Source organism: Arachis ipaensis, chromosome B10 (assembly GCF_059453495.1).
Source record: "Arachis ipaensis isolate K30076 ecotype BB chromosome B10, ASM5945349v1, whole genome shotgun sequence".
NCBI classification, from domain to species: domain Eukaryota; kingdom Viridiplantae; phylum Streptophyta; class Magnoliopsida; order Fabales; family Fabaceae; genus Arachis; species Arachis ipaensis.
The window spans coordinates 107,591,067-107,663,155 of record NC_142435.1 but is presented as its reverse complement, the minus strand read 5'-3'; the positions used below and the strand labels follow the sequence as shown (position 1 = coordinate 107,663,155).

The 72,089-nt window shown below is 32.6% G+C and overlaps 5 protein-coding genes across 5 annotated transcripts; 3 read left to right on the top strand and 2 right to left on the bottom strand.

Annotated features, from left to right (window-relative positions):
- Positions 1-23,362: 23,362 nt before the first annotated feature.
- LOC148581234 (uncharacterized) lies at positions 23,363-25,542 on the top strand. Its single transcript, XM_088492332.1, has 6 exons — positions 23,363-23,623; positions 23,878-23,952; positions 24,068-24,133; positions 24,366-24,398; positions 24,575-24,630; positions 25,377-25,542. The coding sequence occupies exons 1-6, from the start codon at positions 23,363-23,365 to the stop codon at positions 25,540-25,542; spliced, it is 657 nt and encodes a 218-aa protein (XP_088348458.1).
- LOC107623490 (putative ureide permease A3) lies at positions 25,426-27,139 on the top strand. The gene is made up of 5 exons (XM_088489219.1): positions 25,426-25,666; positions 25,873-26,010; positions 26,188-26,362; positions 26,880-26,899; positions 27,078-27,139. The coding sequence occupies exons 2-5, from the start codon at positions 25,899-25,901 to the stop codon at positions 27,137-27,139; spliced, it is 369 nt and encodes a 122-aa protein (XP_088345345.1). The 5' UTR covers positions 25,426-25,666; positions 25,873-25,898.
- A 6,929-nt stretch (positions 27,140-34,068) lies between these two features.
- LOC107623924 (ribosomal RNA-processing protein) lies at positions 34,069-39,864 on the bottom strand. The gene is made up of 5 exons (XM_016326325.3): positions 39,508-39,864; positions 37,983-38,133; positions 37,677-37,782; positions 36,848-36,962; positions 34,069-34,551 (listed from the first exon to the last, which is right to left on the bottom strand). The coding sequence occupies exons 2-5, from the start codon at positions 38,093-38,095 to the stop codon at positions 34,304-34,306; spliced, it is 582 nt and encodes a 193-aa protein (XP_016181811.1). The 5' UTR covers positions 38,096-38,133; positions 39,508-39,864; the 3' UTR covers positions 34,069-34,303.
- A 16,820-nt stretch (positions 39,865-56,684) lies between these two features.
- LOC148581233 (uncharacterized) lies at positions 56,685-58,613 on the top strand. The gene is made up of 2 exons (XM_088489215.1): positions 56,685-56,886; positions 58,272-58,613. The coding sequence occupies exons 1-2, from the start codon at positions 56,788-56,790 to the stop codon at positions 58,437-58,439; spliced, it is 267 nt and encodes an 88-aa protein (XP_088345341.1). The 5' UTR covers positions 56,685-56,787; the 3' UTR covers positions 58,440-58,613.
- Positions 58,614-58,770: 157 nt separating this feature from the next.
- LOC107624388 (UNC93-like protein 1) lies at positions 58,771-61,154 on the bottom strand. Its single transcript, XM_016326887.3, has 2 exons — positions 59,776-61,154; positions 58,771-59,509 (listed from the first exon to the last, which is right to left on the bottom strand). Exons 1-2 carry the CDS (start codon positions 60,933-60,935, stop codon positions 59,257-59,259), a joined length of 1,413 nt encoding a protein of 470 aa, XP_016182373.1. The 5' UTR covers positions 60,936-61,154; the 3' UTR covers positions 58,771-59,256.
- Between the last annotated feature and the right edge of the window lie 10,935 nt (positions 61,155-72,089).

Genomic DNA, 72,089 nt, shown 5'->3' with positions numbered 1-72,089 from the left:
TATTTTGATATAGTTGTCACAAAGTCAACCCCAATAAAAAGTAACCGAGAGTATTAGTCTCGGGTCCTCCTCAAGAGAATGGGCAAACATGTGCATCAATATTGGATAGAATTCCGGGGTTGGGAGTCATAAACAAGAATTTAAACTACTAAATCTAACATGCAAGAAATCTTAAAGTGCAAGAAACTAAATCAAAGCAATTAAAGCAAGGTATAAGAAATTTTAATCTAGCAAGAGAACATATAAATCAAAATAACTATAAAATTAAAACCAAAGTAACTGCAAAACCAAGGATACTAGTAGTTGGATTGCCTCCCAACAAGCGCTTCTTTAACGTCACCAGCTTGATGGTTGATTGTTGCTTTTTCTTCCTCTTCTTCCAGTTAGTTAAGAGAAATTACTTTAGTGGACATGAGGAGAGAAATGATACCCACTAAAAAGTAATTCTCATACAACTCTCTGATTCATTAGGACCAAGAAAAGCATATTCAAATGTTGGGGGAGAAGACTTCAATTCAAATTCGGGCAGTGCATTTAGATTTTTCTTCTCGGGAGCTTGCATGCATAGAATTGAAGGGACTTGTATGACTTCCTTCTGAATTATTAGAATGTGCAAGCATGGAGTGTTCATGGCTTCCTCCTTTGTTTGTGCATCTTCCTCCTTTATTTTTGCATCTTCCTCTTCTTTCATGTGTGAGGGTGAAGAGTTCTCTAATTCACTGAAGTATGAACTCTTTTGATTGATTTCCTCACTTTCTTCCATAGGATCTTGCATTGTATTTCTTGGGAAGGAATTTTCTTGTATCTTGTCCAGGTGCTTGATAATAAACTCCGCACATTTCTCTATATTTTTTACACTCATCCTCATATCATGTATGCATTCTTTCATAAGAAGCTCAAGAGCTGATGGTTCTTGATATGAATAAGGAGATGGTGGCTCTTAATATGAATAAAAAGAAGATGATTCTTTATATGAATAAGGAGATGGTGGCTCTTGATATGAATAAAAAGAGGAGGATGGTTCTTAGTATGTATATGGAGATGGTGATTCTTGATATGAATAGAGAGGTGGTGGTTCTTGGTATGAATATGGAGATGGTGGTTCTTGATAGATAGAACATGGAGCACTGAAGTTTCTTTGGTCTTGACTTTTCCAACCAAAATTCGGGTAGTTCCCCGATCCATAATAATATGAATCACTCCTTGGTTGTGAGTAGTAACCCATGTGATCTCTCTCTATTATTTTTCCTTAGCACAAAACACCAAACAGAATTAAACGCACCATGTGGTAAACAGGCAAGCAAAGAAGAAAGAACATAAAGAAAAATAAAAATAATAAAAAGAAAATAAAATATAAAAGAAAACAAAAATAAAAGAAAAATAAAATAAAGAAAATAAACTGAATAATTAAGAAAATAAAACAACTAATAAGCAAAAAGGAATATAAATTTCAAACTCAATAAGTAAAATAACTAGGAAGAATAAACAACTAAGGATACACTAAACTTAATTTCAGAAATTAAGAGGAAAAAAATTTAAATAAAATAAATCAAAATAATTTTTTTTAAAATTTAAAGAAAAAAGTTAAATGAAATTCAAGCAAAAATGCCTAATTTAAGAAATCAAACAACCAGTAGTTGTCAATCACAGTCAATCCTCGGCAATGGCGCCAAAACTTGGTGCGGAATTTATAACCCACAAACTAACTGGCAAGTACACCGGGTCGTACCAAGCAGTACCTCAAGTGAATGAAGGTCGATCCCACGAGGATTGATGGAGCAAGCAACAATGGTTGAGTGATTTACTTAGTTAGACAAGCAAAAAATAGTGTTTTGAGAATCAATTGCATTAAACAGTAAATTCAGAGAATTAAATAAACAAGCAGTAACAAGTTGTGAAATATATGGAGAAAACAGTTAAGGTTTCAAAGATATTTATTTTTCGAATTAACTTTTCTTACCAACTATTTTAATCATGCAAGATTCAACTCATGGCAAACTATAAGTGACTAAACCCTAATTCCTTAGACCTTTTTAGTCTCCTCTAACCTTCATCAATCGCCAATTCCTTGGTCACTTGATTCCAATTAAAGGGTTAAATTCAATTCTAGTTTATATGCCACAGAAATCTTAATTATCCAAATATAAGAGGATTATATGTCACGTATCCCGTTAAGTCCAGATAATTAGAAATTTAGGAGAAATTGTTTCAAGCTGTTGTTTAGGTAAAGAGCTTTTCCAAGTTTTACAAGAACTCAAATAGAATAAGGGTCATACTTCCGTTCCACCCAGATTCATAAGATAAAGAACAAAAACAATTCTTGAAATTGAAATCAATACATGAACTAAAATAGAAAAGTAATAGTATTAATCCATAGAATAAACAGAGCTCCTAACCTTAACAGCGGAGGTTTAGTTGCTCATGATTTAGAGAGAAAACAAGGATTCTGTAAAACTGTAAAGTGCGGAATGAGGTATTTGAGAAGAGAGGAGCCCGAAGGGCTGATTCTTTTCCCTTTTATATCTAATCCTAATTAATGAAAAGTATATTTTCTAAAACTAAATAATATCTTTTCCTATTTATAAATAGAATAAAAGTTTCAATCAAAATATAAAATAAATCTTTGAATGCTTCTTGCTACGTGGGGACCATGGCAATTACTAAGGTTGGCGCCTAACTTCACAATTGTGAAGTAGGCGTGAAGGGGGCAGCAAGCAATTGGGCGTGTTGATTGTGCCTTGGCACCTAACTTAGGAAAAGCCAAGTTAGGCGCCACTTATACAACATGCTTTTGGCGTGTGAAGTCTCCTTTGGCGCCTAACTTGGAAAATCCCAAGTTAGGCGCCACCAAGGCCAAATTGATAGAGAAGAAGTGTACACTATTATATATTGTTGGAAAGCTCTAAAAGTTAGCTTTCCAATGCCACTGAAATTATGTCAATTGGACCTCTGTAGCTCGAGTTATTTTTGTTGGAGTGCAGGGAGGTCAGGATTGACAACATCATTCACTTTCTTCTCTTTTTCTACAGAAACTCCATCAAATCCATCCAAATGCTACTTAAAATAAACAGAATTATACACAACTCAAAGTAGCATCCATAGTGGCTAAAATATATTTAAATCTTGATTGAACTCAATAATTTGAATGCAAATTCACTAGGAAAAGATAGAAAAGATGCTCACGCATCAATTATCCACAAGAATTCTTTATTGGAGATCCGTCACAAGGTGTTACCACTAGATCCTCAAATAGAAGAAAGATGGACAAAACAATCTTGCACTGACTTCTCAAATCGAACCATAAAATGTGGAGGAAGCTTTGAAAGATCCATTTTCGGTCAAGGCAATAGAAGAGGAGCTAATTCGATTTGAGAAAATGAGGTGTGGACATTAGTACCTCACTCCAATGGAAAGAAAGTGATGGGAACAAAGTAGATTTTTCGAAACAAATAAGGAGAAGATGGAAGCATAGCAAGAAACAAAGCAAAACTCGTGGCTCAAGGGTAAGATCAAGAAGAAGGAATCAACTTTGACGAGTTATTTCCACCGGTTGCAAGGATGGAGACCATAAGATTATTGCTTGCTTATGCCACACACCAAGGGTTTAAACTTTTTCAAATTGATGTTAAATGTGCGTTCTTAAATGGTATCATTGATAGAGAAGTATACGTGGCTCAACCTCTCAATTTTGAAAATAAAAATTTCCCAAACCATGTTTTTAAATTATCTAAAACACTTTATGATTTGAGATAAGCTCCTAGAGCTTGGTATGAAAGACTTAGTTCTTTCTTATTGAAAAATGGTTTTAAAAGAGGTATCATAGATACAACTCTATTTATCAAAGAGTCTAATGATCATTTTATTCTTGTTCAAGTCTATGTGGATGACATTATCTTTGGGTCAGCAAATGAATCCTTGTGTGCTGATTTTAGCAAATTAATTACTAGTGAGTTTGATATGAGTATGATGGGAGAAGTCACATTCTTCTTTGGACTCCAAATCAAACAAACTCCTAGTGGCACCTTTGTGCACCAAGAAAAGTATGTCAAAAAATTAGTTAAGAAATTTGGTTTGGAAAATGCTAAGCCAATTAGCACACCAATGCATCCAAATTCTAGACTTGAAAAGGATGAAAATGAAAAATATGTTGATGAAACTAAGAGGAAAGATCAGTTTACTCATGTACATAGTTCAAAGTGTTGGAGTTTGTTCTAAATTCCAAACCCATCCTAAAGAATCTCATCTTTTAGCTACTAAAAAGATTATTAGATATATTTATGGCACCTTTGATTTTGGTTTATGGTATCCTAAATCTGATGATTTTTGTGTCATAAGTTATTGTGATATAGATTTTGCCAAAGATCAAGTAGACCGAAAAAGCAAAATCGGAATCTGCTGTTTCTTCAGGAAAGTCACTCAATTTGTGGTCTAGGAAGAAACAAGCCACTGTAGCTTTTCTATAGCCGAGGCTAAATATATCGCCGCATCATCATGTTGTTCACAATTGTTATGGCTGAAAACCCAACTTGCTGATTATAAATTAAAAATCAATAACATTCCCTTACTGTGCGATAACATGGGTGCAATAAATATTTCAAAAAATCATATTCTGTACTCTAGAACTAAGCACATTGAAGTAAGATTTTACTCTATTAGGGAACATGTTCATAAGGGAAATATTGATATTCAATTTGTAAGGTTAGATGATCAACTTGCTAATATCTTTACTAAATCACTAGCTCATGACAGGTTTTGTAAAACCCACAAAATTTGTAAATAATTAGCTAATAAGTTAATTATTAATCAGGAAAATTAGAAAATGAGATTTTATAGTTTAATGTGATAGAGCTAATTAAAACGAGAATTTTGACACTAATGTTAAAGAATTTGGCCAAAGATTGGGCCAAACGGGCCAAACAAGGCTTATATTGGGCCCAAGGCCCAACCCAACTTAACGAAAGAAAAAAGCTTCAGCTCTCTCTTTCCCTCTCTCATTAGGAAACATGCTGGGAAAGCTAAGGAAGGGGGGATAAACACCAAACCCTCACTCATAATTCAATCCTCCATAACTTTTGATCTGGAGCACCGATCGCCGTACCGATTGTGGCCACGCGACCAGCGCGCCGAGCTCTACATAGTCCAGTCATTGATTAGGTATGAAAACCAATTTTCAGTTTCAATTTCCTCCTTCCTAAATTTCAAAATTTATGAACAAAGATGTTGAAAATTGCTTAATTTCGGTGTTTAGGTTCGAATTAGCTTGCGAGTTTTGTTGGGTTTAGCTCACTTGAACTGTGGACAAGGTAAGCTTTGTAAGAATTGAACTTAATTAACCTCCTAATTAGATAATTATATGGCCCAAAATAGAATCTGAAAATTTAGAGTGAGAATTTGAGGATGTAAATATAATTTTTGGACTCAGTAGGTTTTTCTGAGTTAGAAAATGTGTTTTCTGCGAAAAACTGCGAAAAATCGCAAACTGGTTCAAGTCTGCCCGGTGCTGCATGAGAAAAAGCTAAAACAGTCAAAAACCTTAGAAAAATATTAGAAGTCAAAAACCGGACGTTAATTGTAAAGGTTTAACCCAAAGTTGGGCCAAACGGGTTAAAAACTCTAATGGGTTGGACCGGGCCCAAGTTGGGCTCAAGCCCAACATATATAAGGGTTCATTTAATGAACCCATTTTAGCAACAACACTCAAAACACAACAACACCAGTTGAAAGAGAAAGGGAAAAAGAGGAAGAAGAAAATACTATTCATCACCCTCTTCACGAGCTCATATCTTGAGCTATAGAGCTCCGATCGCTGCATCATTTGCCGCTACGCGTTCCTTATGAAGAGCTCTACAAAACCGACCTAAGAAACTGGTAAGGAAAGCTTGAATCCCTCTCAGTTCTTCTCTTCAAAATTTTGAGTTTTAGGGCTTTTGATTAAGTGAGGTTTTGTGATTTTTGGGTGTTTAGGTACACTCTAATCCTTGCTTAGCATTGGATTTGACATCCTAAACTGTGAGTTAAGGTGATTTGCTCTTGAACCTTTGTGAAATTTCAATTATGTTGAGCCCTAGTTTGATTAGTGATGAATTGTGTATATATAGCTTGATTCTTGTAAGTTTGGAGCTTGTTGGTGTTTGTTGGAGTGGAATTGGAGGCTTGCTTGTGGTTAAAAGCGTGAGTTGAGCTCAATTTGGGGTTTTGGTTCATATAGGGAATCGGCCAAGGTATGGTTTCGATTTTCTCTATATAGTATATAATATTCATGGACACTTAGGCTAGTGACCCATACGAAAAGTTTGGATTTATGTTGTTGTTGATGATGGTTGATTGGTAATGTATGTTGAATTAATATTGCTATGTTGAGAAATAATGATGTTGAGGTATGATGCTTGATGACTTTGAATGATTGTATATTGTTGGATATTGATAAAAAGCATGAATGAGGTTGATGATCAGAATTGATAGTGGTAAAATGATTATTGGTGAATCTGTTGGTGGAGGATTGACTTTGGTATCATATATTTGAGGTTTGATGGTTGAGAATGGTATAATATGTTATATAGGGTAGATTTTGATGGAAAATAGAGTTTGGAAAGGTTTTATTTGGTTTTGGTTGGTTTGAGTTGTGAAAATGAGGAATTTGGTAAATTATGAACCTTTGGTAAAAGTTGGTTTTTGGTGAAATTTGTCTGATCATAACTTATGTATCAGTTTTCAAAATTGGTTTAAATTTATTTGAAATTAAAGCTTATTGAAAACTCTTCAAATTGATATAAAGTTTGTAAAATTTGGATTTTTGTAGAGGAAGTTATGAACATTTAAAGATTGGTGTCAAAATCTGAAATTCTGCAAAGTTGCAGAATTTTGTGATTTCTGGTATGTGCGCACGCACAGCCTTGTGCGCACGCACAACCCTGCAAAATTTTAAACCTGTGCGCACACACAGCCCTGTGCGTACGCACAGGCAAGGAAAGGCTTTCTGTTTACAACGCTAGCATAGCTTTTGCGCGCACATACCCAATGAGGATTTACAACCTGTGCGCACGCACAAGTTGGGAAGGGCAGTCTGTTGAGGGCACTAGCACACCTTGTGCGAGCGAACGGACCTTGAAAAATTTGGTACCTGTCCGTACGCACACCTCTATGCGTACGCACACTTTTAAAAATCTTCCTGGGCGTGCGCGCGCACACCCCTGCGCATACGCACATGCCCTGTGTGTACGCACACGCCCTGTTTCTCAAATTTAAATTTTGTTTTCAAATATTTCACCTTCCCAACAAGATTGTAAGCTTCTATGACACCATTTTAAGACTTTTGGACATAATTTTGGGTATGATAACATGGGAAAGAACTTTAGAGATTTAGTTGATATCATTTTGAAAAATTAGAGAACGGAGGCTTAGGTTTCTGGTGTACTGAGGATGGGCTTGATGGCGTGTGAAGGTAGATTAGTATATGAAATGAGAACTGATGAACTGTTGAGTTCGGAACGGAAATGAGAATTAACAGTAGTTGATATGAGTCGAGGACTCGGCATGGAAATGTTGATTTGACAGTGGTTGCGATGAGTTGATGACTCGAATGTGCAATGATGAATCAGTGATGAATTGAAAAGGTTTTCTGAAAAACCACTGAACTACTATTTTATATTGAGATTATGAGACACTATGCGCCCGGCATGGACGGTGGTTAATCCCGCCTGTCGAGGTAGTGGCAGCGGCGTAAGGACGGTGGTTAATCCCGCTTACGTTGAGATATGAGATCTGTGGCAAGAGTATTCCGCTCGCATCCCTTCGGATCAATAGAGTGTGCAGGCACAAAATTCTGGACGGTGATCCAAGCACCATATCTCGGGGGTTCCCAATGATGATTCCAAAGGGGGACATCTCCATGGAGGTGTGTCGGGTTGGCAGTTGAACCGACAATGTGATATCACAGCCAGTAGGACAGGCATTCATCATATGCATCTTCTATCTGTTTGTTTGCTTTGTCGACTTGTAGTTGTATGCCTATTTGTATAACATGCCTAATTGCTACTTGAATTACTTGCCTTACATGCCAATACTTGTGTTTTACTTGCATTGTATATACTTGTGCTTTCTACTGGGATTGAGGAGGTTCAGAAGGCGGTGGCGATGGGATCACATGGAGGATAGGTTGGTGAAGGCTGTGGGACAGCGGTATTTGGTTAAAATAGAAATTTCCTAATATAGAGTACCCTATTTATTTATGTTAAGATTTATATAAGTATGCTCTATTATTTTAGTATGCCTAAGACTGAATCTTGTAATGGATATGAAGTCTAGGATTGCCTTTGGCGTCTCGGGGTCTTATATCCTACATCACTGGACACTGTTACCATACTGAGAACCTCCGATTCTCATACCATATTTCTGTTGTGTTTTTCAGATGCAGGTCGCAACCCACCTCGGTGAGTTGCTGGGATGGTGACAGAAGCGGAGGATCCTGTTACTCTTGGAGTCTTTTTGATTTATTTTGTTTTACATCTCTTACTTTTGTATTTTGCTTTTGCCTAGAGGCTTGTGTTGAGAGAGAAAAACATATATAAGCCACTTTAAACTTCAGATTCTGTTTTTCTGTATATATGTCTAGCTGGCTTAAACTCCGCGAGCCGTGGCTAGATTCTCATGATATTATACTATTATCTTTTGTTATATTATATCTATATCTTGTTCCTTACATTAGAAGCTTCATTAGTACGTTTTGCAATTTTCAAATCCTGCTTTTGAGCTATATCCTTCATCAGGCTTCTAGATTATATTATTTCTTCTATATATTATATGTATGAGCTTAGAACTGTCGTAACCTTTTATTAACCTTTGCTTTACGACGCGAGGTAAGGCTTAGGCTAATTAGGGTGTTACAAGCTCCCTCAATCTCTTTGTGCAATGTTGAGTTAGTGAACTCTATGTTAATTACAGTGGTAATTATGTTGTTAGATTGAAAATTAGTTGTAAGTTGGAGTCAATTTGAGGTCTTGGAAGCTTGGAGTGGAATTTTATGCTGAGAAATCTGTTGGTGAAGTGTTGAAGCCTTGAAAGCTTGAGAAACAGTGAATTTGAGGTGTTTCGGGGTTATCAGGGAATCGATCAAAGTATGATTTTGGTTTCTCATAACTAAAATATAATGTGACATGAAAACTTAGGCTAGATAACCATAGGATAGGTTAGAATATATGATTATGTTAAATGTTTAGTATAATTAATGAAAAATGTTGAACTAGAATGAGAATGGATTGGTGGTTGATTTTTGTGGTTAATGATTGATGAAATGATTAGTTGAATGAATAATGATGACATCTGATGAGTGAATATGAGATTGAATTAATTGTGATGTGTATTAATGTATGTGAAGGTTGAACCATGTATTGATACGTATATTGTGTTGAATTGTTGTGAGATAGTTGGGTTGATGAATAATGGCATGAGAAAATTGATAGTGGTGGGTAAAGCAAGTTTGTGATGTTTGATGATGATGATGATGATGATGATGATAATGATGATGGTGTGTGTGTGTGTGTGTGTGTGTGTGTGTGTAGAAGTGGATGACTATGTATGATGTTGTTTGGACATGGAGTATTGTGTGAAGTGATTATCATTGTGAATTGGTGTGTTGTGGAATAAAGTGAGGAGTGTTGACGAATTTTGGGACTTGGTTTGATGTGGTTTTGTAAGTTTTAAAAGGGTTGGAATTGAATTGTTATGAAAATTGAGGTTTAGAAACCATTGTGAACTTTTGGGAAAAGTTTATTTTTGGCCAAACTTTGATGAGCCATAACTTGGCTTCCAGGTCCTCAATTTCCCTCAAACTTATTTTATATGAAAATTGGATTCGTGAGGTTTATGTTGTTTGAAGAATGGATGAAAAATGTTTTAAAACAAAAAAGTTATGCGCGACGGAAGTTCAGAGTGAAAAACTGAAATTCTGCAGTATTCAGCATTTTTTCTATTCTGCATGTCTAGTGTACGCGACCACTGCACGTGACACGACCAACCCTTTTGGGTTGGGCATCTCACATACGTGAGCAGGGTGCTTGCGTACAAGACCAACAAAAATTGCACGTCCATGCGTACGCGAGGCCCACGCGTATGCGTGACCCCCTTTTTTCAGCAAAATAAATTTTATGTTTTAAAACCTGATTTTGAACCTCTAAACCTCTATTTTTACTCTTTTAGCCCTTAAGCCTTAGTTGTATGCGTAGTGATGAGTTGAAGTTAGGAACGGGTGGTAGCTTGGAAGAGAAGAAAGCTTGAGAACATGATGAATCATGGTTGAGAAGTGTGAAAGTATTATGTAATTGATGAATATTTGGTCAGAATGATATGATGATTGATGACTGAAATGAGATGGAATAAATGAATGTATATTTGAGATACCTTGGCAGTAGCAAGGGGTTGTGGTTCGTCCCGCTTGCTCCAGGTCAATGCTTGAGATTTGATAATAATGATGATTGTTTTAGACTGAATGAATATATGTTTGAAATACCTGGGTAGTAGCAAGGATGGTGGTTCATCCCGCTTGCTCTAGGTCAGTGATTTGTGACACCTGGGTAGTAGCAGCAGTAGTAGAGTATTCCACTTGCTCCAGGTTGAGCTTTTAAACACCCGCCTGGGTAGTAGCGGTAGTAGTGGTTCTTCCACTCGCTCTGAGTTAAGCGGGTAGTAGTAAGAAGGTTATAGCTCAAACCCACTTGCTCCGCATGGGTGTTTCCATCCATGGTTAGCTACCAAGAAGTATCGGATTGGCTATATAACTAACAGATGATATCATCAGCCATAGGACAGGTATGCATCATATGCATTTGTGTGTCTTGTTTGATTTTTCATTAATTAGGTTTGCCTATGTGATTATTATGCCTAGTTGCTAAATATGCTACCTGCTGTAATTATATTCTACTTTCCATGGTTAGCTACCAAGAAGTATCGGATTGGCTATATAACTAACAGATGATATCATCAGCCATAGGACAGGTATGCATCATATGCATTTGTGTGTCTTGTTTGATTTTTCATTAATTAGGTTTGCCTATGTGATTATTATGCCTAGTTGCTAAATATGCTACCTGCTGTAATTATATTCTACTTGTGTTTGCTTTGTCTATGTTTTGCTTGTCTGTGTGGTTCTACCGGAGTTGGAGGTTTTCGAGGAAAGTAGACGACGGAGGGTTTTAGTTAGAGTTTAGTTAAGATTTAGAACCTTAGATGACCTACCCTACTTATAGTTTACAATTTATTATCTTTAAGTTTTATAATCTGAGTGTCAAAGTTCTAGGATCGCCTTTGGCTTTCCCAAGACATTATATGTTAGAGATGTGGGCACTGTTACCATGCTAAGAACCCACAGTTCTCATTCAATAAAATATTGTTATTTTCAGATGCAGGTCGAAAGCCACCTCGAGAAGCGTCTAGAGTTCTTCACAGCAAAATGGAATTTTGGGACTTGATATTTTGGTTTTATTTTGCTATATCTATATGTATAAACTCTCCTTATGTATTTATGTTTTACTTTTGTACCTCATAGAGTTGTATGGAGAACTAGGGTTCCTTTTTGTGTATCTTTGGGTTATGGGTTTTATATATATGTATGTAAATATTCTCCGGCCAACCTTAGCATCATAGGCTAAGTTAGGAGCTTGTTATTTTGTACCCTTGACTTTCTTTTCTCATTTTCTATATAAATATGTGTTTATGTACCTTAGCTTTCTTCGTACTTAAGTAAACATTATTTCTGAGCATTACGCTTTTAATTTTATGATTTTGCTTTAACTATCCTTCAAGGCTCCTTGTCTATTATATTTTTTTTCAATTATTATACATACATACATACACATATATATATACATACATACATATATATATATATATATATATATATATATATATATATATTATTTTAGAGATCGTAATACCTTGCCACCTCTGCTTTACAACTCGAGCGTAAGGTTCTGTGTGGTAGGGTGTTAGAGGTTCTGCAAGTTGAGAACTGCCCTGGGCAATATCTTTGTTGACTCTTTTAACTAATTTGATGATGAAATTTTTTGAGTGTTTTTGTCTCTCAGGTCGACAAGAGACAAAATTGGACAAATGATGAACCCCTCCAGATTTTCTTGATCAATGCTGAGTGTTGCCTTTTGATCAAAATGGGTCAAGTTCAACTCTTTTTGGTGGTCTCTTGTGTTTCCTTAAAACCCACCTTTGGGCCCAAAAGAGAGTTCTATTCTATGAGTTAGCCTTGTAAAACCCGAAAAAATATTAATTAGATAATTAATTGACTGATTAACTAAGAGTGAGTTAAAAGCGTTTTAAACCAACGGGACTAGGTTAAAAATATAAAATTTATAATTTAGAAATTTACAGATAAAAATCGAACTTAGAAAATTAATTGGAACGCGAAAACATAAATAACTGCAAAAAAAATGCGTAACGGCGTTATAATTAATTGTACAGGCTTAAGTCAGTCTGACGTTATAATATAAGAGAGTCACGAAGAAGATAAGAGAGGAAGGGAACCAAGCCCTAACACTATTCACACTCAACCTTCAAATCCAACTTTCTCGCAAAACGGAGCTTTGATCGACGACTCGTTTTCATCCACGAGTTATCTCATTATCATCTTCGATTCTATATAACTTTTGCAGTGGTTAGTCCCGGTAACCTTACCCTATTTTTGTTTCTCATCTTATTTTTGTATTTTGATATATATGGGGTTAAAGTTTGTGATTTTCAAACTTTAGGGGAAGCTCAATCTCAACTTCTAGTAGGGTTTTGACCTAAGATTATGTGGTACAAGTTAGGAGAACTCTTTCTCCCTATTGCCCCCAATTTTGTGTGAAAACCTAGTGTAAACAATTGAGATTTTGATGTAAGATTGAATAAGAGTATTTGGCTTGGTGGATGTTGAAATGGAGCTTGGAATTCGAAGCTTGAATTTGGAACGGAATGTATTGCTTGGCTTGAATTGGTGCGGGTTGATTTCTTAGCTTGATTGGTGAGGATTTGGTAGAAGCTTGGATTGACTGGAAGGAAAGGATCAAGAGGTTGGGAACCACCATCAATTAAGATACGGGTTTTAGTTTTGGGTAAATATTATATAACGTTATGTGAAAACCTAGGCTAGATGACATCGAGTTCTTAGTTGTCAAAGAGAAAGTTCAAGAAAAACATTTTCATAGAACATATAAGAACAGAGTATATGCTAGCAGACCCATTAACCAAAGAATTGATCCATAAAGTCTTTCATGAGCACACTGCTCGGGTGGGTGTTAATACATGTGATGCCTTGGTTTAGTGGGAGTTTATTTTATGTTATATGTCCTATGACAGATATTGAATTATCTTTCTGCAGAATTAAGTTGATGGTTTATTTCATGTTATGTGAAATATTTATTTTACAATATTTGTTTTGTGTTTGATCTTAATAAAGTTTTAAAGTTAGACCAGCTGGAAATAGACATGCATGAGATCACTTGGCATGTAATTTGCATATTTCTCATCCAAATTTGATCTATGTCGTTAAGTATATTAGGATGGTGATTATCGTGGTTCAGTCACGATATTAATGTGATAAAAACTGCGATAATTTCATATCTAACATATGAGACGACCAGATTGTTAAAGTAATAAGGGAAATAGCATTAAAATGTGCACATAAAGTTCATAAGATATGATTATCTCAAGAAAGAATATATGTATAGCCCAAGTGGGAGATTGTTAAAAAATTATTTAATTTTCTAATTTGTTTGTGGGCAATACATATATTCATTATAATCACAAATTATGCTATTTCAAATCAAATGACATATATAACGGTGATCTTATTTATTAATATAAATGCTAAATTGAATAAGTCATAATTACTTTTGATTTGGAATTAAATGAGAATAAAACCAGGTATTATCTTTATGGGCTTTAGATACTACTTTTATTTGGGTTTTAGGATTTAATGGGTGCCATGCTCAAATATAAATAGTGACTTCAGAGTTTCGATCCCTGATGAGCGGATATTTTATACCCTTTTTGGCATCATTTTCATATAGTTTTTAGCATGTTTTGTTCAATTTTTATTAAGTTTTCATAGGTTTTAGTGTTAAAAATTCACATTTTTGGATTCTACTTTAAGTTTTTGTATTTTTATACAATTTCAGGTATTTTCTGGCTGAAATTGAGGAGCTGGAGCAAAAGTCTGATTCAGAGACAGAGAAAACACTGCAGATGTTGTCCGGATCTGACCTCTTTGCACTCGAAAGAGCTTTTCTGGAGCTACCGAAGTCCAAATGGAGAATTCTTAACGGCTATGAAAAGCTGACTTCTAGAGCTTTCTAGCAATGTATAATAGTTCATACTTTGCTTAAGAATAGAAGGCCCAAAACTGGCGTCTAACGCCAGCCTCCTACCCATTCCAGGCGTCCAGCGCCCAAAGAAGGAGACCAGCGCCCAAACGCCCAAAGAGGACCCCCTAGCCAGCGTTCAACACCCTAGAGGCCTCATAGCACGTGGATCTCATCAAAGCTTAGCCCAACCACTCACCAAGTGGGCCCCAGAAGTGGATTTCAGCACTAAAAGACTGTTTTACCCTTTCTTATGTAATCCTTAGTCATTAGTTTAGTATTTAAGGGATATTTTACATAATCATACAAACTTATACACCATATTTTTCGTGTATTATTATGTTTTATATCAATTTGAGTTTCTAAACCTCCTAGGTTGAGGGGAGGAGCCCTGCTGAGTTTTATGAATTAATAAAAGTATTACTGTTTCTCTTTAATCCGTGTTTGATTCAATTCTAAAATGTATATTCATTTTTTAACTTGATGAATGGGATGATCCGTGACAATCAGCTCCGTTCTTCATACTAAGACTGCGTTCCTGACAACCACATGTGTTCTTCTTGGTTTCGTGTGAATACGTGACTGGAAAGCATCGAACCGCCAGCTTGATTATACATCTCTTAGACGGTTAATCCACGAATTCATTGGGGACTTCTCGAGACACTAGTTCAGCCAAAGTATGGGGAGATTAGGGTCTTTGTGGTAGAGACTAGAACCCAAAGGCGCAGCATTCTCTGATCTGGAAGATCCGACTTTGTCTGTGGCGTTTTGAGTAGGATCATTAAAGAGAATGAACTGCAAGAGCTTCACCCTCAATCAGAATGGATCCGCATTAACCCTGGGGTTCAGATCTGGAGGAGATTGGTGACCACGACCGTACGGCGTTGATCACATACAGCCTGCCATAGAAGAAATCATTCACAGTTAAAGAAGACAGTAATACCAGAGTTAATCCAAAAGGACAAAGCATCTCCAAGCCTTAACCACCTTCTTATCATAGTTTACACGACTTCTGAGTTCTGATTACCCTTTCATTTCTTTTATGCTTTTAACCAAATTCAAACCAATAACCATAGTTGTCAGAACCGAACCGGTGATCGAACCGGTGAGGTTACTGGGTCACTGAGTCACTGGTTCAACCGGTGGGTCACTGGTCGAACCGGTTAACTCGGTATAATTAAATAATTATATAAAATTTAATTATTTTTTATCATTTGTATTTTTATTTTTATTTTTATAAAAATAATTATCATTTTTAAATTTTAATGCTTTATTAATTAGTTTATATTCATTTTTTATTATATTATTATAGGTGAAAAGTCACGTAAAATTATTTTTTTGTGAAGTTGATATTTAAAAATCGTTAAATGATTTGACTAGTTTAACTAAATATCATCTAACGATTTTTAACTATCAACTTCATATGAAGACAAAAAATAAAATAATATATCAAAACAATAATATTAATAGATATCATATAATCATGAAAAGAAAAAATAAATTGTGATTAATTAAATTTTTTTGTTTATCTTTTTAATTTGTATATATTTAATAAAATTTATAGTTAAATAAAATGTAATTGATTTAAAAATGAGAGACTTTGAAATTAAAATAAATTGAATATAAGTGAAAAGTAAAAATGCTATATGTATTATAATTTGTATACAAATTAATGAGAATCACTTCAAAAATCATCACAAGCTGACACTTGGCAGTGCTGGAGGGTATAGAGCATGGTGGAGTTGCAGATTGCTGGTCTATTGTACATTCACCTTTAATATTGACCGATTGGCTCGAACCGATCCGGTTTTTACCGGTTCATGCCGGGTTAGACCGGTTCGTACCGGTTCTCTGCCTAAAACGGTCGCAAGCTTTGACCGGACCGGTATTAGGTCCGGTTTACCAGATTTTCGGTCGAACGCCGGTTCTGACAACTATGCCAATAACTCCTCTATCTGCCTGACTAAGATCTGCAAGATAACCATAGCTTGCTTCAAACCACAATCCTCGTGGGATCGACCTTGACTCGCTCAGGTATTAATTGGACGACCACTACAAGAAAAAGTAATATTTGTAACAAAAAAAATTGTTACAAAAAATCGAAATTTTGAAACAAAAAGATTTTGTAACAAAAAAAAGGGCCATTGCAATATGTCCCGTTACAAAAAGTTTTTGTAACAAAAAAGAAACTGTTACAATTCAAAGTGATATTTTGTAACAAATTTTTCTGATACAAAAAATCAGAAGTCGTTACAAAAGTGGTAACAAATTTTGATCTTCAAAGTATTTTTGGTGACAATCTATTTTTTCCTATCATAAAATTTTGTTACAAAATGTAACTTGATTTTGTAACATTTTTTTTCTTTAGTTACAAAAGCAAAATAATTATTTTGTAACAATTTTTTTAATACAAATTGTATGCATAATTTACTAAATTATTTTTTTAATTAACTAATATATTAACTATTTTACTAAGCAAGTCTACATTTATATAATATGTAAAAACATACATAATTCAAACATGTCTCATTTAGCTAAAATTGCTTGAAAACAAAATAATATTAGTGAGTACATTGATTAGTTCTACAAGTTATATGTCTTGCACTAGTTCAACCAAAAGTTAAAAGTTCTAACATAAATTAGTGTCTCTATAAATCAAAATATTCTTGAATCCTTTAGGTAGCATGTTGTCACTATTTTTGCACTCCTGTAAATGAGAAAAATCAAAACAAAAATTAGAAACAAGATATAACACTAATTACAATTTTTTCTATTCACTTTTATTCAAAAATAATAATAAGCCTAATTTGGCAAAACAGACGTTCACCAATTTGAATCAACCAAGAATATTATGACAACAAGCTACAAAGTAATTACTTAACCAATTATGTCTTTAAAATGTCTCCTCATAACATACCTCCAATACTTCATCAAATTCAACTAGGCTCTTTCTTATGCTGAAGAAGAACTTTTTCTGCATTGATTTGCAACCCAATAGTTGTACATATGTGATGATTCCACTGTGTATCATGAAAGAAGAATTGTCATTATATGAGAAGATGAGTAAAAAAGCACAGGTTCAGACATCTTCCCTCTTTCCAAAATCAAATATATCCTAATGAATGATAATGTTAATAAATAGATTATAACCTGCTTCACAATGGCATCACCCTTAATTGGGATATCCTCATCATTTGTAATCTTTGATATAAGTCTGACAGCCCATTTCGTATCAAAATTGAACTTTTGAAATATCTCGTCGTGTAAGTTGTAACAAGGATAATGTGAGAATTGTTGACAGCTCTTAATTAGTAAAATAGACTCATCCAGTCCACCACTAGAAACCTAGATGTAAAAAAACAAAATAAGCAGTAGAAAACATTTAAAAATTTAGACATAAGATTCAGTCCTTATCTTTTGCAGACAAAGGGGATACAAATTCAAACCTATACCTCATTGAAACATTCTATTCATAAAAGCAATAGTTGTATTTGTTTCCATAAAGAGATCAGGCACCCAAAGTGCGTAAAATAGATCTCTCGCACGATGCTCTTCCTACAAACGTAACATTATTAACACAGTTAGAAATGGAAGTTATATAACATGGATAAACTATTACCTTTCCTCTTGCCTCCCCTTTGGTTAATACCATTGGATGTCCCATTTGTTCCACGTATGTAGCTGCCAGTGGCACAGATATTGTGAACAAAAACACCAATTCCCCCTGCTGATTTGCTAATGACAGCACACTCTTTCAAAGTATCATATATTCCCTCTATATTATCATCTTTCATATATATGAGGAAGCAAATACTCAACTATCAAGCATATAAAGATAGCCAATTAAATCATCTCTCCAATGATCAGTTCGCCAACAGTGGGAAAAAATAAAACACAGTCTCACAAAAAGACAGGGAAAACCTTACTTGGCGTTGGCTCCTTTTTGCATGGGTAAGTGAGGCGCAGATTTTTCTTAAGCTGGGTGCACTTCCACCAATTCTTTGTTTGCTTCCAACAATGGATGCTATGCTCTAACTATTTCTAACACTATAAAAAAGCTGCTATAGGAAAAACATAAGACGAATTAAAATAAGAAAAAAGAACAGCTGTAGAGGAAGAACAGCCGAGATGAACCAAAAACCAGCAACCAAGCGACACACAGCAACTAGGGAACGACAACGCCAAGAACTACCGGGGAGGAAGAACAGCCGAAATGAACTAGACCAGTAGAGGCAGAGGACTAGGGACCAGGGACCAGAGGAGCAGAGGAGCAGCACAAGCAGAAGCAGTTTCAGTAATTCAACAGAACAAAAGCAAACCAAACAAAACAGAAGCAGTTTCAGTACTTCAACTGAACAACCAGCAAGGCAGCAACAATGAAATAAACAAGTCAACAACCAGCAGCAATCCATCAAATAGCTTACCATACTAAAGTTCAAAACTGAATCAAGGAATAGCTTACCATACTAAAGAGGTGCGACTAAATCGAGTAGCCACAATAACAACACTTGCTGTAGCAATGGAACGGCTCAGAGCAAGGGGGCAACAGCGGAATGATGGCTCCGACGGTGGCGTACGATGGAGCAACTCACGATAAATAATCCCTGGCACAAACAATCTCAGCAACAACTCTTATAGTAACCAGGATTTTGACCGACAATGAGAAAAAACCAGAACAGGGCTAAAGCTTACCAAGGAGATGGCGGCTTCAACGGTGGCAAAACGGCGACGGAGCACAGCTCCTTGAATGGCAGGAGAAGAGGCTCACAGCGGTGGTGACAAGTCGCGATGAGGGTGACGATGGCAGGCTCGCAGCAGACGCGACGCCTCTTCCTCTCTCCAGTTGGTTCTCCCTCAGCGTGGCGCTCTTCCTCTCGATAGCGATGCACACCTACGACTCCATGGATGGCGACGGAGCTTCGGCGGCACAACCCCCAACTCGCGACAGTGGCGGCGACGGTTGGACAGAACTCCCCTTCCTCGCGCAGCTCTCTCTCTCGACGTCACCTCCCTCTCGCGCGAACTCTCCTCTCGATGGAACTGACGGCGATGACGACCCAATAGTGACAGTGACGGCTCGGTGGCCCCAGTGACGACGACGAGGCTCGGTGGCCCCAGTGGCGACGGCGACAAGGCTCGGCGGCGGTGACGCGTGATGGCGGTGCGGACAGCTCCTCCCCCGACGCTTTCTTCCTCTCTCTCGGATCCCCCTCTGCTCTCATCCCTTTCCTTATTTCCATTTCTTATTTCTTTCTGTTTCAGAGTGTGTGTGTGTGTGTTGTGCTGCTGAAGGAGAAAGGTGAGGGTAGTGTTGAGGTTTGGGGGGAGGTTGCAAGGCGGTTAGGGTTAGGTTAAATGGGTTAGGATTTGTTTGTTTAAAAATGATTTAGGAATTTAGGGTAAAATTAAATTGGGAATTAGGGTTAGATTTTTTGATTTGGGGATAGAATATTTATTTAAAACCTAAATAAATTTTAAAAATTGCTTTTAAGAATACTATTACTTATCAATTTACTAGTTGGCTTTTAATTAAGTATTTTAATTTAAAATATACAATAATATGATTAATTAATTTTTATTAATAAAATTTAAAATATTAAATTCTAAAATCTCTATTACTTAAATCAAATCTATAAAATTCTTATTATTTTATAATTACTAAATTTTATAATTTAAATATAGAAAATAATTTGATAATTATAAAATTAAATAAAATTTATATTTTAATTATTAAAACTGGAATTTAATTATTTTTTATAAAATAATTTCTAAAAATAAAGTTCTTAATAAATAAATAAACTTGAGATTAGCTCATAATAAGATTTTTTAAAAATTTTGGGTTTACACTGGTGGCTGTGAAAGGGTTAACTGGTTAGGTCATTTTAAATATAAAAAATTGTTCAATAATTTTAAACTTAAATAAAATTTTTAGTTTAATTATCAAAATTTAGTTTAGTTACTTTTAATAAAATAGTTTATAAAAATAAAATTTTTAATGAATAAATAAATTAAAATTAATTCATAATAATATCTTTAATAATAATTATGTAAAAATATTATTTAATTATAAATTTTGAAATTACTTTTTAATAAATGTTCTGATTTTAAGAATTAGAGATAATTAAATTAATTATTTTCAAAATATCATTTTATTATTAATTTATAAATTATTTTTAAATAAACACTAATTAAAATAAAATTGGAGATACTTAAATTAATTTTTTTTCATAAAATTTAAAGTATAGAATTTAAAAATCTCAAATATTTAAATCAAATCATATAAATTTTTTATATTTTTTTAGCTACTAAAACTTTAAATTATAACTAAAAAAATTCTGTTTAAATGATTTATTATTTAATTTTTAAAAGAATTTTAAACTTAAAATATCATTAATTTGACTTAAATATTTTTAGTAAAATAATTTTTTAATATAAAATCTTAAATAAATATAATAAATCATAAATAACTCATTATGTTAATTTTCAAAAATTCAAAGTCTTACATTTAATATGTTAAAAAAAATTTATTAGTTACAAAAAAATCTTTGAATTTTGTGACAAATAAATAACTTGTTACAAAAATATTGTATTTTGTGACAAATTAATTTTTTGTTACAAAATATTTAGACCTTTTGAAACAAATAGATATTTTGTTGTAAAATATTTTAATTTTTGCAACAATATAATCTTTTGTTACAAAACATTATAATATTTTGCAACAAAACATTATAATATTTTGCAACAAAACAACAATTCGATACGAAAGCCAACATAATTTGTAACAAAAAAAAATCATGTTGTTACAAAATATTGAAATGTTTTGTAACAAATTTTTTGTTGTTACAAAATATTCTTATTTTGTAACAATAACTAATTATTGTTACCAAAAAACCATAATTTGTAACAATTTTAAATTTGATACAAATTTTTTTTTACAAATACTCCATTTTCTTGTAGTGGACCCAGTTCACTTGCTGGTACAGTTGTATGAAGTGTGGGGACTCGCTCAGGTATTACTAAAGCCGCCTCAGTAATTCTTTTTCCATCAGAGGAGTTACAATTCAGCCGCCCTATTAGGGATACAGAAGGTTTTGGTTAAGGAAGACTGAGATAACTCTTTCGTTAATTTCTAATTTCTAATTTCTATGAGTAAATGTACGCTTCCGCACTATGATATATATTTTTTGGTAATTCAATATGGATGATCTAGATTATAAAATAATTTATTCTAACAGGGTTCTGGCAATTTAACTGAGTGAACTCATGGCCAGTAAGACAGGCATTCATCATACTGCATTTATTTACCATTGTTTGGGTGTGCTTAATTGTCTTTGGTTTGCCTATGTGAATATTTTTGTTTACCTGCTAATTGCCATGTTTGCTATAATTGCTCTTGATTGCGTTTGAACTTCATTACTTGTGATTGTGACTGCTTGGTTCATATTATCGTGATTTAATTATATATTGGACCGGAGGTCGTGATTTGATTATATGTTGGGTCGGAGGCCGTGATTTAATTATGTTTGAGCCGGAGGCCGTAATTAGGTAGGTTATATGTCTTGGTAAGTTTTGGTGAGAATGGTTCTTTGGTATGTAGTGAAACCTTTTGGATATTATGTTTGATTGGCTTTTATAAATTTAAAATATAAATTTGGATTTTTGATAAGTAATTGTTGATTTTTGAAATTGTTCATAAGATGAGCGATGATCACTGCGGTTGAAGATGACTTTCTTTTATATATCTTCTTATGACAATTCTGAAACTCTTCTGGTGAGACTGTGTGGTTAGGTTCTCACCCCTACAGATTTCTCTTTTCAGGACGGACGAGGTAGCTTATGAAGTTTTTTTCTGCACACCTAGTTGTATATATAGTTATAGTTTTTCCCTCGCCTTTATTCTTATATTTTTGTAAGAGGGATAAGAGTCGTGATTGTAATGATATGTACGTATGTAATATTTATAGTTACTTGTATAAAAAGTCTTGTATATATATATCCATATCTAAAGTGTTGTGATTTGTATCTATGTATATTTTTTAAAAGAAAAAATATTTTCGATTTTTCAAAGAAAATAACGATATAGTTTCGAGTTAAAGGCTCTTATTTTATTATAGTATATAGAATTCGTCGTAATATCCTCGCTATCAGAGTGGCGCAGCAAGAGGCGTGACATTCTGGTAATAAGGGTGTTAAATTATTATTGTATTTTTTTATAATATGAATTATTCATCTTATTTTATTAGAAATGACAAATTAAATAAAAAATTAACCATAACTAATGAAATTATAACTAATGAAAAGTTAGGGTCTAAAATAACATTAAGAATAACATTATCAAGAGTACTAGGATAAGAGTACAATATAGAAAGAATACTAAATTAATACTTAAAATTAATATATATATATATATATATATATATATATATATATATATATATATATATTTGATGAATTATTCTTATGTATATATCTAAAATTTATATTTTTTATAATAAAATAATGAGTAACAATGAATCTCAGAAGGCAAAAGCAACATGGAACATGCACTACTAGAAAATTAATTATTATAGACGGATATTTTCGACAGATTTTAAGCCACAGAAATACAGACGAAATTTTAGAGGGATTTTTTGTCGGAAAACCAAAAAAATGAATTAGCATAAATTACAAACGGAAAAGAGAATCCATCTATAATTCTCTCGAAAAAATTAATTTTTTTCGTGGAAAATAGTTACAGACGGAAAATCCATCTGTCATTAAATAGACAAAACGTTGCGTTTTATTAAATTATTACAGACGAAAAATCTGTCTGTAATTTAAAATTTTCCATCGAAAAATATTAGATTAAACCTAATTCTACCCCACTCTTTCGAGCTCCATTCACACTCCACTCAACTAAAACGAGCTCCTTCCTCTCTCCTTCCACGAGCTTCTTCTTCCGCCGCTGGCGCCGCCGCTTGCGTCGCGTCTCCTCATCGCACGAGTTTCAGTCACATCTAATTCGAATCAATTCAACAATGGCCGTTGTGGCTTCACCTTCCTCCAGAAACCAGACGCCACCCTCCTCGTGCTCCTTTTCCTACCCCTTCGCTTCATACACCTCCGCCAATTTCGCTCCCGGAGCCTCCCCCTCGTCCCCACGTGCTTCTCCTTCTCTTTGGCCACCATCGGCATTTTTCTTCCACCTCTTCGCCACCGTGTCCAACATCGTCATCCGTGAGATTCTCCTCGGAGCAACCACCAGGCTCCCCCGGACAACACTCCACGGCTATAAAGAGGTATACTCTGATTTTATGATTCTGTTGCTTAGGGCTCAATTTTTCTGTGCCAATTTTAGGTTTATCAATTTTTCTTTGCAGATTCTATCTTCTCAAAATAATTTAGGGTTTTATTTTGCAGCTGGATATTAATCATATTATATGTGGCAGAAATATAAACTGAGGAAATCACATCCCTTCATGGAATACTCAATTATATTGAGAGACAGAATTTTGTGGAATACTCAATTTTTTTTATTTATTTATTGTCACAGGCTGCTCTCAAGGCTGGCAAACAAACACAGGATGGGAGAGATGAGGAAATCACAGCCCTTCGTGTGGAAATTCAGGTAATTTTTGAAGAAAGCATGCATTTCTTTCCATAGTTAGATTAATATCTATATATATATATACATGGTGTACTCTGTTATTCGAAAGTTATAGCTATCTTCTTTTCTTTGTCAGAATCTAAAAGATGATGCAGCAGTAGCTTTTGAACAACAGCAAGAAGCTTTCGATTGCATCTCATGTGTATGGTTCTTTTTGTTCTTGATTATTTTCATGCCTTTAAGAAGTGTTTGATGTTGTGGTTGTAGTTCGGAGTAAAAAATTTCATTTATTGCATGGTGGATATGGTATCATCAAAATTGAACCTTTTCTTGTTGCATGTCACAGTAAACGACTAAGTTGTGGTTTGGTCAATGGCAGTTTCAAATTTTGGTTGGTTTTGACTTTGAAGTTTCAATCTTTTCCCTGTTTCTAGATTTTGATCTCTGCCTCCAAAGAAGAAGAGAAGGTGAGTTTCTCTTCCATTTTTTCATTTTGCTTCTGAGTTTCTAACTCAATTTTGTTTCAGTAGAATTTAATTTCCTGAATCATATGACAATAAAATTTGCTTTTTGAGCATATATATTACTTATTTGAAAATTCATAAACTGATTTTGTAGAATTGAATTTATGTGTGGAACTCAGCAATCAGAATCTTGGTCTATCTATTCCACAAGTATGCTTCATGGAAGAACTACGGGGTTAAAACTCAGAATTTAAGTTCAGATGCGGCTTCTTGTTTCCTTTACGGTTTGGATATATAGCAAGTTGAGCTTTTCGTAGCTGGAGCACTTCAAAAGTTGTTTTTACAAATAGTTATAGCCAAATGACAAAAGCTTTTTACAAAATTTTCTCTAATGCTACTTTTTCATGCTTTTTTAACGGCGTTGCTTCCACTATCTGTGGTGTTTTAATGGATTATTTTTTGGTTTAATCCCTTAATTAGGATCTAAATTGTGTGACTGTCCACTTCAATTCAATTCTCTTCTTTGGAAAGGTGTTCCTTTTGGGCTAATAAGAACAATTTCTAATTGACATTAGTTGCATAGAACGAATCTTAATTAATATTTTATCTATATATTTTGAAGATAATTCTATTTTCTACCTTGTGTGTCTTATTCATATAACTTATACTATACTTCATTAATTGCTATTAGTATTATTTGTACATCTGAATTGAATTAGGAATTATATATTGCTACAACATATTTCACTTACAAAACATACAATTCATGCATTAAGTTGATTCATATGCATGACACTTCTCTATGCTAATTAACATCAGTATATATGCAGATGCACATGCAATATATGTATCTATAGCAAGTATACATACATATATGTATATATATGTATATATATCTTTAATACTAGAAAAATTATATTATTTTATCATTTTGTTATTCTTTTGAAGTATAATTGAATTTCGCTGCCTTTTTTTTTTCAGGATTTCGATTACCTTAAATTCTGAAAGCAATTTGTGTACGGATTTGGAAATGTACTTGTTGGAGAGCAAGGCGGGTGCCATAGTTTGCATGCTTTTAGCCCTTTTCTTCTTGGGGACATGGCTTGCTATCTTGACTTTGTTAGAGAGGCGAGGGCGTCTTCCTTAGCATACTTATCTTAATTACTCGCTCACCAATTTCTTTGCTGCTCTTTTCATTGCATTCATAGTTGGTGAGATAGGCAAGAGCACACCAAGTGAGCCAAATTTTTTAGCTCAACTTGCTCAGGTGAGTCTTAAAAAATGGCTTTGTAAAATCTACGTCCTTGAATGTTCCAGATTTTCCAAAAGCTCTATGTTTTGGATCCCTGATAGTTACACACTAACAAAGCTCATATTCTAATTCTTCATATTTTAGTAATACATACACATTAACCGCATGCTTAGCTTCATTATGTGTTATTGCCTACAATTGGTTCAATAATTTGCTTATGTGCAGGATAATTGCCCTCTGTTCTGTTTGCAATGGGGGGTGGTGTGGTCCTAAGCCTTGGAAATCTGGCCTCGCAATATGCTTTTGCTTTTGTTGGGTTGTCAGTTACTGAAGTTATCACTGCAAGCATAACTGTTGTTATAGGTATAAATTAACTGATCACACAAAAATTATAACATATTCAGAATAATGCAGTTGAACATACTGTGTCAGGATGAGTGTGCTTATGCTACGATCTTATGTTACTTGCAATAATTGTTACTTTGTTAGCTTGCTTTCTCACTGAAATTTTGCTGCACTATATTGTTCCATTTTTGACAGGCACAAGATTGAATTACTTTTTGGATGGAAAAATTAATAGAGCTGAGATTCTTTTTCCTGGAGTTGGTTGCTTTCTGATTGCAGTTTGTCTAGGTTCTGCTGTTCATTCTTCAAATACTGCTGATAATAAAGTCAAACTCAGCAATTTATCAAGTGATTATAACGCTGGATCAGTGTATGTGTTGTTAGTTACAATTAATTTGATACGTGAACATGACTATTGATTATAGACGTTAGATAGTTGCTCCTTTAATGACTGAGTATAATTGCATCTTGATTTTGACCTTGTACTTCATTTCATCCTTGTGCACCATTGCCTTAAGGAAATTATTATCAAAGCCTCTATTTTAGCTTCTCTTTGGAAACAAAATTACCAAATGCCTATGCTTTGGGAACTTAGTAGTGATTATGTACAATAATCTAAATTTGTGAAAGCAATTGTTACAGTGTATTAAAAACCTAGTCAACTAAATCAATTAATGTTCATTGTTTGTACTCTTCAACGTATTTTGGTTTCTAAATGACTACTATTTGACAAATTCCATGTTCATTGTTTGTACTCTTCAACATATTTTCTTTGCTAGTATTAGCATCCATCAGTTCTAGTTCTATTGTTTCAGTTCAGCATTTCTTTTTCCATGTAATGATTAGCATAATGCGAATCTAATGAGCAAATTCTCTTCTTTTCCCAGGGACTCTTTCACAGAGGGAGGTAAGAAGCTCAGATAAGGTGTAATTTGCTATCTTCTTGGGGATTATTAAATTTTTGATAAGATCCTAAACTTCTACCTATCCTACTGCTATTCTTACAGTAAAACCAATATTTTAGTAAAACCCATATGAAATATTTTGTTGCCTCATTGGTCTTAATTAATTTTTTACTGAATTAGAAGCAGAGATAGACTGCCTCAATCGGATATACATTCGGCAGCGGCATGTTCAAGATGAATGAAGTGAAGGGTGGCAGTCCATACGGTGTCCAAACTTATACTGGTGGTGATGGATCAAGACAACCAACTAAACTTGAATTGGAGCAAGCATTCCACCAAGGCAAGTATATTGCCACCATCACTAAGAGGCTCAAGAAAGAATGAAGCTATCAATAAATTAGGATATTGAATCCTGATGAGTCCACTAGTAGTTACTTGTCATCTAATGTATTCAGATTGTATTATTGCATGGAAATAATTGCTTCTTATTATAAAGAAAGCGCTTTTAGTAGTTACTTGTCATCTAATGTATTCAGATTGTATTATTGCATGGAAATAATTGCTTCTTATTATAAAGAAAGTGCTTTGTACTCACTGGTGTGTTTTTCTATTTCATCAATAAAAATTTTTATTTATTAAATTTATATTTATTTTATATGAAAATAAGTTTATTTTGCAATGGAAAAATCTAAAAAAAATTCTATTTTACCTTACTGACGGATTTACAGACAGATTTTCTGTCTGTAATTAGAGTGTGGGATGATTTTCCAAGGTTCAAATTACAGACGGAAAATCCGCCGGAAAATCCGTCTGTAATTACCGACGAAAAATCCGTCAGAAAGGTTGTCGTCTCAAGGAAATGGATGGAAAATTTACAGAGTAAAAATCCATCGGTAAATAATTTCCAACGAGTAGGCTTTTACAGAGGAATAAAATTCGTCGGTAACTAAAAATCCGTCTATAATAAAAGACTAAATCTGTCTGTATTAATCCATTTTCTAGTTGTGATAGACACCACTAAAAATTTATCCAATCATGCTTGGATTAAGTTGCTAAACAGCAAAGCAATAAAATCACCCTTACAAAGGAAGGTTGAAAAGATACTTTAACTTAATTTAATGTAAAAACTAGAAGACAATATGATAATAGTCGATTAAAAAATAAATGGAACAATTTTAAGAAGAAATGGTCACAATGGTACAAGTTTTTTTACAAAGAAATGAATTTAGGATAGAATTATACTAAACACACTGTTGATGTACCAAATAAATGGTGGAAAAGCAAACAATTAGTATGTAGTACCTTGTTGTTAAAACAAAAATTTTAAGTGTAATGAGTGTTGTTTTGTTTTATTTTTTTGTAATGAGTTATGTTTTATGTTTTTGAAATGAGTATTGTGTTGATTAGTTGTATACATGCAGAAAAATCCTTTATATGAAAAATTCAGAAATAAAAGACTTCTTTTTAAGGATGAGTTAACTATATTATTCAAAGATGTTATGACCAATGACAAATTTACTTGGGCTCTCTCATCTGAGATGTTACCCGATAGCATAAAAGAAGATGGTGATAGATATAGGCCATACTTTGTGGAAAGTCATCTTGATATAGAGGAAGGTTTTAGAGATAGTGAAAAAGGTATAGGTGCTAGTGTGGGAGTTAATACTAAATTTCAACATATAAATCATAGTTCTTCTCAAAAAAATAATAGTCAAAAGTGTAGTGAAAAAAGAAAAATAGACGTGATTTGTGAAACAACAACAAAAATTCTAAAGCTCCTGCCTCAAAGTAATTTACAAATGCAATAAGTAAATTGTTTTGGTATTTGAATCACGCTCAACTATTATGTCCATATTTGTAGTACCTTATGCATCTATTGGGAAAGTAATGGTTGAGATTCAAAAGATAGAAGCTATTATTAGTCATTTCAATTTTCATACATGTTGTCAACTAATGATGTTTAAGCCTGTTGAAAATATTTATGTCCTTAAAAGGTATGAGAAAAGATTATTGGATTGGTTCAAACATGTAGCTTATAATTCACTACTATTCATGCAAAACTAATTAAGTTATTATTGTACTCCATTTTAATTTGGCCATAAATTTTTGTCATGCAACAATAAAATAATAGAAAAAAATGTGTGTTGTTTATCTATTATTGTCTTCTAATATGTTGCTTATCGTACTTAATTATTATTCTTATTGTATACTATTTATTGCTTACTTTAATATTGTTATGTTTATAAGAATTTATTTATGTTTTCATGTAAGACTTAATAAGAGTTAATTAATTTAAAATGAATAAGGAGCATTTGTTTGAAGATACTGAAAAAGAACAAAATGAGGAATGAAAATTACTTTCTACTATAGAAGAAGATACAGATGAAATTGAAAATATTAGTGCATTGATTGGTCAATATGCAGTCAATTATTTATAGAAATAACCATGTAGGACTAGTGAACAAACAGGTCATTCATGGGCATAAGAAATTCTATGTGCCCATAGCATTCGTTGTTATGAAATATTTCGGATGAAAAAATATGTTTTTGTTCAATTTTTTGATGAATTAGTTAAACATGGCCTAAAATGCACAAAGCATATGGAAGTTCAAGTGATGGTTGCAATGTTCTTAAACACAGTTGGTCATGGAATAGGTAATAAAATGATACAAGAAAGATTTTAACACTTTGGAGAGACACTAAGTAAAAATTTTCATGAGGTATTGGTTACTTGCTTTGGTTACTTGCTTGAGGTTGTCTATTAAATATATTAAGCCATCTGATCCAAGGTTTTTGAATGTTCATAGAAAAAAATAAGAAATGACCAATGATATTGGCCAATTTTAAAAAATGCTATATGAGTAATTGATGATTCTCATATTCCATGTGTAGTTAGCTAAGTAAACAATCCAAATTTATTGGAAGAAAAGGATATCCAACACAAAATATAATGGTCGTATGTGGTTGGAACATGTGTTTTAGTTTTGCATTACCTAGATGAGAAGGCACTGCACATGATGCACGTATAGTCAACAATACTATTACAACTCCAAATATGAATTTTTTACATCCTTCTCCAAGTTAGTTTTTATCATATTCTTACAAGTGAGCTATATTTACTTGGTTATCACATGATATATAATTAATTTTATTGTTTATTAGGTAAATATTATTTGGTAGATACAGATTATCCAACACCAAAAGAATATATTGATCCATATAAATGTGAGCGCTATCATCTTATAGATTTTAAGCATTTCTCTGGATTTACAAATCATAACGAAGTGTTCAATTATCATCACTTAAGCTTAAGATGAAAAATAGAGAGAACTTTTGGAGTGTGAAAAAATAGATTTGCTATCTTGCGACATATGTCAAGTTCAAAATTGAAACTCAAGTTCAGATATTGTGTGCAATCAAGGCTACGTATAATTTTATTAGAAGACATTCTAAAACAATACTGAATTCAATCAATATAAATATGCAAATATTTTTTATGAAGATGATAGTCATGTCGGTGAAAGTTCTTATCAAACTTTAACTATTAGCTCTTCTATAAAAATGGACCGTGTTTGAGACTTGATTAGGGATTAAATTATTAATTACATATAGTAAAAATAATGGCGTTCTTATGTATTTAATTTGTATAACATATTATATTATCTTTTATGTACTTTATTGGTATTTTATCCTTTAATTTAATATTTATTTACACTAACATGTTAAACTATACGTTTATTCATATATTATTTTAATTTTTGATATAAAGTATCAATTTTTATGTTATTTTTTATTTAATAAGTAAATATTAATTTTTACTATAAAATTGATTAACAAGATTTATTTAAATATCTAAAATAAAATGATAAGATAATATAAAAATATTATTTGAATTCATGTCTATTTTAGTTATTTTTCATGTAAAAGTGACTTTGAGTAGTGTAATCCAAATAACATTTATTTTACTATAATTCATTTTGATATAAAAATTACTAAACATAAGTAAATTATGTTACACAAACTTACATTTCATCAAAATCAAATTTGAAAAATCAAAACTCCCGTTTGCAAACTTGAATCCAAACACACACTTATAGCTTCACGTGAACGTCAGGACGTAAAATTACTTCTGCGTTCAGAACAGAAAAAGTATCCAAACATAAACAGAAAATGTTCAATGCACTTAAACGTGATTTTATTCTTCCTAATGCTACACCAAACAAGCCTAATTAGCACTTGAAGAAAAAAAAAATCATCCATGATAACCAACAGCCAACACGTTATGTCCTTTTATCAATTCATCGTGTAAAATTTAACCGTGTTGCTTATTAAGTATAATGACTTATCATGGAAATAATAATTTTTGAAGAAAAACTTCACCTGTTTTATTAGGATTTGTGGTAAATAGAGAACAATTGACGAGAATTACATGAAAACTTAGAAAATAACAAATGCTTCACACTGTTCAAAATGATATCATTGTCATGCTCATGGACAATAACGAGATACGTCATTGTAGATAATAAAACAAAAAAAATTCTGTTTCATTTTGCAATATTTACAAACGAAAAGACATAACGTGTCTACCGTTTATTATCGTTGAGGATCTAATTAGTATTTTTTTTTAAGACTAATTAGTTTGAGGCTAAAATCCTCGTGCATTTACTTTGTTAGAGTATAATTAGAATCAATTAGATCAATTAGCATTATTTAGCATGTTTGAATATTTATTATAGGATATTACGTCTTTATTATTTCAATTCTCTTAGTACCTATAAATATCTTTCTATATTGTATCATTCCATATGACTTGAATACACGCACAATTTTTTTTCTACTACTCTCTCTTATCCTTTTCTAACATGGTATCAGAACAATGGTATCCTCCTTAAGGAGGATAGGTTGATTTTCTTCTAGTGAAATCACCGTACTTTTCATATTTTTCTTCCGTGCCATTTTTTTTCTTCTCTTTTGTCAATGCTTTGATGCTTTCTCACCTCAACGATTAGCTCATTCACTACTTACTTATTCTCATGGAGCAATCGTATGTTTTCCATCACCTTCCAATAGCTTGTCATCTCTTCACACTTTGTCATTTTTGAGTAGTTTTCCGTCAATTTGCCATCTTTTTAGCAGTTTTTCAGTAATTGGCCACTCTTGCGGTAGTTCCATATGCGTTCCCGTCCAGCAGTTTCATCTGCGTTCCCTTCTGGCAGTTCCATCTGCGTTTCTTTCTGACAGTTCCGTCTGCGCTTTCTTCTGACAGTTCCGTCTACATCCATTCTATCGGTTTTAAATAAGTTTTAAACTCAAGTTGTCACTTGAGTTTGAGGGGGGATGTTAGAGCATAATTAGGATCAATTAGATCAATTAACATTATTTAGCATTTCTGAATATTTATTATAGGATATTATGTCTTTATTATTTCGATTCTCTTAGCACCTATAAATACCCTTCTATATTGTATCATTCCACACAATTTGAATACATACAAATCTTTTTTTCTACTGCTCTTTCTTACCTTTCTAACATACTTGTTACTTTAATCTTTATAAAAATATTTAAATAATTATTTAAAAAGTGTGTAATAAAAATTCAAACAAAATTCGATTGTCTAAACTCTTTGTAAACTTTTTAAATATTTGTCATTTACGTAAAAGATTGCCAAATAAGTCTATTTATTGTGAAAATATAAAATGTTGAACATAGACATATTTTATTCTTGTAAACAAGTTTATAAAAATTTTTGCCAAAATCTTGTTTTTAAACTCATCCTAGAGTATGTAAATCTTATATTGTGATATGAATTTATTTCGGAGGAATGCTACACGACTAACTAAATTAATTATATTTTACCGAGACTTAGTCAACTCTGAATACTAAATAAAAGACTAAATTCTAAATTTTAATAATATAAAATAAAATGTTGACTAAAATATTAGCTAATATTAATAAAAAAAAATTGATCCTTAACATTTCTTTTTTTTTGTCCATGAGATAATTTTTGAGAATTTCAAATATCAATTTTGTTAGCATTTTTTTCATTAAAAATTGAAATTATTATACTCATCTTTTTATTTTAGTTATTTTATTTTTACAGGGTCTAAATGTAGAAGACACTAAAACAGTACAGTTAAAACTTAAAACTATCAAGCGATTATGGCAAGTTTTTCTCATAGATGTGATTCTTCTTTAAAAGAATTTAAAAAATCTTGTAAGTTTAAGGAGCAATAATTTATCTTATTCTGAAGTGATAAGTGTCCTACATTTCCACAATCTCGAATCAAGGTATATAGGTAGCATGCTTTTATATTTTAAAGATGGACGTCACCAAAGTACATGAATATTTAGTTGAGCTTTAATTTTTGTGTTAATCCATATTCACAATCCAGCGTTTGCATCAAGGAAATATATATCGTGATCATAAAATTTATTAGGTACTAACTACTAATTGAGTACATTATATTCGTAAAAATATGCATTTTTCATATGGAATGAACTGTATATCCACAGTTTCGAGTATTATAATGCATGGCTAAATATATGAGGCTGATGTTGGGGTTGATTCAAAGAAATAAGTTAATAATTTGATGATTGTTATGGTATCTAAAAGTGTTGTTTAATTTTTTAAAAAAAAATTAAAAATTAATATTTAATTTTAAAAATATAAAAAAATAATTTTTAAATATTTAAAAATTTGCTATAAAAGTAAATTAGGCAAAAAAAAAAAATTTGGTTGCTGGGCTTGTCGCTAGCTAATGGGTTACTACATACAAAAAGTAAGATTTGAACCCTAACACTTGGTTTAAGCGGATGAGTAAATTAACCACTCAACCAATCCAAATTGGTTAAATTTGAAAAAAATTAAACGCCAAATTATAGTCACTAGAATGATAATCTAGCCCATTTAAGAATTATGAGCGGACCTGAATAGGTTAGAATTAGAGCAGAAGCAAGATTTTTGTTGTAGTGGTGAAATTGCTTGCCTAACCATAAGTGCAGCTTGTTGGGCTTAGCGCGTTTGTGTGATGAACAATTTTGGACCAAGAAAGAAAGGGCAAAGAAATGATTGTCCAAGTCAGCCTACAATGCCAGCCCAAAATAAAAAGTCAATCAATTGAATTGAGAGATTTACACCACTTTCGATAAGAATTGTTTTAGGAATGCAAGGTTGTAAAATGCAAACTATATAAATCAACAAAATACATAATTTCAAATTGCTAAGTTTCACAGTGATAAGCACAACATATTGGAGAAATTTTCATTGTGAGTAACATAAAAAAGTAAAAATTAGATATTCTCATTGATATTTTTCTCCTGAAAAGTACATCAAAGCCATGGATCACTCGAAAAATATCCCACTTCTAAGTGGCTAAGCTACTAACTGCAATAATCCTCAGCAGACTTTACTTCTTGCCTTGTTTCTTTCCTTTGTTTTTATTCCTCTTGCTTTTTGGCTTTGAACGTGGCCTGTGCTTTGCAACTTTCTTAAATGCTTTCTTATTATTTATGGGTAGCTTGTGTTTTCCTTCAGAAAAAATAGGATGGGACCCCGCTGCCTCCTTCCTCTCACTAAGGTAACTTTCTTCTTTTGGGTTGATCTCACTTGTTACAACTGTGACTGTCAAATCACCACTTTCGTATGTCTTCATTTCTTCAAACAGAAGATAATTTCGATTAAGGAGAGAAATTGCAAATCATAGATAGATTTTGTTTTACCTTAGTCTACTTCAGACCTAATAAAAGAACTGGATCCAAGAGAGAGATTGTTTTACAAATACATATAAGTAACGTTTAGTAGAGAGACAGAGACAGAAAGACTGAGATTGAGAGACAGAGACTAAGAGACGGAGATTGAAATAAATCTCAGTATTCTGTTTGGTACAAAATGGGAGACAGAAATTGAAACAAGAATGAAACTCTAATTTAATTTGCACAAAGGATAAAATTGAAATTAATTAATTGAAATAAAGGTATTTTAGGTATAAAATGTTATTAAAGTTTCAGTCTCCATCTTTAAAAATTTTAGTCCCCTATGTCTCTACTTTTTGGAGGTACTGAAATACTGAAATTTTGGAGATAGAAACAGAAATTTTAATACCAGTCTCTGAACTAACAAACATAATACTGAGTCTCAGTCTCTCGGTCTCTGTCTCTGTCTTAGTACCTCAAAACAAACGCTACCATAAAGATCGTAAACAACTGACATCTAACTTTATCACTAATATTATATCAACAAGTTAAATTATGAAAATTGAACAAAGCAATGTCGACCAAACTAGATGTAGAAGCTATCCTGGATATAAGACAGAGTGAAGGGAGTTGCACATGACATTATGACTTATTAGGGATGGCCTGTAAGTGAGTGAATGAATGGAAGAGTCTGAAAAGGAGCTGAAATTAAAAACATTCTCATGCATTATCACCCCCCCCCCCCCCCAAAATATAGTTGTCAAAACCGAACCGATAATCGAACCGGTCAAATTATTAGTTCACTAGTTTATTGGTTTAACCGATAAATTATTAGTTGAACCGATAAAACCGGTCTCACGTAAATAAAAAATATAAAATAATAAAAAATATAAAATTAAAATTTAAAATACATATATTTACTAACATTTTAATATGTAAATATTTAAAATGTTTAATATTTATGTTAATAATTGTATAAATTCTAATAAAATAAATATGTAAAGTTATAATAAAACAAAAATATTAATAATAAAAATAAAAAATATAATATTATTATTGAAAAATAAAATTAATATTTGATATAATTTAAATTTGACTTAATTAAATTATATATAAATTATAATATGAGTTTTTATATAATATATATTATATGAACAAATATATATAACAAAAAAAAATTCCTTAAGTTGCACTAGGTACTGAATTCTGAATATATAAAATTATAAACAAAGTACATAATAAGAAGACAGTTGACCTAGTGGTGGAGTCATGTCCATTTTAGGGGTGGCAAATGGGGAAGCCCACCCCATTCTGCCTCGTGCTGCCAAAAGCCCACCATCTGGTAGGCTGGCCACCCCACACTGCCTAGTGAGGCAGTCCTAAATTCCTCTCCCACCCCGCCTAACGGTGGAATGATGGGTTAGCGGGTCAAGCCCGCCAAATTTTTTTTTTATAAACTATTAAATATTAAACAATATATATAATTTCACAATCATTTCAATAAATTTATAATTTCTAAAGACATAAAAAATTCTAATTTCTAAATTCACAAACATTAAAATCTTTATAATTATAAATATGTGATAAACATAATCATAAACCAAGTTTTTTGAAACAAAATAATAAAACTAACATTGTCCAAAACAACACAAACATTGTCCAAAATATATAATTAAACATCTTCAAGTATATAATCAATCAAAATAAAACATAATCCAAAATATATAACTTAGAACATCTTCAAGTATCATCTTCATCCTTTTGCAGATCAATAACATTATAGAAATTTATAAAAAAAGGCCCTAACCCAAAAATGCCAGGCTCGCCTTTTTTGGCGACTTACTCGGCCGGCCCGGCGGGTTTTGGCCTGTTTACCACCCCTAATGTCCATGCATTGCTGAGGTCCAAGGTTCGACACCTTGCTGCAGCATTTTTGCAAAATAGCTGCGGTTGACCGGTCCAGAGCAAGTTTGACCGGTTTAGCTGCGGTTCGCACCAGTTTTGACTGGTTCAAACAAGTTTGACCGGTTTTCTATCTTAAACAGTCAGGATATCAAACCAAACCAGATAAGGGTCCGGTTCTCCGGTTGAACCGTCCAGTCCGGTTCGATTTTTATAACTATGCCACCAAATATGATTTGACACAATCCTAACTCAATATGCCAAAAATAAATGACACTAACGATTCACTTAGTGCAACTAAGTAAAATTTTATGGAAGTGTTGTCTGCTTAATTCAATTGCAAATCTGAAACATACCAGCAATAGGTTCAACTTGGTCGATATCTTCTTGGTGCTCATCGGTTTCATCGGGTTCTGCATCAGCATTTGTTGGAGCGCAGCCATAAAGAACAAATTCCCTTTCCAACTTCCTCTGCATAATTATTCCAATAAAATAGATAAGAAAACATAACCTAATAGTGTCTAAACAAATATGCAAAACAACAATAGAAATGCAATTTTATGCCTGTAGTCTCAAATGTCACAAAAGGGGAATGATGAAGTGCTCACCCAAACCCTCTTATAGCAACGAAACAAACAAAATCCAAAGCAAATAATTTCTTCCCTAATCTTCCATACAAATAATGTCATTTCCAAATTATTCCAACCCTAGAGCACATATCCACACTTGGTCAAAGAGCCCATAGCTACTTTTTATACACATTAAGAAATTGAATATTTTAAAAATAATGCTCAAGAAACAAAATACTCATTTAAAAAAAAAATAAATAAATAAAGATTATCAATTACATTAGGAAATGAACTTCAGGTATACAGTTTTATGTGGCCAAGTACTTCATGTTAGACAATGACGACTTTGGAGCTTATTATATTCCAAACAGTATAAGTTTCAGCCCTTCTATTCCTTTCTTATTTCCTCTGCTTATTTTTTGGTTTCTCTACATTCAGGATTTCCATTCCCGTAACTCTCTCTCTCTCTCTCTCTCTCTCTCTATCTCTAATAATACAGATATACCTATCTCATGAAATGCCAAAAGAATTCTTAAAAAAAAATAATGTACAAACTTGCATCAGAATGTAACATAAAATTGCATGAAATAAGAAGGGAGTATATCATATGTGTGACCTTTTTGCGCTCCTCGCTGCGTTTCCTCCTTAGAACCTCCTCTTGCTGCTTCTGTGCCTCCTTTCTCCTCTTCTTCTTGCGCTTGTGAAACCCAGTCACATAGTCCCTTCACCAAAATCCTCAACATCATTAGTATCTTTATGCACTTGTACTTTAAATCACAATCACAAAAAGTTGCAAACTTTTTGAAGACCACACAAAAATTCCAGGAAAACACAACAATGGGGAGTCAGCTAAATCTTTTTGGGCATAAGAGAAAAAGTTGAAGGAAGCATGCATTGAGAGGGTAGGAAGGGAAGGGGGTACTTGAGATCTTTCTCGTTGAAAGAAACGGACAAAGATTTGTTCTTCAGAGCTCTCTTCTTAAGGTGACGAACTTTGGATGCTGGTTGCGGCACCGGTTCCTCTCCCACAACCATGGTTGCTCCTTGCTGTTGTTGCAAAATCCAATGCTAGGCTGCAAGGAGAAGGAGGAAGAAGAGTAGCAGTGTTAGCTTCTGAGGGATTTCTTTTTGGGTTACAACCAAACAGGCCTCAATGTCACCCGGTCCAATTAAGCGAACCTAACTCGCCAGGAAAAATTATAGCAAAAGGTTGGTATGTTGCAAGGTTGTGAAAACCGGATCGGTTATCAAACCGCTCTAGTTACTGGTTTATCGATTCATTGGTTTAACCAATTCAACTGCGATGCAACTAGAATAACCGTTTTATAATAAAATAATAATTAAAACATAAATAAACACACTAAAACATAATTATAGCCTAATATAAACTTTAAAATATCATTCAAATTAAAAGTACTACATTAACCACATTGTTATAATCTTATCCAAATACAAACTCAAAAGTCAAATAACAAAAAAAACAACCAAACATGAAACGACAACATTAAAGTTTGTCATCAATCCTCAAAATTCACAAAAACTTACTGCAGATTTGCTTCGTTGAGATCATCTTTACCCTCATTTCCAAACATAGACACAAGTATGCAAGTATTTAACTTAATTCATGCATTTATCAGAAACATAACATTGCCACAACTAAAACAAATACAAATCAATTGGTAAACATTCATCCCTAGTAACCAATTTTTTCCATTACTACTATTTTCTTCTACATACTTATGATACCTATTTATCCATCAGAACCTAGAAATTAAAAAAAAAGTACAAATACTAAAGTCAAATAATTCATTACATTCAATGAGGTTTTTCTAATTTCTTTTAGGCATCTGATCAACACCATGTGCATGAGTGTCCACAATGGCAGAATCTTATTTTAAGCTAAACAGAACTTTCACTACTACCAATAATATCTTATAAATGAGCTACAAAACCCTAACTACTCCCACGTTAAACTTTAGATAGAAACAATTTCAGAGGTGGAAAGGCTCAAAGCTAAATAATCAAAATTTGAGGAGAAAGTTGAAACTCACCAAGTTACCAGTCTTAGACTCTTAGTTATATAAACGGGGAGAGTAGAAAATAACGAATTAACTTTCAGGAAATTTTCAGTTGAACTTTCATCATTTTCAGTGTTGAAATAAAAAACATATTCAAATTTTGCAGGTAAAAAGAATTAATAAGACAGCATCAGCAACAAGAGATTCCACAGCATCAGTAACAACAATGACAGTATCAAAAACAGCAGCAAGAAAAACTAGCAGTACTAGGTAAGAAATAGAAGCAAAATAACAACGTAATAAACTAGGGTTTAAAATGTAAGACACGAAACAAAAACAACAATGTTAAATTAAACTTTAAATAGCAGCAAGAAAAACAATGTAATAAAGAAGAAACCAGTACCAGCAAGAACAATGAATAGAAATTACCTTTCACAGCTGAGGGAGATGGTGTACAAACTCGAACAGATGAGGGAGAGAGAGCACAAACGAGGGCTGGAACTCACACACGCGAGGGAGAACGAGCACAGATGAGGAACACGAACCGGAAGACGAGGGCTGGGGCGAGGCGGAACAGAGGATGAACATCGACGAAAGCGCGATGGAACAGAGGCTGAACAGACGTGGTGGTACGACGCTGGAGCAGTGCGGATGGCGGCGGAGCAGACGTGACGGCGACGGTGGCTGGACAGCTTGAAGAAGGGCGAGGAGATGGAGGCTTAGGGCTGCCTCTTTTCTGCGTTCGAAGATTGAAGATGAGAAGAGTAGTGTGAGCTGAGGGAAAATTTAGGGGGGTTTTGTGGCAAAACGACGTCGTATTAAGCAATTTGCAAAAACCGGGACGGTTCTGCATATCAACCGAGCCGCTAAGTCATCGGTTCCCGGTTTGACCGGTTCGAACCATACATAAATTAAATTAAATTATCTTGATTGAGAAATGGCAAGCCAAAATAAATGTTTATGCAGTCACCAAAAAAAAAAAAAATGTTTATGCGTGGAAAATTCTGTGGTGTTGTGGTGTTGAGGAAAAGATTCCTCCGCAGCTGTTGATGAAACGTGTCCCGCTTTGGTGCGAATTGATGTGCCGTTCATGCGTGAGGAGCTTTCCGACCGTTGCAGCTTGTACCAGGAGAGTTCAGCATTGGGACCTGCAGCTCAGAGGACCCGTGCATCATAAATTTCAGTTTTCGATTGCATTAATGCTCGGTTTTTTTAGTAAAGTTTTTTTGAAAAAGTATTTGTATTTTTTTAAAGTATAAAATTTTTATTTTATGTTTGTTAAATTAAAATGACTATGTTTTTGTGTTTTTAAAATATTGGGATATTTTTAAAAATAATTAAGGTGGAGTTTTTTAAAATTAGTTTGTACTTTTTAAAATTTAAAAGTCTAATATAATTTTATATATTAACTAATTTTTAAAATTAATATTTAAATTTTTGTCTTTTATAGTATTTTTAAATTTTAAAAGTTATTTCACCAAACGTAATTGTTACTACTTGTGTTTATCAAAAATTATTTTTAATTTGATTTACCAAACATAAATGTTACATTTTTTAAAAGCTAACTTTTATAAGCTACTTTTAAAAAATAAAAGTTTTATCAAACTAAGCCTAAGTAATGGTAATGACCAAGGTTTCGAAAATCGAACCGGTCAATGAAGCAATAAAATAACTGGTTCAATAATTCAATAGTTCAACCAAAGTTCAATTAGAATTTCACCGGTTTAATTAAATATAAAATAAAATTATTAAAAATTTTATTTTCAAAAATAAAAATTTATAATCAGCAACCATCACAAACACAAACTTGCCCAAATTAAATAAAGTCAACAACTAAATATGAATTATTAACAAAGATTTATATAATTTCTAATCACATCAACAAACCAACAACACATGAAACATCAAAACACAATTAACAATTACATCCAGAAGTTCATAAGACAAACTCAGAAGTTAAAATCCATTATAATTAGACAATAAAATTAGAAATCAACAAAAAATTAACAAAATACCATCAATAATCAACAAACTTATTTCAGAAAAATTAACTCAAAGTCAGAAGAGTAGTGAACTTGAACAACTGTCGGAGGATGAAGGTGAAAGCAAGGGGTTGCTACTATGAGTAAGCAACCGTGGGAGAGAGACAGAGAGCTTGAAGAGAGAGACGCGATGGTGAGGAGAAGAGCTTCGAGCGCGACAGCAAGAAAAGGGCCGATCTATAGAGATCACTTCTGGCGGCGATGGCACGATAACAGAGACACGAGTTCAAAGCGGCCGACACAGACGAGGATAGAGGCAGGCTTGATGACGAGGGCAGAAACAGCAATGCCAACAATAGCTCCGAGCAGATCTAGCGAGGGAGGAACCAAGCTGACAGCGAGGGAGGAATGTTGCCAGAGACGAGGATCGAGCAATCACGAGCAGACGGTGAGAATAGGGCTAGGAGAAGAGGAGCGTTGAGCGACGACAGCACCCTCCCACCGAGGAAAAGTGTTTGGTGATGAAGAGTGGATGGTGGCTGGGTGCTGCTGTGGAAAAAGAGTTAGGGTTGGGTTCACCTTTGAGTCAAAGAAGAAGGAAAGATGGTGGTTGTAGCTTTCAAGGAGGTTTGGGGCTAGGGGTTCTTCTCCAGTCTTCAAACTTCTTTCATTCTTTCGAGCTCTATTGAATTAAATTCTTTGCCTTTTGGGCACCCTCACAAGTTCAGGCTTTCATTGTAGCATTTTCTAGCTAATTTTTTATCTCCCCTTATAGTAGTTATCCCCTCCTGAGTGAAAAATTTTATACAAAAATGGAGAGTTGACACCACTGCAGCAAGTCGATTTAGGGTTATCCGACCTATCAAGGAATGGTAAGCTGATGCCATATCTACCACAATGTAGTCGATGCTTATAGTTCGTGGTTTTAAACCCTTGCCAAAGGTAGTATAAAGGGTAATGTACCCTAAAAGTCGGATGGGTGAGTCTCCCAACCCATAAAAAGTGTCTAGATACACCTTCAAATCTTTTTCCTCTAAACTAAGCTTATCAAAGGCCAGCTTAAATAGGATGTTTGCTGAACTTCCATGATCTACTAGTGTTCTATAAAGATTGACGTTGGCCAAAATCATCATTATTACCGCTGGATCATCATGACTAGGAATGACACCTTTTGCATCCTCCTTAGTGAAGGTTATCGTAGGCAGATCAAGCATCTCTTTATTTATCTTGACTTGATAGACCTCCTTTATATGTCTTTTGCAAGAGGACTTGATTATCTCCCCCTCTTGCGAACCCACCTACGATCACTTGAATGTGTCCCTGAGGTGTTCTTGTTGGTCACTCTTGTCTTTTTCTATCTCCTTTGTCATCTCTTTTTCTTTTGTTAGTGTCACCAACTTTTTGACAAGGTATTTATCTAATCAGCCCTCTTTGGCTAGTTTTTTTGTATCACATTTTTCAAATCGTAGCAATCGGTGGAGTAGAGTGGCCATATATTTTATGGTATTCGTAATACTCCGACCGATTTCCATCTTTCTTACTTCGAATTGGCTTTAGAGGTGGTGTCTTTTCAGTGTAGCATATTTTTCTTTGGACATTTGACCAAAGAGACTCTTAGTGGAGTGTAGAAGGAACACCTCTGAGGTCTTTTCGAACTGCCTTTTTCTCTCTTCTTTTGCTACATCTCCTTGTCTCGGGGCATATATTGATTCCGTGGTCTAGCTATAGGTTTTCTCAATTGAGTAGTTTTCTCTATATTAATATACTTCTCAGCTTATTTCAGGACTTCTTACAAAGAGGTCGGATACCTTTTTTATATTGACTTGAGAAGGGAATTCCCTAAGACCATTAACAAGTTCCACAATAACTACTTTAGTAAGTAAATTTTGAATTTTCAAACATGCTTTGTTAAATCTCTCCACGTAGGCCCTAAGAGATTTTTGGACCTTTTGTTTAACACCCAAAATTAAAGGCTTGGAGTATGCTTGGCCTTGTCTTTCTGAATTGAAAATCTTGTGAGGAAGCTTTTGGCCAAGTCGTCAAAATAAGTGACCGATTTAGGAGGTAAGTAATATCAAACCACTTCATTACTGCCTTGGTCAATTTAGTCAGGAATGCTTTGCACCTTGTTATGTCGGACGCATCTGGCAATTACATACAACTTTTGGAATTGCTCCAGTGATGTTGAGGATCTGTTGTTCCATCATAGAGATCTATGTCCGGGATCTTAAAGTTTCTAAGAACTTTAGCTCGCATGATTTTCCGAGAATGGGTCCTCACTTCCCAAAGGGGTAGTCTCCCGATTAGTCCGAGGCCTTCTGTCCTTAAGATCGGACTCCAACCGCTTCAACTTTTCTTCAAGTTTCCTACATCTTTGTACTTCTCTCTGTAGGGAGTGCTTAGATTTGTGTTGTCGTTCTAACTTGATCTCGAGCTTTTCTAGCTGACCTTAGCACTTGTGTACCAAGCCTATGAGTTATGTTGTGTCTCTATCTCTTGATCTTCTAGGAATATGGACTTGGAAACATGTCCTTCATCCTTTTGGATTACTTCTATCTCTATCCGCAATAGTACCCCTTCCTCTTTTTTAGTGTTGGGACATGACAATTTCTCGATCAACGCTAGGTTATTTCTCCTCATGGGTTTTTGAATCAGATGCTGTATGTCCATCTTTTAGGTAGTCCTCTACCATGATTGGGTGTTAATCTTCAAATCCCCAGCAACGGTGTTAATTTTCCAAGGATTATCTGAAACTGAAGAGGATTGAGCCTGAACGTGAGGTCCAAACTTCTTCTGATAAGAGTTCTAATGTCTTTTTCCTAGGAGGCAAAGTCGTCCGAGATCATTGATGGTGAACGAGAGGTGATACATGCAAATGACTCTGATGCTTAAATTAGCAAGAATTTTTGGTAGATTTTTGTGAATTAGGGTTGAGAAATACTTGTGTGTGATCAAGTGTTTATACAGTAGGAGTGATAGCCTTATTATCACTTTGTAACTTATCCACCTATAATGATGGGTGGTTACTTCCCTTTTTGTTTAGGGGGCTGTTATGATCCCATATTTAAAGTGGGCGTAATTGTAGATATGTATATTTGTGCAGTTGAGATTCTTTTGCCAATCAAGTTAGGTCGGCCCAAGTTCATAGGATATGGACTATGACTAAGTCAGGTAGCTATATGAAATGGATCTTTTTAGACTTTTTAGATTTTGTAGACTGGAGTCTCATTTTGGGTCTGACTCTAATATTGAATTAAGGTATGAACACTTATATATTATAAAATTTATCGATATTAAATTCTTATAAAAAAAATTATAAGATAAAAATAAAAAACTTAAAAACAGTTATGAAAATGATTGTATTTAAATAACTCATAAAAAAATAGAAAAAAATTAGTGAAATTTAAAAAATATTGAGGAATTTAAATTTATAAAGCAAAAATTGAGGGGAGAAACTCATCTAGGGACTAATTTAGTTCAACATTCAATTTTGAAAATTAAAATGAGCCATTTAGTCCAAAGTCAATAACCAATTTTGATTTACATGCAATCGTAATATAATAGATAACACATAGACGAATATTATTATAACATATAGCAATGTGTTTATATCAATATGTTACATGTCACTTGTTAACACATAATTATTCTATTACACATGGATGACCAAACGATGGTGTGATAAGTGACATTAACTATTGTTATATCTTATTAGCCCGGTTCAACTTGTGGTTAACAGAAAATCGCTTAAAGACTAACTTGGGTCATGTTAGTTGGCAAAGGATTCGATAGTCGTAGAACGTTTGGACTATTAAATGGTCCCATAACAAAACATGTTTTTTTTAATTTTTTAATAACTGTTAAGTAGTCCTTATTTAATTTTAATTATAAATTAATCATTTATATATTATTTAATTATAAAATTTATTTTTTATTTTATAAATTATTATTTTATTATTTATCTATATGTTTATTAATAATAAAAAATTAAAACAATAACAAATTATATCTTCTATTAATCGTAATAAATATTTTACAATCTTAATCGATCATAATTTTATCATTGATCCGTTACATACGTATTGAATTGGAAAAATTGTGTTTGTTAGAAATTCAATCGATTGGATGCACAAATCAATCGATTGAAATTCAGGTTTTCCAAACTTCAATCGATTGGAATTGATACACAATCGATTGAATTTTGCAAGGCATATGAGATTTTTCTTATTCAATCGATTGGTCATATTACCCAATCGATTTAAGTCTTCAAAGCAATATAGATTTTCACAATTCAATCGATTGATTGTATTACCCAATCGATTGAATTGTGCAATACGTTATATGTTAAGCTTTTCTAAATTTTTCTGCTCGTGATTATAAATTATTATTTTATTATTCATATATCTTATCTTTAAAATTCTATCTTCAATTTTTAAGTTTTTATTTTAATTTAGATACTCTAATCTTATCTTTTCTTTAATATTAAGATTATAAATTGGTGAATAATCTATCAACAATTACTCAATTCTACCATTAGAATCGTTTATCAATTTATCAATCTGATTGATTATCAATTTTTTTTATTGTTTTTGTTCATTGTTTATCCATCTACTTAATATCCAAATTTTTTTTATTATTTATTCATCTTTTTCATATCCAATATTTGTTCATCATTAATTAATAATCACGGTTGGCGATAGAGATCCAATCGATTTTTTCACTGTAGTGTTTAGAAAACAATGAATCGAGATTAGTCTCTAATTTTGTAATTATTTGTTTCGATTCTTTATTCATGCAATTGATTATGTAATGAAAAAATATTTTTTTTATCTTTTAGTAATGGATTTTTTTTGAAATAAAATAAAAAAATTATTATTTTCCAAAACTCAAATTTTCAACTTTAATTTTCCAAATACGAATTTTTTTATGCAGAGCAAGGCGCGAACTCCACTTCAAATCCTAAAAAAAATGGTTAACTCAAATTATTAATCTTCACAATAAACAATGGCAACCATTATAGGAGTATACAAGAGTACACATGAATAAGTCTTATTTTTATTGAAAAAATAATAATTTTTTTAATTTATAATGAAAAAAATTCTTGTTAAATACGGTTTATTCCCGTGTATCTACGTATTTCTCAAATTGCTTTGATGATTTCAATAGATTGAATAAAGAAACCCCACATGCCGTGGAAAATTCAATTGATTGTGTATCAATTCCAATCGATTGAAGTTTAGAAAACTTGAATTTCAATCTATTGGTTTGTGCATCCAATCGATTGAATTTCTAACAAACACGATTTTCCAAATCCAATATGTATGTAACGGATCGATGGTAAAATTACGATCAATTAAGATTGCAAAATATTTATTAAAATTAATAGAAGATCTAATTCGTTATTATTTTAGTTTTTTATTATTAATAAACATGATAGATGAATGATAAAATAATAATTTATAAAATAAAAAATAGATTTTATAATTAAATAATATATAAAAGATTAATTTGTAATTAAAATTAAATAAGGACTATTTAACAATTATTAAAAAATTTTAAAAATATGTTTTATTATGAAACCATTTAATAGTCTAAACGTTCTGGGACTATCGAATTCAGTACTATGTTAGTGGATGTTAAGAACTATTTTAACGTTTTACCTAACTTGAGAAGGCCAATTCATCATTTTTTTTAAATAACTATAATTTTTTTAAATATATATTAATTCAATATTAGAAATTTGCTAATAAGGATTTTAACAATATTTTTCAAAAGCTTAGTAACGTATTAGCAACTTTAGTTTTTTTTTTTTTCATTAAAAGATTTTACTTCAGAAACGTGTATCTTTAACCATATTTATCAAAACTAAATTGGTAATCGAACCGACTAAATTATTAGTCACTAGATTATTAATTCAACCGATGAATTATATGTTGAATTGATTGATTCAATCATAATTAAATAATTATATAATATTTAATTTAGTTTTCTCATTTTTATAATAAATGTCTTTTTTAGTTTTTTTTTATGTATTAAATTAATATTTTTACATTTTAATAACTCATAAATTAATTTATATTTATTACACTCTTCAATTATTTATAAAAAATAAAATAAAAATCATAATCATAGAAATAGAAGATATATTGTAATTAATAAAAAGAGTTATTTCTTCTTTTTAAATGTGTAAATATAATTTAATTTTATTTATGTAATCTATAACAATATATAATGCCAATACATGAGTTTGGTGTCCAATTTTTTTTTTAATTTTGCCCTTCCTTCTATCCTACTATATGTCAGTTATTCCATATTAAAAAATTCTCACTACCTCATCTTCTCTCTTATCACATACATTCAAGTTCTCTCTTATCTCATTAATTCATAATCACAGAACTTTTATAATTATCTCTTTTCTCTCCTACTATCTATCATCTTATATTGCTGTTACTGCATAATAGAAAAAAATTTTCTTTTCTTATTCATCATCTCTTGCATCCTTCTCACTTTACTTAGATATAACATAAAACCTAATATAAGAATAATTGGTATCTAAATTTAAGTTCTAATATTGTTCCTAAAGAAAAGTTTATCACTACAAGAAAAAAGGCCTATGGCCACGCTTTTATGAGGGTGGCGATAGATTAGAGATTTGGCCACTTTTTTTTTTGCCACGCTTCAAAAGCGTGGCGAAAAAGATCAATGGCCACGCTTTTGTAAGGGTGGCAATTGATTAGAGAAACGGCCACGTTTTTTTTCTGCCACGCTTCAAAAGCGTGGCCATAAAGAGAAACGAGGACGTTTTAAAAGCGTGGCGACAGGGTTTCCTTACGGCCACGCTTACAAAACGTGGCCATATCCTGGTACTCTTTTGGCACGCTTTAAAAGCGTGGCCAAAAGTTTTTTTTCTGCCACGCTTCGAAAGCGTGGCCGTAGAGTGAAACAGCGACATTTTATAAGCGTGGCCAGAGGGTCCCAACCCATTGACTATAACCCGGCCCCAAACCCGGTCCCCAACCTATTGACACTAACCCTAATCTTCGAAAACCACTCTTTCACCTTCGAAACCACTCGCCTGGAAGAGTTCCTCCCAACCTTCGCCCTTCGCCCTTCGCCCTTCGCCCTTCGCCATCGTCACTCGAAACCACTTCTTCTTCATCTTCTTAATCTTCATCTTCGTCTTCATACTCTTCTTCTCTTTCTTGTTCTTCTACCGATCTTTCTGGATCTCTCTGTTCACCTTCGAGCTCCACCAAACATGGGCGACGGCAAGGTCAAGCTCGCCGACGATCTCTTCTCCTCCAAGCCCTCCGATTCCAAAGGTCTGATCTATTTTCCCTTCCAACGCTTCTTTTTTTTATTTTCTCGATTTTTTCTGTTGTTTTTACTTTTAGGGCTTTCCCTTTCCATTTTCATTTTCCCCTGATTCGTTCTCTCTGTCAATCGCATGCTCAACACGCATGTTCCTTCTTGGTCACAATATTAGCGTTGTTTGCGATGCTGTGGACGTACATGGTTTTTTTCTGGAATGAAAAAGCCACAAAGGTGCACTCTGTTTTGGTTATGACTTGAGCATTGTTTCAGTTTGGGCTAAAATCGGAAAAAAATAGTGAGCACTCTGTTTTTGTTGTTGCTTCCATAGTTCAACTAGTTGATTTGTTCTCTTTGTTTGGTTCTTATCTGTTTTGATTTTAATTACATATAATGTTGATTTGTTATCCACCTCATGACTTGTTAGTTTCTTGTTGTTGGCCTATTATTTCTAAGTATCTAAGTTCTGTTCATCCAAAAAACACCAACCCCATTCATAATAACTCTCTAACCTACCATCCATTCCTACAACAGAAATTTAAGAGCACAACCTGTTTGAGAAAAGGTTTCACAGAAAATGAAACACGAGCCTCTTCATTTGTAACATAACACCATCTCTACTGTTATAGAGACTCTATATTATTGTGGCTGAGAAAAAAAAAACACTTATACATATCAATATTTTTGGCAATGGAAGATTCAAGCAAGATACTAAGAAGATCTATTAATTGTTTTCTTCAAAACTATCACTATTTTACCTCAACAGTAAATGCGGTAAATCATTTTATTGTGAAGCAACTTCTCATTTTAGTTTTCGTGATTTTTCATGCCTAAACCTAACAGGGCTAAAGCTCAGGATTCTTGATTATATAGATGTTTAAACTCTGGAGTATCTTTCTCTAACAATAGCTATATCACCTAATATTTGACTTAAATGTGAAATGAAACCATGATAAGCATATGCATATAGGCATCGCTCGAGTTATTGTCATTCTAGTCGCTCAATTCAGCTTAGTCAAGCTATTGGTTCTATCCAAGCAATTGCCAAGGCATCAAAAGATCAAATTCTGGAGAACACAAACCTTTCTGCTGAGAAGGCAGAGATGATTTCAAGGTTTCTGAGGGACTCCAAGTTTTACTCTTCTCCCAAGTTTTACAACAATAAATAATAATGGAAAGTGAGTATCTCCTTCTAATTCCTTTATCTGGTTAGCTTCAATGAGTCAACACACAAGGTATTAACTGATTATCAAGCTGCTGCAGTGACTCTTTTAGTGCTATTATCAGCTGCACCTGGTGATGTGAGTATTACTTATCATGCTTGCTTGCTTGTTGCATTTTGTTCATCTATTGGCTAAGCTTGATTTTAGAATAATAATGTTCATCTCTTGGTTGCTATTCTTGATTCTTGAGACTCAAACTCTTTTTCCCTTTCCCTTCCTCTCATTCCCTTCTTCTTCTTCCTACCCTAGACCCTAAACATTTACCTTACAGAAAAGTATAGGTTTTTAAAGGTAGTGTAACATTGAAAAATGAATTTCCAGGATGCATGAGCAGCAGAAAAGCATTATTATCAACAGAGCATTAATAAAGAGGGTAAAACAAGATATAAAAGCTGTGAGTAAATGTAATTTAGAATAAATTGAGAGATAAAGCAGGCACAGGAAGTTTGGTTTTGGTGTGAACTTTGTTTCAGTTGTGCCATGTGTGTGTTCCGAGTTTTGGTTAACTTTTTCTTTCTTTGATAGGCGAGGGTTTTGGAATTGTTCAATGTATATTGTGTGTTTAGTCAAATTGAATTGCTGATATATGCAGAGAGTGTGCTATCCTGCAATACCAATGGAAGCCCTGTCATCAGTGGGATCTGCAATAGAAAACTGTTTAATTTAATTTTAAGCTGCGCAGGTTTAGCTTTTGAATGCATTATTTTAGCTATCAAATTTAATTTTGTTAAGAAAATTGCTTACCCTGTCTCTGTTTCTATTGCTGTTCTCATTTACTTCAGATTATAATTAAAATTGCTGCCGAGAATGGTGTTCGAAAAATTTTGATTGGACAGTAAGTATCTTAATCATTTGAATTTTTCAATGAATCTTTCTAAAACAAATATGAAGAACTTTGTAACACAAGATGGCAGTAAATGACATCATCATAAGGATAAAAAAATCTTTGATGGACTAGTGCATCATCTTATTGTTCACAATCCTCTAGTGTGTATTATTATTAGCATGACTCTCTTAATAGAAATTTAGGACAACTTATCTTTCTAATATGGGAAGGTATATTGTCAACACCAGCTATTCCTGCTGTGATAAGGAAGCAGAAGGCAAGCCAATCTAATTAACCCCTTTTTATCTTAGTCCTGGTGCGTTGGGTTATTTTTTGCTGTAAAATATGTAATGATTCCAATTTATTGATTGATTTATTATGTTTGCAGACTGATTTGAGGTTCCAGAACCTTGCTGTCCTTGCTTTCCACAAAGCTGCTGAAGCCTACTTGGTTGGTTTGTTTGAGGACACCAACTTGTGTGCCATCCATGCCAAAAGGTCACCGTAATGCCCAAAGACATTCAACTTGTTCGCCGCATCCGTGGTGAACATGCTTAGGCTGATTGATTTCATGCTTCTTGATCGCCTCGGAATACACCTTGTGTTACTAGTTTAGTATTGTTCAAGTTTCCTATGCCATTGTATAGTTCTTGACAACCTTTTAGGTTTCAATTGATGTCTTTAGAATGATTATTTTGGTTATGGTACAGTAGATCATAGAAAGATACTACAAATGGAATGATTTGATTACTGGTGTAAGACAGTTTATTTTGGATTTAGCTCTTAATAATTAATATTAACTTTGATACAATTCTGAATGTGTTGGGTATTTGATATGTGAACTTCAGTAGAATTTCTTTCTCAACATGACAGCAATGATAGAGCTTTGTGATTTAACGGCCGTATCTCTTGTTATTGCCACGCTTTAAAAGCGTGGCCGTATCTATCCCTATTGCCACGCTTTAAAAGCGTGGCCATATCTCCCTCTATTGCCACGCTTCCAAAGCGTGGCTGTATCTCCTTCTATTGCCACGCTTTAAAAACGTGGCCGTATCTTCCACCTATGGCCACGCTTTAAAAGTGTGGCCATATCTTCCACCTATGGCCACGCTTTTAAACGTGACAATCTATAAAAAGCGTGGCGATAAGTTTGAAAAAGCGTGGCGATAGCTGAAAAAGCGTGGCGAAAAGCTATCGCCACGCTTTTTTCAACTTTTCGCCACGCTTTAAAAGCGTGGCAATAGACATATTTTCTTGTAGTGTATTATTAAAAAATTCTTTCATTAGTTACGTTAAATAAAAAATTTTCTATCTATTTTTTTTATTCAAGCTTTATTTTTATGTTTTATTTTAGTTCTGTTAATAAAAAAGTATTAACATTAGTTTTAATGTTTAACTTTTAGGATAAATAAAAAGACCAGATCTTTTTTATAAATTTGATGATTAAAAAGCTATTTATTATAGAATAAGTTAAATCTATTTCTTAACTATAGGAATATATATAATTCACTTTTGAATATAATCAAAATAAATATATCTATAACAATATATAATGCCAATACACGAGTTTGGTGTCCAAAATTTTTTTCTAATTTTGCCCTTCCTTCTATCCCGCTATATGTCAGTTATTCCATATTAAAAAATTTTCACTACATCATCTTCTCTCTTATCACATATATTCAAGTTCTCTCTTATCTCATTGATTCACAATCACGGAACTTCTATAATTATCTCTTTTCTCTCCTACTATCTATCATCTCATATTACTGTTACTGCATAATAGAAAAATTTTTTTCTTTTCTTATTCATCTTCTCTTGCATCCTTCTCAATTTATTTAGATATAACATAAAATCTAATATAAGAATAATTGGTATCTAAATTTAAGTTCTAATATTATTCCTAAAGAAAAGTTTATTATTAAAAAATTATTTCATTAGTTACGTTAAATAAAAAAATTTTATCCATTTTTTTATTCAAGTTTTATTTTTATGTTTTATTTTAGTTATGTTAATAAAAAAGTATTAACATTAATTTTAATGTTTAACTTTTAAGATAAATAAAAAGACGAGATCTTTTTTATAAATTTGATGATTAAAAAGCTATTTATTATAGAATAAGTTAAACCTATGTCTTGACTATAGGAATATATATAATTCACTTTTGAATATAATCAAAATAAACATATATTATTTAATTTTTTAAATTTTACATTTATTATTAAAATCATGATATAATGGATATACTCCTATAAAAAAATAAAAATGACTTCATAACTATTTTTTTGTTGGAAGAAAACACCACTTAATGACTATGGAGTATAATTTAAACAACTATAGATAAGTAACATAAGTAATAAAAAAGCGGACATAAAATTTAATTTTTTTGTTATTTGGTACTAAAATAAATATAATAAAATAAATCACTGTTTTCATACATAATGTCATAAAATTTAACATTATCCTTTTCTAGAGTCATCTATTTTTTTAGTTTTTATCCTTATTTTTGTACTTTATTTTAAATTTATTAAATCAAAAAGTACTAATGTCATTTAACTTTAATTTTTAACTTTTATCATAAATGAATATGTGACTTTGAATGTATTAGATAATTAAAAAAAAACTCATAATAAAAAAGGTTAAATTTACTCATTCGTTATATTTAAAAGAGTGTAGATGATTCACATAAGAATTACGTGATTTTTTTTTTTGAACTTTTATTTTTAAAATAGTATTCACTTGTGAGTGTAATAATTATGAATTAATATATGTTTGCGATTGAAGAGAAGATAGAAAGAGAATAAAAACTGAGGAAGAAAGAGAGAACAAGCTAATATAAGAGTGGTGGTGAAGCATATGTAGATAGATGATGATAAGAAAAAAGAATAATAAAAACAAAAATTAAAAATTCTAAAAGAATAATAAGAATAAAGATAATTTAAAATGTTGAATATAAAATTATAAGAAATAAAAAATTTTTAGCTATTAAAATTATACGAGAGAAAGAGTTATTTAAATATAAATTTTTATATTTGCTTCAAATTAAATATAATTGAGAAATAAATAAACTTACAAATATTTATAAATTTTTATCTTTATTGTTACACATAGTAACATAATAATTTTAGTATTATACCTAAATTAATTTAAATTCAATTATTTTATATATTAAAGAAATTAAACAACTAATAAATTTTTTTATTTTTTATTTAATTATTCTATACAAAATTTTTGAATCCTTGATATCTTAATTTTTTTTAAATGATAAAATATGACTTAACAAGTAAATATGAAAAATAAGTATCTTTATAATAGTTATACATCTAGATATCTAAATCAAACAAAAAAAATAATTCTTTTAACAAATCTTTAACAACTCAAACGTTAACACAATGGATATGTATGACTTAAAGTGATAAACAAAAATGAGAGTTGCGATAATGGTAATACGATATGGTGGTAATTGATTGCGATCGGGGTTAATAGAAGAAAAAAACAAAAAAGAAGAATAAAACAAGGCAACATAATAGTGACGCGAGACAATAATAGTTATACATGTAAAAAAATAATAAGAGAAAATAATAGTGTATAATATGATGAGATGATATATTCAAAATAAAAAATAATAATTTTAAAATAATAATAAAATTAAAGATAGTTAAAGATGTTCAATATAAGATTAAAGAAATAATTTTTTATCTATTAAAATTATGTATAAAAAAAAGAATGGTTCGAATAGGAATATAAATTTTTAAATTTATTTCAAATTAAATAGAAATGAGAAAATAAATAAATTTAATATATAAATAACTAATTTATAAATAATGTTAATAAATTTTTATTTTGACTTTGTTACACATAATAATAATAATTTTTTTTAGTTTTTTAACTTAAATTTATTTATTTTATCTTTTTAATTTATTTTTTAATTATTGATATTAAATTTATAATTTTAAAAATAAAAATATAAAAATATTTTTTTTGATTCAATAGAAAAGCGGCTGAAAAGGCACGACAATGCTTGTTGAGCCGTTAGTATATTTAATACAAAAATATCATGTATAGAAAATAACAACTTAATTTAAATTGACTGGTTTTACCAGGCTTGAGTGGATTGATTCTCTAGTTTTAACTGTTTTTGATGAATTTTTATGGAATTTGATCATATCTAACCGAGTTAATTATTTAATCAGCAATTGACCTGGACAAACTATTAGGTCATTGGTCACTGGTTTAACTATTAAATTATTGATTCAATTGGTTGATTTAGTTATAATTAAATAATTATATAAAATTTTATTTTTTTATAATAAATATTAACTATTATTTTCATATTTCAGTAGTTTATTAATTAAGTTTTATATATTTCATGTATTTATTAAAAAATAATATTAATAGATATTATAAAATCATGGGAAGAAAAAAGATGTGATTAATAAAAATATTTTTGTCTATTTTTTTATATATAATTCGTAATATTTAATAAAACTTAATATTTATATTAAGGGTAAAGTATACTTTTTATCCTTAAAGTTTGGCAAAAACTTTGAAAATATCTCTAAGTTTTATTTTGTTTCAATTTTGTTCTAAAAGTTTTCGATTTGCATCAAATATATCCCTGACGGCTAATTTTTCAAAAAATTTAAGACCAATTCAACAACAATTTCATAAGAACAACCCTCAACACAAGCAAATTAAGCATACTTTTCATGCATGATTGTTAGATTGCTTTTAAATTTTGTGAAAATTTAGTCGTTAAGGGTATATTTGATGCAAATTAAAAATTTTTGGGACAAAATTAAAACAAAATAAAACTTAGAGATATTTTTAAAATTTATGCCAAATTTCAAGGACAAAAAGTATACTTTACCCTAATATTTATATTAATAATTGTGTTTAATTAAAAATATAATTAATTTAAAAAATATAAAATTAAAATTAAAATAAATTAAATATGGAAAAAGGTTGAATGAAGATATTATATAATATATGCAATAATTAATACATAAATTTGCAACACACAGCATAGCCTAGAGTTTTTTTTATGGAGGTAAAAATAGTGATATATTTTAATATTATAATTTTTAGTATTTTTTAAAAGTGTGAAAAGTATATAAATCAGAGGGTCTGATTTTTATACCTCAACATTTTTTATTTTTTTAATAGAAATCTCTCAGTCTAATTTCTGTACCTCTCACAAATCAAACAGTTCGATTTTTGTATCTCTCACAAATCGAACGATCCGATTTTTGTACCTTTTACAAATTAAATGGTTCAATTTTTGCTTCTCTAATTAAATAGTTTTACATTTAAAAATAACACCCTATCATTTCACATTTAAAAAAACATCAGTGGGTATAGAGTATACTAACTACTAAGCCTTCCTAATGTTGTTGTGAGGAGTTCCAGCTATGCTTTTTTTTGGTCAAGTGGATTGGACAGTCCCAATCTTAGGCATTACATTTATGCACTACACACTTACACATACTACATGGGATACACACTATTAGTATGATTTTATATTCCTCCAAGAAGATTTAAACCAGGTGTAGGTCTATGTGAAATAAACAAAGTTGCCATTTGACCTGGACTTGGCTGCAAACCAAATCTCTAGTTTATCGGTTATTCGTGACCAAGTTTTCATTGGACCAACCATATCAGGTTTGATGACTATCCTCAACTCAAAATCAATAAATCACATCATTCATGAAATCTTTAATTGAACCTAAAAGTAATTATCAAGGATGATTATTTGCATAATTAACTTCTATTTATACTATCGTTAATGAAGAAAGTATTAACAAAGTTGTAATGTAAGGGTATTACAAAGTTTAGAAAAGCACGCCAATTTTATATTTTAACCCATGAAGGATAGTAGGATACAGTGCTATTTGTAAAGTCTCAAATGGTCACAAGCCTCAATATATATATATATATATATATATATATATATATATATATATATATATATATATATATATATAGATATAAAGAAAATGAAGAAAATATATAAATCTATACAATAAAAACAAAAAAAAAAGGAAAAAAAAAAGAAAGAAAAATGAAGGGTCATAAGTCATAACTAACTCAAATTCCACGAAAAAATCGCATAGCCAGACCGAAAAATGTGAAAAAGACAAGTTTGCCAGGCCAAATGATCTTGCAAACCCGAAAACTTCTCCTAAAACACAGGCCCTACATTTAGCTATTAATGTGTGTATTTTGCGTCTATATATATTCTTCTTTCTCCAATCATTTACCTCACCCTCAGCAATCAGCACCGTAATTTCCGTTTTTAACTGGTTCTTCTCTTTATCTCTATTTACCTTACAACCTCCTACATTATCTTCAACACTTTTGTATTAAAAAGATGGGAGGTTGCATGAGCAGTCCTAAGAATGTTTATGAAGGAGAGGCCCCAGTTGAACCAATCACACCCAAGGCCGCTGAGGGCGATAATGTTCCTCAGGTTTATTTTTCTATATATATCTATATATTTGATTTCATTTTCATTTTGATGATGATGATGTTTATTCATTTCTAATCTCAAACCCAACGTAATAATGGTTTGACCAACTATCTCTCACAAGTCAAATTGATACAATTGAAACATGTTATTAGAAAGTGCGTGCCAATGACAAAAAATAATGGTGTTAATATATTACAATTTACAAATAAAGAAGTGACTCAGAAAAAATAGTTTTAGGACTACTCCATTCTACTATTTTAGTATAATAATTATAGGCAAAAGTTTAAAATATAGAATCAAAAGATAAAACTTAGATATAAATGAATCTTATCAGGAAACTCTTTTTTTTAAGTATTCTGAAATGTTTAGAAAACTATGAAGCAGGACACAACACTCATTTCGATGAGTTGTTATATTTGTATGTCACATGCATTTTAAACACAATATTCATTGATATTTATTGGATACATGTATTTTTTACGTTCAATTATGTTTTAATAAAAAAAAATTTATATACATTTATATATACTTAAATATTATCATATATATATATATATATTTAGATGTCCAATCTTATTTTTAACATATATTTTTAAAATAAATTTAAAAATAATATATATTATTAGAGAAATTCTTGAGAATAAGCTATTTTTTACCATTATTTGATTAACACAAATACTAAATTGTCTTTAACAAATAATTTTTAGTAATTCATGTATATAAATTCTAAAAAATATTGATATAAAGTATAATGATTTATGTATGTAAATTCTCTGATAAATATAAGTACAAATTTTATGTTTTTTGTATGCAAAACTCCTATAAACATAAGTACAAACTATCGATGGCCCAATATTGATAAAAAATGATAATATATGTTAGCCATATAGCATTATTTATATAATTATATTATTATTTATTAGAAAATTAAAAAATTAATTTATTTTTTAATATTAATAAAATATTAAAATATCATTATAATTTATCTATAAATTATTTTATATATATATATATCGTATCTATGTATCTTATAAAAATTTAAAATTTATATTTTTGCGTGTACTATGTCCTATATTTTGTCGTGTCTGTATCCGTCCGTGCATTGTAGTTAGAAAATAATAAAAATTAGTCAAAATCAATTAAAAATAATTTTATTTTATATTTATTAATTACTTTTAAAATAAATACATAATATTAGATGTAATAAATATATAGTTTTTAAATCATATATATAATTATAAATATTAAGTTAAATAAGTGAAATTTAAATTATTATTTCTTTAACATTTCTGATAAGTATTCGTATAACATTATCCATTGAAAATTTTGAATTTTTTAAGGTCTCAAAATCAAATATTTAAGTATTGAGTTTTAAACTAATGCAGGAAAACAAGGAAGAGGTAGAGAAGAAGGAAGAGCCTTTGGTAGACGTTTCTGAGCCTGCAAAAGAAGAAGCTAAGGCTGAGGCTGCTGCTCCTGGCGCTGAAGAGGCGAAGAAGGAGGAAGAAGCTGAGAAAAAGGACCAAACTGATGTACCTCTTGTCACCCTGTAATCATGTTAATTCTCTATTGTATCATCATCGATCCTAGCCATTCTTATGACACAAATATTTTCCACAAAATTAAAAAAGATGTGCTGGGTGGCGTAAGTTGTAACCTTGCTTGAGTGATATTGTTTCATTTCTTGGGTCATCAATCAATAATAAAAAAAAATCTTTCACTTTTAATTTACTGCTGCCGATATTTGCTAGATTCAATTGACTTTTTGTGTGCTAACAAGGTTTAGAACAACTATCTGTCAATTATATGGTAAACAAAGTTTGGTCAGAGTTACACTTGGGGCTAAAAAAAAGTGTGGATGAATTTCTTCACATATTGATGAAGTATTGCAAAATAGTAGGAATTGTGAATCATTTAGAGATAAATTAGGACTACATCACATCACAGTTGCATTGGATCAGACAAAATTAGTAATTCCACTAACGACAACAATTTATGGTTTACCAAAGTGTGAAAAGATCAATTCCCCTAACACCAATATATCAAGGAAAATATATACTTCACTATTCAACACACGTTGACACTGATGCCTAACCAATACATAGATATACGTTTTCAAACTCCATAAGAAGCAAAAGAAAATTCAAAACTTAATTAATGGGACCAATATCCAATCCATACTTTTGTTCCCTTTTCCTTGTCTTTTACCACATCAAAACAATTGAGTTCACAAACTTCGGACTTTTCGGATGAGATCGTGTGAACTTTGAAAGTGGAAACAAATTAATTCCTTTTTCTTTCTTCTGCCTTTTAATATTGTAAATGACAAAGACTAGTTGATTTTGCCATTAGAAAGGTGTGTATTGTTTGTTATTTGGTATCAGAGCCATTATTATTATTATCAGCCGATGAAGGAGCAACTTGTTTCACAGGCTCTTCTACTACTACTTCATCCTTGTCTTCTTTCACAGCCATCAACACCAAAACCAATAACATTGGATAACTTATTGTTGTTAGTATCCAATTCACAGTCAACTGAGCTTTAGAGGACACATTATGGTTATCAATTTGCCAAGCAACTGCTGCTCCTGCACTTTGAATACCTTTGTAGAACCCAGTATACCTGTGAATTAATGTAACCAATCCCACAATTAATTAACATCAATTTTCTTAAAAAATATCGTAACTTTGAGGTTTTGGATTTATTTAATTTTATCCATAACGATTTGGACGGAGTTAATTCCGTTTTAGATGGAGTTAATATTTAAGAATAATTTTGACACAAATAAAAAATGTTAAGAACAAAATGATTAAAATTAAAGGTTAAGGGTTAATTACCTGCTAAGAAAGAATTAATAGAAGGAAAAAAAGATGAATGCGTTGAATTACCTGCTAAGAATCTCAGAATCATTAGCAAGGGCACCAATAACCCAATAGACCATACTCTGAAACATGGCATCGAGCAAACCAAAGCTAAAATACAAGACAAAGGGCCCTGCAAATGAATCACCAGAGTCCTTGAAATCCAAGATCTTAGGTGGAGTCTTGATCTGATTAGCAAGCGCACCAGCCCAAATCCCAGTACCAAGAACAGAAACCACAAGAATCCCCACCAAACCCCTCTTCCTTCTGCTCTTAAAACTGAAATCCATAACATAACCAATCCCAACAGAACCCAACATCTGCGCCCCCCAATAGAACACATTGTTCAACCCTCTTGTCCTCAAAGTGAACATGGTCTTGTTCACATGGTTGAACTGATACGTGTAAAAGAAATTACTACACCAAGAAGCAGGAACCATGAGAAGCATCTTCCAGTTATAAAACAATTTAGCAATCTCTATAGCCTCCGTTCCAACGTTTGAGTACAACATGTTAGTGCACCGAGTTCCGTCGTCGCGAACAACCTTCCTGGCCGGCAAGATCGCCAGCGAAAGAACTGTTCCCACTGACATAAACGCCATGAAACCTATATACGTTCCGTCGTTAACCGAAACTGCGTCATCGCCGCCGCGATGGTAGTTCAAGATGAAAGGGATTAGGCCACCTATAACACCACCCATGTTGAAGATGCTCCAGAAGATGGAGATGTAGGTTCCTTTTCGATTCACCGGAGGGTAAGAGGTCATGATGGCGCCTTCTGCAGCCCATAGAAGCCCGGCTCCGACGCCGAGAATGGCGCCGGAGATTATGGCGAAAGCTTGGTGCTGGTAGTGGTTGTAGTAGAGGAAGGAACCGGCGTAGAGGACGTAGGTGGAGCAACCTGCGAAGAGTGTGAGGTGTGGTCCCAGGAGGTTGTAGATGCCGCCGCCGAGAATGCCGAAGATGGCGAAGGTGGTGTAAAGTGCGGTTAGGGAGTTGTTAGAGGCGGTTGAGTTGACTTGGCCGCCGCCACCCATGCCGGAAAGTGCGTTGAACATTCCGGGGCAGCAGAAGCAGACTAGGCCAATAAGGATGACCTGAACCAACGGTGAATTGTACCTCAATAGTGATGATGAAGGAGGGATCTGGGTCCCAGATTCTTGATTTCCATTGGAATCTGAACCCATTTGATAATCAACTCAACACTTTCTTTAATTGTGTCAAAGGTTGAGACTTGAGTGTGTTTGTGAGAAGGAATTGGTTATTTAAGGAGAAAGAGTAACGGCAAAGCTGAGTGTTGCCGTTTAAAATATGAGAAAAATAACCCAATTTTCATGGATGCTTTCTGTTCCGTTCCGGTTGTGACTATCAGTTTGAATTGAATAGCAGAATGAGCTTAGGTGATTACGCAAGCACTGGGTGAAAATGAAGGTCAATTTGTTCGGTTTTGGTGAATTTTCAGTTTTTTTTTTTTTTAAATCGTCATATATACTCTTTTTCATAGGATTTTTTTTTGGAATAAAATTAAAAGAATATTTAATTCTCCAAAGAATATTTTATATGAAGTTGGCAGCACCTCTACGAACTTCAGAATGAGTTCGTCATACTATATAAGTGTGTGGTCATTTTCATTTGTGGTTTTACTTTCAAATTTCTCCTTCAAATACACTTTATTCCTCATTCACTTGTGATATTCAGATTTTTCTGTACGAGATTTTCTATCTTTTGACATCCGTAAAGTTCGTTATCTATTACATCGTCAGTTTCAGGTCAGTATATATTATGTTAGTTAGAGTTATTGTTTACATGCTAGTTAGAGTTAGTGTTTAATGTTTACATGTTAGTTTGAATTATATAGTTACTGTTTACATGTTAGTTAGAGTTACATAGTTACTGTTTACGTATTAGTTAGAGTTACTATTTACTGTTTACATGTTAGTTAGCGTTACTATTTAGTGTTTACATGTTATTTAGAATTACTGTTCACTGTTTACATGTTAATTAGAGTATATAACATGTTAGTTTGTTATTGTTTTCAAGTATAGTTGTTGTTTAGTGTTTATAACATGTTAATTAATATAAGTTATTAATTGTTAATTAGTTTAGTCAGAATAATTAGTTTAAGTTGTAAATTAGATTGTAATTAGTGGAATAATTAGTTAGATTAGATTAGAAGGAAACATGATTATTAAAATTTAGTTTTCAGTTAGTTATTGATTAGTATGTTTATAGAGTTAGTTGACGACCTCATGTGACTTACATTTTAATTAGTAAGTTTATAAACTAATTAAGATGTAAGGTAGACAATTAGTTAGTTTAACTGTGTCTTTTAAAACTTTAGTTAATGTGAAAGGAGCCGAGTTCAGTATATGTTATTTTATTTTACTAGAGTGTGGTTAGATGGAGTAGCAGTTATTGGACTACGAGGATATGTATTACATATTGGATCAGGTTGGACACATTTTTAGCAAACTTGATCGAGTGGTACACTTTTATCACCCTTGTTTATTATATTGTAAAAAATAGCAAATTTGTTATTATATGTATTGACCCTCCTTTTATTTTTAATTTTTTTTTTCGTTTAGTAGGCGCCTCGAATCTTGCACACCAGATGGAATTTGATGAGACGTCCACCTGAGCAGATTAGCTCATATCTTAGGCAAGCCATGTTTGAGCATGTAGCGTATATGGTGGAGTTCGAGTACGATTGGCCATTGGCATCGGCGTTGAAAGAGAGGTGGAGACCTGAGTCCCACACGTTTCAGCTACCATGCGGGGAGATGACTATCACCCTGCAGGACGTGGCCTACCATCTGGAACTCGGGATTGATGGTGATCCTGTTTGTGGCTGCATTGGTGGGTGGGAGCAGCACCATCAGGGACGGTCCATTAAGAATTTCTGCCAGCAACTACTGTGTGTTGTTTCTGCCCAAGAGGACAGATAGTCACAAACCAAGTGGACTGTCAAACTCACATGGTTCCAGAATACGGTCTACGGAGAGCTGGAGAAGGACACCACTGAGGAGTGCCTGTTGAGGTACATGAGAGGGTATATCATGCAGGTGATCGGGGGTATCTTATTCCCGGATGTATCTGACTTTCGAGTACACACACTACAAGAAAATGGTGCATTTGTAACAAAAAAATTGTATTAAATTTAAAATTGTTACAAATTATGGTTTTTTCGTAACAATAATAAGTTATTGTTACAAAATAAGAATATATTGTAACAACAAAAAATTTGTCACAAAACATTTTAATATTTTGTAACAACATAATTTCTTTTGTTACAAATTATGTTGGCTTTTATATCAAATTGTTGTTTTGTTGCAAAATGTTATAATATTTTGTAAGAAAAGATTATATTGTTGCAAAAATTTAAAATATTTTATAACAAAATATCTATTTGTCTCAAAAGCTCCAAATATTGTGTAACAAAAAATTAATTTGTCACAAAATACAATATTTTTGTAAAAAATTATTTATTTGTCACAAAATTTAAAGATTTTATAACTAATAAAAAATTTTGTTTCAACATATTAAATATAAGACTTTGAATTTTTGAAAATTAACATAATGAGTTATTTATGATTTATTATATTTATTTAAGATTTTATATTCAAAAATTTATTTTACTAAAAATATTTAAGTCAAACTAATGATACTTTGAGTTTAAAAATATTTTAAGAGTTAAATAATAAATCATATTCAATAATACATCAAGTGACTCCCCCTCCTAGAGGACTTTGATAGATGTGGTGGATTATCATAGTACTTGGCTGTATCTTATTGTAGATGGGTTGCGTACTGGCCAGATAATGCCAGGGACGAGCACAGACTTAGGCATTACAGGCGTACTCTAAACGGGATAGGCATCCTGAACGTATGTGATAAAGATTTAAGAACTACAATTCTATGTTAATTAAATTTGAATGTTGTATATGATGCGTCTTGCGTTTTCTGAACAAGTTGATTGGACGGCGTTTGCTGACCCACAGCTGTATGGTCTAGGTCCACCTGCAATAGCTGAGGCTGAAGCCTCGACAATGGTTGTATGCCCGCTCCTTTACTTCGCTATTGTTGAGTGGCATCAGGTCGACCATGTGGTGTGTTAGTTCGGTGGCTTGCAGCACATTCCAACCAGGCCACTGAACATTGACCAGGTGCATAGGCACTATGGTCGGTTCGACTGAGGAGAGTGGTTCCCACATTTCTATGGTGGATGGCATGAGATGTGAGATACTCATGCCGACCATTGACTACACATACACCATCATATAGACCTACGCCCTTCCCTTCCATATATGACTTGGTATCTGCAGTGGGCCCACATAGAGTTGTTCGGTCAGGGTGACCAAGACTTGGTGGCGGGTAGGGTTGTGCCAGATGACTTGCCCATTCACCATCCAAATACTCCAAATCTACATCAGCCGGAGGATGGTGACCTTCCAGAGTTGCGGCCAGCTTCCGGGAGAGGGAGAAATAGAGGGTGGGGTAGAGGGAGAAGGAGAGGGAGATGCGGTGGAGGCAGAGGGATGCAGGGGGATGACGAGGTTCACCGGGACAGAGACTCCGTTAGCCCGCTAGCACATGGGGAAGTGGATGTTGGACGGGCTAAGGATGTTGGACAGACAGTTGGAGATCTTTCAGGACCCGTCCCCAGAGACTACTTGTCCCTGAGACCACATGGGTCGCATCACTCGGAGGCCAGGACCAGTCACCAGGGGCATACACCGGGTGCCAGCCCCATCTTGCATTTTGACTTGGGGACCCAAATTGAGTTGTCATTCAGCCCGTCAAAGCTCGAGCCCCAGATGGATTACGAGTCCATCTTGGATATGCAGGACATGGTTGATGTGACGATGTTGATGCCTGACTGGATAACGGGATTGATGTAATGACTCTCTGCTATGCAATGACTGGTTGATTTTGTATGGCTCCTCTCAATTGCCATATATTCTGGCAATGACTCTCTGCTTTGCAAGCTAAACTTTTCTGTAGGATGCCTTGTAACCGAAGTGATTCTCCACACCTGTTTGCAGAACCCTGATGTTGATTGTTGGATCTGCTTTAACCATTGTAAAAATGTGTTGAGCAATCACTTTTGAATCCAATCTACGATGGTCTTGTCCCATTGATGTTTGCATGCAAGTATGAGGACCAGTGTATCTCCTAACCTCCCATTTTTCTTGCTTTTGGCGATATGATATGAGTATGCTCTAAGAACAACCGGGCCCGAACTGGATACAATGTACATTATATCTCAACTGGTCACTCTCTACTATTTTATACTCCTCAGCCCTCCTAATGCTGTACCTCTTAACTGTCAACATGACTTTTTCCTTGTTCTGAAATTATTGTCCAACCTCGAACTTATTGCTTGGATCCTCTTCGGGGCCTCCCTGGGTAAATGACCAATCCGAATCATTGCATCGAGATTCAACCTGGAGAAGTGATCCGGCCGGTCATATGGTCGAGAAATGGTAGGCTGTGTCAGACTGATTTGTATGTCACCATAGTAGTTCATGTCTTCTTCCTCGTCACCATCATCAAGAAGTTTTGTTGGTTCATCATCAGCATCGTCTCTGTCATCGGGGTTAACTTCATACTAATCCATTATCAGATTCCTGATAGCAGAACCCTTGTGACTTTCAACATTATCTTCCATCATGTCAGCATTACCAACTTCAACGTTAGACCCCTCTTAACTACCTTCAGGTGGCATATTAAGATCAACCATCGTCCTTCTAATATTCTGTCTAACAGCTCCACTTAACGGACTATCATCGATAGTATCCGCAAATGATCCTCGTCCATCCAACTCAACGAGGAACACGAATAATTCCAACAGATGAACATTTGTCCATCGGTTATGCCACGACCTTATAAGACGTACGTCCTGGTCGTCACGTAACCGATACCTAATTCAAAACAACCGAAATATTTCTCAAAACCGTGGTCTAATAAACACACTAACAACAAAGCCAAGCCAACTGTGACATTCCTTTTATAAAACAAATTATCTGTTGTAAATTCTTTTCACTCTTTTCGTCTGTTGCTATCCGACAGAATGCAATATCAAATTCTTCAAAGCTGTTAGATTGTTGACTTTCGGTGTCATATGCGTAATTATTGGTTGTCCATACCTAAAAATAATAGAACCTTTTTCATCATACACTATTTCATCATCACAATGAATGGATAACAATAGATTCATTGACATTATAGAGAAAAATTGCCAAGAATGAGAATGAAATTGTTGTTTTAAGCTCTGTTCTCCAATAGGGATGCTTTTATTTTAGAAACTCCACTTGAAATTCGTTACGAGTGCAGTAAACTTATCCTAAATATAAAAAAATAGTATGTGAGAAATTATAATTTAAAAATCTTGTTTGAGAAAATAAATATTTTTTATTTTATTTCGGAAAAAAAATTTAAGATGAACCACATCACACCTAACAAAAGTACAAAATTATTACTAAAGTCAAATATGAAATTGAATTTTGAAAAACTTATAAAGTAATCCAAATAATAATAATGATGATGATGCTGATCGATGATAATAAAATTCTAAAACAAAGGTAAGTAATATCAACATTCTCTAAGTAAGGATTTTTTTTATTTAAATGATTTAAAGGTAATATTTATAGAAATGTGTAATTTTGTAACGTATTTACACAGTTATATAAATTTTATACATTTTAAATATAGAGTCGTCAAAATTATAAGAAGTAGAACTTGAGTATTTTATATTCGAAATACATGCAGTTTAAAAATTCATGCATAAAACTGATGCATTATACCCGAGATACAGGTATAACAAAATTGTTAATACTGTATCTAGAATACATGCTATTTATAAAAAAAATATTTTTTTAAATAATATTTATCTATCTTTTATTCTTATATTTTCCTTAATTTTTAAACATTTAATAGGATCACTTCATAAAATAAGAAAATATTATAAGTGAAATATAAATATAATTATAAAAATAAAAAGATAATTTATTTGAATTAGATTAGATAAATTTTAAAAGTTAAACCTAAAATTTAATCTAAATTTAATGCAAATTATTTTTAATTTTGATATATATTTTATAATTAAATTTAAATTATATTGAATTAAATTGAATTTTAAGTTTTTAACATTCTAGCTAACCACTTAGCTTATTACATTAGCTAGCCTTAAAAGTAAGGTTCTAAAAATCATACCGATCGTCAAATCGTTTTAGTTACTAGTTTATTGATTTATTGGTCTAATTGGTTTAACTGTGGTTCAACTAGAATAACCGTTTTATAATTAAATAATAAAAAATATAATTAAACACATTAAAACATAATTATAGTCTAGCATAAATCTTAAAATATCGTCTAAATTTAAAGTATTACATCAACAAAAATTTTATAATCTTATCAAAGTACAAACTCAAAAGTTATTAGTTAAATAAGAAGTGTTTCTTAATTGATACTATTATTTATAACTAAAATTGTAAATCATAAAATGTATAAATAACCTTTAATTCTTATCAATTATTAATAATTTAGTACTCTTTATATGAAGATAGTAATAATTTATGCATAATTTTAACAAGGTTGTTAGTACAAAAATTAAATTTAAATTAATTAAGATTTTTATATAATTTTTTATAATTATTGAGTATTTTTATATTTAAAATTTAAAATTTTAATAATTAAAAAATAATCAAATTAAATAATTTTAATTTTAGATCCTATGTGTTATATTTTATTTTATTAATATTCTAAGTATGGGTGAAATTTATCATAAAAATAAAGAAGAAACTAAACTAATAGATATTATAAAAAATATTTTATATTAATAAAAGAATTAAATAATAATAATAATAATAATAAGTCTTTAAATATTAATTATAATAAAATTATGAAAAATAATGTAACAAAATCAACTGAGTAATTTATAAATAAAATATATAAGAATAAAAGATAGATAAATATTATTTAAGAAAAAATTATAAACTATATGTATTTCAAATTAAATATAGTGTCAAAATTTTTGTTATGGCTATATTCTCGGTAGAGTGCATTCGGCTTATGCACGGATTTTTAGACGGTATATATTTTGGATACAGCATATTCGAAATGTATTTTTTACGATTTTGACTGTTTGTATAAAATTTATACAAATACATAAATATGCCAGAAATTATTTTTCATATGAAAAATTTGTTGGTGTTTTGGCTGAATATTGGGGAGGGGTGTTTTGCCGATCTATGGAAATCACGGTTAACACGCAAGGGGCGTGGTACCGCTGCTTGTCAAAAGCGTGTCAACTCCCCAACAACACGCCGGGAGCGTGGTGACGTGGCGCGCATACAACTCCTTGACAGAGGGCGTGGTGGAGCAGGCTTTGCAGATTCCCAACGTGCTCCGCAACATGGGGTGGGCGTGTTGGAAGGTGCCTGCATGCAGGGGACAGCTCCTCCACCTTGGTAAACAACAAAGCTTGATCATGACTCTATAAAAAAAGAGCATCCCCACTCGAGTATATGCATTAGTTAGAGTGTGTTAGTGAGAGAAGGGTTGTTGGAATTTTTGTTAGAGAGAAGAAGGAGGATTCGAAGAAACAAAGAAGGGTGAAAAAATAGAAAAAAAAATAAATATTACTTTGTATTCATGTTTAAAAATGGTTCGTAATTATACTACTTTAAAGAACATATTATAAATTATTTGGATCATCCAATTTATATAAGTTGATAAATTATATTTTTATTGTATATTTAAATATTTTTAATTTTTGTTATTTAATATGATAGAATATAATTTTTTTGTTATTTTTGGATTATTTTTTGTTATAAAAATATTATAATGGAATATATATTTTATAATTTTTGTTATAAATATACTAATGAATAAATAAATATTTGGAGTTTTTGAAAATAAATATGCAAGTCGAACATGTATGTTCAAAATTTTAATATAATAATATTAAAATAATAAATATATAAATATTTAAAAAATATATTGTTATTAAATATTAAAAAAATAAATATTTTGACGTTCGAGAAAAAAAATCAATCATTTATATGTATTTAAAAAAAGGTGTATATAATATTTAAAGGAAAAATGTTAATATTTAATTTTTTTTATTATTTTTTTTAGAATAAAATTATTTTTTTGTGAGTTTAATTAATAAATAGTTTGTATATTAATAAATAAATAGATACACTTTTTAAATAAATATGCTAATATTCGTTAATTATTTTAATAAATAAAATATTAAAATAAATATGTGAATATTAATAAATAAATACATACACTTTTTAAATAAATATGCTAATATTTGCTTATTAATAAATAAATATTTATTGTTTATCTAATCTAATAAATATATTTTTTTTGATGCAGCCTAACAGAAATTTGTTGGTGCGTAAACTAGATCCGCCACAGACATGGAACCCAATGGGCGAAAACTAGTTACGCGCCACGGGATTCTACCACATATCTAGGATTGGGGTGATAAGAGGATTTCACCCCTTATTAGCTGCTCTGCTTGAAAGGTGGAAGTCGGAGACTCACACTTTTGTATTGTTGGTGGGTGAGGTTACGGTGACATTGGAAGATGTCACTCATATATTTGGCCTACACTGATAGTAGTAGCGACTTCCTCCAGAACCAGAGCATCGCAATATTCGGCCGTGAACCAGTAGTCAATCAATCTTCGAAATCCTATATAAAACTGGGTTGGGTTCGACGTATCAGAGACGCGGAGCTGTTGGACACTGTAGAGTCCATTAGGAGATACGTCAGATGTCAGATTTTCTGTTTGTTAGGGTCGATCCTATTCGCGGATAAGTCGACCGCATACGCCCACGCGAAATATCTACCGTTGCTTCGCGATTTTGAGCGAATCCATACTTATAGTTGGGGGTCAACATGTCTCGCACATCTTTACAGAACATTATGCCGTGCATCATGATATGATACAAAGGAGATGGATGACCCTCTTAATCTGTTGTTTGTTTGTGTATGGGAGCGAATGTTGTGTATTGCGCCCATACCGAAACATACCCTTCCACCGGCTGAGATACCAGTTTCCATGAGGTAATAATTTTTAGTTTAGTCATGTGTTATATTCACTGTTAATGTTTCATTTACGATTACTTATGTAAATTTTTTCGATGTATCATGTTTCAGGTGGAGTCATTAGGAACAGACCACAACGTCGTTATCAAAGACCGTAGCGAGATTTAGGCATGATATAGACTACATGGATGAGGTAAATATTTATGGTTCTTGTGATTCCTATTTCCAAACGTTAATGTTAGGGTTCTAATATACCAATAACATGTGGCAGTTTGAGTGGCGGCCGTACGACAGATTGATCATACCCGATGAGTTACATGGACATCTTGAGGTGTGTGACATCGTTGCTCCATTGTTATTGTTCGAATGTATCGAATGGCACCTTGTGAACCGAGTAATGCGTCAGTTTGGGTATGCACAACATCCCCCGCGACCAGCAAGGGACATTCCAAAGTATAAATTACCTTACGAACCTTTATCATCTTGTACACATTATGCACATACAACTGCCAATCGAGACGCTGGTTAGCACAGCAAACAATAACATGGTGACATGGTAGTCGTTCCACCTGAAAGTGTCCATAGTCACATGTCTGTCGTGCAAGATCAACAACTAACACCTTTCCACTAGTCATTTCGTGCACCTCAAACTCCTCATTTCGTCTATCAAACCGGTGCACAACTATATTCCCAGCCTGTTGCATATTTGCCTCGATCCGCTGCTGTGCAAATACGGAGTAAGTGAATCCAGCTCGCTTGCGTTCGTGAGTCTCGGAACTTTTTTGCATAAAAAGTTTATTTAACCTATAATATGTTGCTCGAACCAGTGCCAACACAGGTAGATTACGGGCACCCTTCAACACTGAGTTAATGCACTCGACAAGGTTCGTCTCATATGGCCCCATCGATGTCCCTCGTCGAATGCCAATACCCAATGTCTGAGTCCAATGGCATCACACCACCTGGCATATGCCTCGCTTTGCTCTTCCAACCTCTTATAGTTGATGTTGTACTCCTCCACTGTTCTTGAATACCCTATATTGGCAACAAGCTTTTGCAAGTGAAGGACTTTGAATGCCCGTAAGAAGTTTCTGCCGATGTGCCTTATACAAAACATCCACCATGCTCTTGGAGGTTGACAGTCACCTCCGGAACGATTTACTGCTGCCCGAATTGACTCATGTCGGTCTGAGATCATACCCACACCAACCTTTCTAACAACATGCATTTGCAGATTCTTGAGAAAGAAGTGTCATGCATTAGCTGTCTCCCCTTCCACCAAGGCAAAAGCGATAGGCACAATGTTCTGGTTCCCATCTTGTGCAACAGCAACCAGAAGTGTACCTTTGCATTTTTCGTACAGGTGTGTGCCGTCAACCTGAACTAGGGGTTTGCAATGCCTGAACGTCCTAATGCATAGATTGAAACTCCAAAATACGCGATGAAGATTTTTATATTGTGCGCCTCTTCATTCCCGTTGTACAGTGGTTGTGTTTCTATTTGGACAATTGAACCAGGCATCTTCTTAACCATGACCGAGAGCCACCATGGCAAAGCTTGGTAAGAATCCTCCCAACCACCGAAAACTTTGGCTATGGACTTCTGCTTTGCCAACCAAGCCTTTCGGTAACTGATGGTATAGTTGAACATTGACTGGACTTCCGCTATTATAGATTTCACCTTGATGGACGGGTCAGTCTTGACCAATGGCCTTATAGCCTCAGCAACTGTATCCGAGTCCAACTTGGAATGATCCTGTGAAATCATTCCCATTGTACACGTGTGCCTATCGTTGTATCTGCGTATCTCCCAACAACTTTTTTTCCGTATCAAGCTGGCTCGGATAAGCCAGTCGCACCCATGCCCATACATCTTGCATTTTGCATAGAACGTCTATGGCTCAAACTCATACACATTGTAGTCAACTCCTCTAGAGATAGTGTAACTTCTAATTGTTGCGACAACTGACTTTCTAGAACTGTATTCCATTCCAATCCGGAACTCTCCGTCCTCAGGATTAGCAACACCTACAGAAAGCAAAAATCATCGTTCATTAATCAATCCAAAGTATAAATTAATAAAAAGGTATTATTCAGTCATGACATACCTATGTTTGCATATTCGGAAAATTCTGGTGCATGCATGGAGTCGAGATCCAAGTCATGTATAAACGGTGGAACGTTCATCGGTTGACTGCTCGAGGGATGAATCACTACATTCTCGGCTGCTGCCTCAACTCCCACATCACCATTCTCGTCTTCATCGCCGGCTTCATAAGT

Bases quoted from the DNA above. Each gene is read 5' to 3' on its own strand.
- LOC148581234 (XM_088492332.1), top strand. From the start codon at position 23,363: ATGGCCGTTGTGGCTTCACCTTCCTCCAGAAACCAGACGCCACCCTCC. The intron at 23,624-23,877 runs GTATACTCTGAT...TTATTGTCACAG, and splicing joins CACTCCACGGCTATAAAGAG to GCTGCTCTCAAGGCTGGCAA. The intron at 24,134-24,365 runs GTATGGTTCTTT...CCCTGTTTCTAG, and splicing joins CTTTCGATTGCATCTCATGT to ATTTTGATCTCTGCCTCCAA.
- LOC107623490 (XM_088489219.1), top strand. From the start codon at position 25,899: ATGGGGGGTGGTGTGGTCCTAAGCCTTGGAAATCTGGCCTCGCAATAT. The intron at 26,011-26,187 runs GTATAAATTAAC...CATTTTTGACAG, and splicing joins AAGCATAACTGTTGTTATAG to GCACAAGATTGAATTACTTT. The intron at 26,363-26,879 runs GTATGTGTTGTT...TTCTTTTCCCAG, and splicing joins GATTATAACGCTGGATCAGT to GGACTCTTTCACAGAGGGAG.
- LOC107623924 (XM_016326325.3), bottom strand. From the start codon at position 38,095: ATGGTTGTGGGAGAGGAACCGGTGCCGCAACCAGCATCCAAAGTTCGT. The intron at 36,963-37,676 runs GTCACACATATG...ATAATTATGCAG, and splicing joins GCAGCGAGGAGCGCAAAAAG to AGGAAGTTGGAAAGGGAATT. The intron at 34,552-36,847 runs GTATGTTTCAGA...TTCTGTTTGAAG, and splicing joins CCAAGTTGAACCTATTGCTG to AAATGAAGACATACGAAAGT.
- LOC107624388 (XM_016326887.3), bottom strand. From the start codon at position 60,935: ATGGGTTCAGATTCCAATGGAAATCAAGAATCTGGGACCCAGATCCCT. The intron at 59,510-59,775 runs GTAATTCAACGC...ATTAATTCACAG, and splicing joins GATTCTGAGATTCTTAGCAG to GTATACTGGGTTCTACAAAG.
- LOC148581233 (XM_088489215.1), top strand. From the start codon at position 56,788: ATGGGAGGTTGCATGAGCAGTCCTAAGAATGTTTATGAAGGAGAGGCC. The intron at 56,887-58,271 runs GTTTATTTTTCT...AAACTAATGCAG, and splicing joins AGGGCGATAATGTTCCTCAG to GAAAACAAGGAAGAGGTAGA.